This window comes from Kogia breviceps, chromosome 13 (assembly GCF_026419965.1).
Source record: "Kogia breviceps isolate mKogBre1 chromosome 13, mKogBre1 haplotype 1, whole genome shotgun sequence".
Classification (NCBI taxonomy): domain Eukaryota; kingdom Metazoa; phylum Chordata; class Mammalia; order Artiodactyla; family Physeteridae; genus Kogia; species Kogia breviceps.
In genome coordinates this window covers 47,232,791-47,303,680 of record NC_081322.1, presented here as the reverse complement: position 1 = coordinate 47,303,680, position 70,890 = coordinate 47,232,791, and the positions used below count along the sequence as shown (strand labels likewise).

General features: G+C 40.0%; 3 protein-coding genes across 5 annotated transcripts; 1 reads left to right on the top strand and 2 right to left on the bottom strand.

The window, feature by feature from the left end:
• Positions 1-10,479: 10,479 nt before the first annotated feature.
• On the bottom strand, positions 10,480-33,876 carry RWDD1 (RWD domain containing 1). 3 transcript variants are annotated; one of them, XM_067011709.1, is made up of 9 exons: positions 33,360-33,608; positions 32,024-32,151; positions 30,895-31,005; positions 25,782-25,847; positions 23,603-23,733; positions 21,577-21,720; positions 20,739-20,871; positions 20,160-20,222; positions 10,480-10,773 (listed from the first exon to the last, which is right to left on the bottom strand). In XM_067011709.1, the coding sequence occupies exons 6-9, from the start codon at positions 21,700-21,702 to the stop codon at positions 10,652-10,654; spliced, it is 444 nt and encodes a 147-aa protein (XP_066867810.1). In that variant the 5' UTR covers positions 21,703-21,720; positions 23,603-23,733; positions 25,782-25,847; positions 30,895-31,005; positions 32,024-32,151; positions 33,360-33,608; the 3' UTR covers positions 10,480-10,651. The 3 variants fall into 3 exon arrangements, with proteins under 3 accessions (XP_066867810.1, XP_058938951.1, XP_058938950.1); XM_059082968.2 differs by lacking the exon at positions 30,895-31,005 and having other exon boundaries at positions 33,360-33,637; XM_059082967.2 differs by lacking the exons at positions 30,895-31,005; positions 32,024-32,151 and having other exon boundaries at positions 33,360-33,876.
• Positions 33,877-52,968: 19,092 nt separating this feature from the next.
• CALHM5 (calcium homeostasis modulator family member 5) lies at positions 52,969-58,167 on the bottom strand. Its single transcript, XM_059082970.2, has 2 exons — positions 57,471-58,167; positions 52,969-53,785 (listed from the first exon to the last, which is right to left on the bottom strand). Exons 1-2 carry the CDS (start codon positions 58,008-58,010, stop codon positions 53,378-53,380), a joined length of 948 nt encoding a protein of 315 aa, XP_058938953.1. The 5' UTR covers positions 58,011-58,167; the 3' UTR covers positions 52,969-53,377.
• A 2,064-nt stretch (positions 58,168-60,231) lies between these two features.
• TRAPPC3L (trafficking protein particle complex subunit 3L) lies at positions 60,232-63,610 on the top strand. The gene is made up of 2 exons (XM_059083332.2): positions 60,232-60,408; positions 63,491-63,610. The coding sequence occupies exons 1-2, from the start codon at positions 60,232-60,234 to the stop codon at positions 63,608-63,610; spliced, it is 297 nt and encodes a 98-aa protein (XP_058939315.1).
• The last annotated feature ends 7,280 nt before the right edge of the window (positions 63,611-70,890 follow it).

Below are 70,890 nucleotides of genomic sequence, written 5' to 3'. Positions count from 1 at the left end.
GGCTTTTGAGTGGCGAGCAGCCAGACCCCACTTTCGGTTACACAACTACTATTTTCAAACAAATAGTTAAATAATTGAACCATTAAATAATTAATCCATTTTTGAACCTTTGATCTCCCTTCAAACTTTGTGATCTGGTAAATTATTAATAGATGCATGTGTTTATGTGAGATTTCTCTATTTTGACATTCACAATGATTTTAAACCAAAGACTTAAGGTTTAAATAAAAGAATAAAAGGATTTTTAATGTTTGATAGATCCTAAATTTAATCTCATATAAAGAAAATATACATGCTACAGAAAACTCTCTCCATACATTTACAATTCATGTTGCATGCTTTTTGTCTATCCCTGTATCATATAGGTTATAAATGCAAACTATCTCTCAAATCATTTTAATTTTCAAAATTTCAAAGTGTTCATCAAACTCATGACAACTAATCTAAGCACAGTTTATTCATTTTGTTTTGTAATGAAATTATATAATTAACATTTGTATGAGCAGCAAAAATTAATATGTGTATTAAAATATGCTCCCTGGTTAGCAGATTTTTTATATGATTCTTTCACATTGATTCTACTCCTCGTTTATATCCTAGATGAACTTCAAGGGAAAATCTTTCATCTTCCTTTGGAAAATTCTGTCAAGTCTTTCATTTTGCTCCACGGTAAGTGATGTTTACAGTGTCCAATGGTACCTAGTGGGACAAGCACAGGGACAGCACCTGGGTGAGGAGGTAGCACCATCAGGGCAAAACTTCCTACAACCCACTTTGATCTCTTCTCCAACGCAAGCCAAATATCCGTTCGTTCTCTGTGGGGTCTGGTACTTCACTTTTTCGTACAGGGTGATGAGCTAAGAAACAAACATAGGATGCAGTAACACAGACAATAGAGTTATAGTCCAGTTTCTTATCTGTTAGACTCCACCAACCACTACACACTATCTGGTTTGGAACATAACTCAAGCTCTTCCTAACACACTTCCCCTGACTCCTGTCCCGTAGCCACTGCACCAGGCAAAGCCACACTGTATTTCTCACTTAGAACAACTCTTAGTAGCTTTGGAGTTCATAGTTTCATCTTTCCTATTGTCACCTTTCATTAAATAAAAATGTGATCCAAGGAAGGCTTCAATCCCTTTTTACCGAAGAAATCATTACTGCTAAGAAAATAAGAGTTTAATGTGACAGACAGTTGACTTTATAATTATTCAGACTGTCTTTTTCCACAGCAATTTCTAAATTTTAAAAAATAAGCCATTTCTAGAAGACAAAGTATGTTAATAGAGGAGAATAATTATGAGATTCCAACTAAAGTGAATAAATTAAGGCAAGTAAACTGAATCTTATGGTTGGTGAACTTTCTAATTCATTTCCAGTCTTATAAGGGTGAAAAGGTGGAAAACTTACTAGCTTAAATTATTTAAGCACACATTCTGACCTGTTATTGACTGACCACTAAGCTATGCTGCTATGCAGGCCCATATGTAAATATAAAACCTACAACTTTCAATTTTTTTTAATGAGTGGAGACATCAAAGTTTGCATGCTGCTGGGGAAACAGATTCCATAGAGTTAATTTTATTCTTGAGTTCATTAAATTGCCTTTCTGAGTTATCTTGTACCTCGTTGAATTTCTTCAAAACAGCCATCTGAATTCTTTATCAGTTAGATTGCAACATTCTGTGCCTTTCCATTGCTTTGCTGAAGAATTGTTTTCTTCTTGTGATGCCATATTACTGGGCAATTTCATAGTGTGTGATAATGTTAAAATGCACCTTTGCCATCTCATTTGAAATGGCAAACACCTTTCTTGTTTAGGGAAGGCTTTGTTTACCTTGATTCAACAGTTCAACAGATTGACAATTAGAAATCTTTCTTTTGTTTTCCAGAAGCTGGCTCTTAGCACAAATTTTTGGTTTCTTTTAGTGGAGCTGACTTGCAACTAAAGTTGGGAGTGACCCTAGAAAGTATGGCATAAAAAGAAGCTGGTGGCAGCGTGGGAGAGATATATGCATAGCACCTGGGGCTTTGGCTGTGTCTAGAGCCCAGTAGGGAGTCCCAGGGGACTGTGGGTGGTCCTCTTGCTGAAATCATGGGGTGGACAGCAGGAAATGTGATCCTTTTATTCTCTTTGTCTGCCTTCTTCCCTTTCCTTTCCCTCCTCCGGGTCACAGAGGTCACTTCACAGATCCAGGCGCTGCTGGAGAGCAACAGGTCTCTCCAGCTGCACCTGGCGAAGCCAAACAGATTTTCACTAAACACTTACCTTTCCGCCTCCTTGGCTAGAGAGGCCACCCCTGCCGCCTTTGCCTCTATAGCAGCCGTGACACCCTCGGCTCCATAGTCTCCTTCGAGGTCCAACCCACCCACTTTCAGATGCACAAAATGGATGTATCTCAGGTGTCCTGGTGTGCTGTGCAGAGTCACTTTTGTTTGGTTATGGATGTCCAATTAGTTATAAATCAAAGGAGAAGAGAAAGGGAATATCTTATGCCACCAAGATGCTGATGTCATTCTCTATTTCTCTTATGTCAATGGGTGTGATTGAGACTTGGAAAAAAGAAATCTCTTCTCTCTGAATTTTTTCTAAGTGGGCGTTGATTTAAGGTTTAAATGCAGTACCATTGTTTCCTGGCAAAAACAGGGGTGCAGGAAATTTTAGGCAGGGAACTTAAGACAGGCCACATTCCAAGGAACAACTACAGGTGCCTATTTTTCTGTATAAAAATCTTACTCATACTGGAAGAGAGACTCTTATCTGGGAGTCAGAATTTTCTCTGAGATCAAATCCAATCTAGAGGAGTTTAAAGCCCAGCATGGTCATCCAAAGCTCCATAAGATTCCAGACTCAAAACCCTATCATTCAAGTTCTTGTTCTGGGATGGTGGCGTAACTCCTTTCAGCCCATCTTTCAAATACCTATAAACTCTCTGGACAAGTGACTTAAAAACCCACAGCTAGATGAAGATACCAAAGAGTATAAACGAAGGCAGACATTGTGTGGAGGGGATGCAAAACTTGAATAATTGGTCATGACGGGGATGGTCTCCTATTTTTTGTTTGTTTAGTTTGGGTTTTTGCCCTCTTTGTCCCTGGAGCCAGCCACTGTTTTCCAAAAATACTGGTGGTTAAAAACGCAGTAGATTCCTTAACCACTAGATGACACTTGCGAACCCAGCATTTTCTAGATGATTTACTCATTTTGGTTGATAAATGGTGATACAGTCCTCTTCAAGATCAAAAGAGGTACTTAACATCATTTACAGAGTGAACAGGCAGTCTCAGGAATACACTCTGTGCTTAACAAAAAGGACTCTATTATGAACAAAGAGTTTCTTCTGAAATGGTAATAATGTATTGTATCAGGTGGTAATACAGAATAAAACTGACTTCCCCATTCACAACCATGCCTGCGCATGTGCTTATCTTTGCTTATTTTTTCATCATAAAAATTATGAATAATTAAAGAAACTCATCTCACTTGCTTCAGTACAAGCAGTACTGTCTTTCTGATATAGCTAGAACCTAACATTCTTGAAGCATAACTGCAGGACCTGCATGATTTTCATACCCGCAGGGATTTTCAATAGATTATACTCTGTGCTTATTTATTAACTAAGCTATTTGCTACCTTGAAGCTGCCTCCTGGCATTGAGTCAAATTCAAGACAAGGCTCTAACTATATCATCTCAATTTAATTCTCCTGTAACAAAATTAATGATTTATACTCCATGACTAAGCACTGTGTGAAAAAGTAAACATTTTCTATTTTCTATACCAATTCATCTTATTCACAAATCCTCCTTCCCACTAACAAAACAAATAAATAATAAAATGATAGATTAAGATTATATGTCTCCTCCAGTGTTGAACACGGACTTGAGGTAAATTTTTTTTGTGGCGGAGCACAGGCTCCGGATGTGCAGGCTCAGCGGCCATGGCTCACGGGCCCAGCCGCTCCGTGGCATGTGGGATCCTCCCGGACCGGGGCACGAACCCGTGTCCCCTGCATCGGCAGGCGGACTCTCAACCACTGCGCCACCAGGGAAGCCCGAGGTAAATTTAATCAAGACACTTTAAACTCCCTGTCAGGCTGTTTCACTCCTCCTAATATATCTTTTTTTCTACTTCTCCTTCGCAAAAGGGTCTGCATACTGGTGGGGCGAGTCTCGTCTAGACTGGCCTATGTTCCGTCTTCTCAAGCTTTGCAGACCTCCAGGGAGACGTCTCTCCTTCCACCGGGGCCTCGGGCACAGGTATGTTTTGCATGAAACTGGCAGCTACTGCTGGTGACCGTGGACCTGCTTTGCCTGAGGTCTCAAGTTCCTCCTACTCAGGAGCCTCTTATCCCCCCTTTCAGGTTTCTTCTTGTCCGATTCTATTATTACTTCTTCATCCTTTATAGAGCTTGGTGGAACTTACGTCCTAGAAAAATAGTTCTCAGCCCTATCATATCCCCACATCTTTGGGGGGGTTTCCCCCTTTTTTTTCATAACACTGTTTAAATTGAGGTGTGATTTACATTCTATAAAATTCATCAATGTTAAGTGCGTAGTGGATGAATTTTGTAAAATATATACATTTCCCTCAACCCAGGAAGTTCTCATGTGATCTTTTCCAGTTAATCTCCCATAACTCAGAGGAAAACATTGTTTTGATTTTCTTAATCAACATTGATTAGATTTCCCTGTCCTAAAACTTTACATAAAGCACATCAATTATCTTTTGCTAAACAGAAAATTGTTGATAGTCATCCATGTTTGAATGTGTACCAGTAGTTTGTTCCTTTTTATTGCTGAGTAGAATTATATTGCATAAATATAACACAATTTGTTCATTTACCTATCAAGAGATATTTAGGTTGTTACCATTTTAGGACAATTATGAATAAAGCTGCTATGTATATTCTTGTACAACACTTTTTGGACATACATTTTACATCTCTTGTACAAATACCTAACGATAAAAATTACTGGGTTGTAGAATAGATGTATTGTTTACTTTGCAAGAAACATCCAGTTTTCCAAAGCGCTCATGCCATTTTTCACCCCAGCATCAGTGTGAACAAATTGCAGCTGCTGCACATCTGCACCAACATTCAGATTGTTCATTTTTTTAAAATTGTAGACACTCTAGTTAGTGTAAAGTATATTATTGTGATTTTTCATCGTAATTCCTTTACTTTCCTAAGATAAAATTCATAGATAACATGATCTAACTACATATGAAATTTGAAAACTAAATCAATATAATACCGAGTATAAAGAAATACAAAGGAAGTTATAAGTAAAAAATAATGTGTATTTATATATGAAATACTCAAGTATTCCTGCAGTATGTCATAAAGTAGGCCAGTCATTTCACCTACAAGCAGAATCACCATAGAGGCAACAATCTAATGAATGCAATATATACATTGCCTTGGTAATTCATGTTGAATATGAGGACCTGTTACCTGCAATGTTATTTTTTTGATGTTGAAAATTTTTTAAATAAATTTCTGGAAACAAAATACAATCTTTTCTTAATCTGCATGGTAACAACTTCTGAAGTTCTTAAAATTATGCAAGATAAACTTCCAGTTCACACACAACTGGAATTAGTTCAATGCTAAGGTAGTTAGACAGGCTTTTCACAGCCATGAATGTCCAGAGGAAGGTGAGAAATTTGTGCAAGATTCAGCAGTTTTTCTTGTGAGAACGTCCTCTCACTAGAAAATGTCTACTATCTCTGGCTTCTAGCCACCCTGATATATTGTGACAACCAAAAACGCTCCCACACTTTAACCCTGACCCAGAATCACTCCTGAGCACCACTTAGGGTCTGTGGGCAGCCAAGGGCACTGAGTCAAGATCCATCCCACCAAACTCTGCCCTCATATGTTCTGATCTATCATCGTTCTGCCATTGGGTCACCGTGCTGCTTTAATTTAAATTATTATTGTAATACATTTATTGTAAAAATGACTGTAAGACATTTTAGGTTGGGTTCCCCCAGGAAACAGAGACATGCCTGCAGACTGGGAAGAGCTCTCAGGAACAACACCTGTGAGGGAGTGAAGGCAGCAAGACTGGGCACAGGGGGAAGTTGAACTACAATGCGGTTTAACAGTATCCACAGCGGGTCACAAACACGGGGCTAAGGAGCTGGGACACCCTTCAGAGTGGTTCTCACTTGAGGCACTTTTGCTGCTAGATGCAAATGCAGGGCAACTACTGGAGCTAAAGGAGGTGCTATCTCCGCTGCAAATATATCTTTTGTTCTTTTCCAGAATTAGATTTTTTGATGAAATACTGGCCAAAGGAAGATGGAGGAGTATTTGTCTGAGTCTATTCAGGCTGCTCTAACAAAATACCGTGGACTGGATGGCTTATAAACAACAGAAATTTATTTCTCACAGTTCTGGAGGCTGGGAAGTCCAAGGTTACGACAGCAGCATATTCTTGTCTGGTGAGAACTGGCTCCCTTGGCTGTCTTCTCACTGTAACTTCACATGGCAGAAGGGGAAGGGAGCTTTCAAGGCCCTCTTTTTACAAGGGCAATTATCCCATTCATCAACTCCCAAAGGCACTACCTCCTCACATCATCACCAAGGGGGTTATAATTTCAACATTTGAATTCCAGGGAACTCAAATCTTCAGTCCATAGCAGTAGACATCTTCATTATAATTTGATTGTGTAGGGCAGGTGGAATGGGAAATGTGGGGGAGATTTGTAGACAAAGGCCTGTGAAGAAGTGCCCTGTTAACCGCCCAGTTTTGATGTTTATTAAGTTTCCTTTTTTAAACCCCTTTTTCAAGTTAAGGAACTATTATAATCCCCCACCTTACAGATGAGAAAGTTGAGGATCAGAGGTTATGTGAATTTTCTTCAAGCTCCCACAGTTAGTAGACAAGCCCATTATTCCAATTCACACCTCTTTCCAGCAGAACCATCTCAGATATTTTCATATTAAGCAACACATTAAATTTCAGTGGTGAACTGAAATATCAAGTGTTAAATCCTTACTTGTTTCCTTTTGTGCTCAAGCGCCCAGGGGCTGGCTCAGAGTGTGCTTGGTTTATTATCAATTGAGCACCAATCTCGGTGAGAAATCTCAGCCTCACTATGTAAAAAATATATATATGCACAGAGATACCTCCTATTTCTATTCTATTCTCAAATAGAATCCCATAATATCAGCTGATAATAGCATGGAAAACATTAAATGCATACCTTTATTAGCATCAATATCTACCTTTGAAAACAAATACCTTTAGTAACAGATCCTAATGTCTTAAGGGCCTTTAGATCAATAGAGATGGATCACTGATACTTTAAAAGCAGAAGATACGTCAGAAATACATCCAAATTAAAATCAATAAGTTTTTTTAACTTTCTCTCAAATGTACAGGTGGAGAATGTTCTAGATCCATATTTTCAAAACAGAGTTCCACAACAATAAGTCTATTAATGATACCACCAAATTTGGAGTATAATTCATTTTCATTTAATGATTATATCACATTTAAATAAGCTTGGACTGGTATGAGTAAAGCCAGTGACCTATTTTTTAATGTCTTGGGCATGTGGCAGCAGCCCACACTCCAGTAATTTCATGTCCTTAATTACTTTACCTTAACTATTTGGCTGGTAGTAATATGGCTTCATTTTGTTTGTCCACTGAGCACTTTCATTTATGCAAAGAAGCCCACTTTACCTGAAAAAGTAGTTTCTTTTCCTGGTCTTTCTACCTAATGTTCTTTGGGATGGAGGCCATAGGACCCTGAGAACCTTTTCGAAACAGCAAGGACGACGGTCAGGTGAGTGAGGCATTTACCTAGGGTGCAAAATTTAAGGAGATGCATAAAATTCAACAGAGATAAATAATATTTTAATGCAACATTTAAAAAATAAAAATCAATGTAAAAATCTATGATAAATGAATTATCCAAATTTTAAATAATTATTGATTTTTCCTTTTAGCTCAGGTGCCATTATGGCTTTGCACAGCGCTGTGAAATTTTTGATTCAATAACCCTTTACAATATTCTTGAAACTTCCCCAGCATTTGCCCATCTTTTATTAATGGAGGGTATTTAGTACATTTGGAATCCAACTCACCCCACTTCTTTTCAAGTCCTTTGATGAGTTTGCCCGAGAAAGGTGACATGAAAAAGAAACCTATAAACTTAACAGTACACCTTTTGACAACATTCTGTCATCTCTGTTACTCAGACACAGGTCCTAAGGCAGCAAACAAACTAGTGTCATTCACATTTACCTATCTACATGAATTCACACTCCATGTGTCATTTGTGGAAAACTTTCCCTGTCACTTTAGACCTCAATGGTCTCTCGAAAATTACTCCCTACAGTTCTTGAACTGTGTGACTCATTTTGACCCATAACCATACAATCCCTACAATTGCTGCCTGTCATGTATGTTCTCTGAAAGACAAACACTAGGAGATACCTGCAGTAGTTTACTATCTGTTTGCACCTTCACAACACCTAACAACCAGCTAGCACATAAATATTGAAAGCCCACAATTTCCCTTTCTTCTGGAATCCAGGAATGCATCTCTTTACTTCTTGGCACATATATCTTGGGAGTTTGTGACAGTACAATCAATGATCTCATCCTTTTCACTGATAAGAGATGTTACTGATATCTCTCTTGGTTTTACCTCAACTAGGAAATGTTCATGTAACCTTTTAGATGTGTTACCTTAGATTAGTATTTATCCACTTTTTTCTCCCTAAGGCATGCTTGCTGCCAGAAGAATGTGAAGTAAAGCAGAAACTAGAAGCATTACTCAAAGTTGCAGACGGCAAACAGAACATTTCTTTGAACTCTTATATTTTCTTTAAAATGCATAAGCATCTTGCATACTATTCCAACAATTAGGTGCCTACTCAGTGCCATTGTTCAAGGGATACAGCAATGAATACAAATATTTGTGTATGTTTTTAACTTAATCATATTGTATACAAGTTAACGCAAGTAGAAAAACCAAAACAAAAATATTCCCAAATCCAAGAGCAAAACTGAGAATTCAAGATGGGCCAATTATTGCTTCAAATACCAGTCATGCTGTTACACATCCAGGAATTACGTGTGCTCCAGTTTGAGAAGCAGAGTCTTTGGTTAATTCCCAGAATACAAAGCCAACAGTAAAGTTACTTTTTACTCTGGGTGAAAATATTTGGGATTATCATTAGAACTAACCAGGCTGTCTTCATTTCCATTTCATTAGGTTCTGCCTACATTCTGAAATGACAAAGATGGTTATTCAGTATCTGTAGAAAATGTATAAAACTTAGACTTTAAAAAATTATGTGAGGGGCAAGTGTAATCATTCTTGATACTTCAAGGTCAAGTCTTCATTGACCTCATACTACACTGCTCACGACTGCTTTTCTTAACTGAACCACTCTTTCAGGTTCTTATGCAACTGCTGATCAGCTGCAGAAAGGACCCCTAGGAAAAGCAAAATCTCACATAACAAACTTTTGGACTTCTCTCTGCATAGAAATACTGAACATTACTGCTATTCCTCTTTATTGGTCAGGATCAAGGTAGGTGAAAAGCATTAAATTCCTCAATGATAGTTTTGTCTTAACTTTATTTTAATCCTAAGGTCTGACTTCAAAACTAAACATGGATTGATATTGCTGTGTTTGTGGGTATATAGTATTTCTGAATGGAGGAAGCTATTTGCAATAGCACAAGTGATTTCCTATTGAAGTTAAGATTCAATCCTCCAGAACTGCAATGACTGGATAACTTGCATGAAGCCTGGCTCTCCTACCTGGAGCCCCCAAGTCGGTCATTCCAAATTACCACAAAGGTCTAATGTGTGCATGAATGTGGATGTGTGGTACTCTTGCAGACAGTGTACAATCTCAAGAATTCAAACCACTTCAGACTGGTTAATTAGAAAAGTGGGGAAAATCACAATTTATAGACTTGACAACTGTAGGACAGTAGTTCTTCATCAGGAGTGTGTATCACAATCACCTGTGTCACAGGTATGAGATTTCACTGTTTTAAAACTCAGACTGAGGCTCAGTGTTTATTAGCCTCCACTGAGAAGGGACTAGGAGTGCACACTTTTTAATAACTCCAAAGATGATTCTGATTCAGATACTACTATAGGACTAAAGTCCATTTTACTCCTGACTATTATATGGGCTTCTGGTTTTGTTAAGACTTAAATTTATTATGCCCGAAGGCTAGAATTCGGAAGGTTTAATGCTCTGTTCGCCTCAGTCTTCTAATATTTTATATGAATGACAACCCTTAGAATTCAAAAGTCACCAGTCTCTAGTACAGAAATTCCAAGTTATTCCAATTCCTTGCATATAAACCCACACCTGGGTACAGCAACAGCTGACCTTCCAGTTTTGGTATTTTAGGCAGAATTTCTCTCCAATACTAAATGATTTTAAACATGTGGCCTTCTTCCCACCAATAAGAGGAATTGAACATTTTATATCTGAAATTTTAAGATCAGTTTATTAAGTTCAATGATGAAAGCCATCAGAAGAATATTCTCCTGAAAATTATTTTTTCTTAGAAAAAAGAAAGGAAAATCAACACCCTCTTAGCATAGCCACAGATGCTATGGCAGTCAAGCCTCTCTGAAGACGGGATAGTCCATTAGTCGGTCAAGTCACTCTCCCGGTCAGCAGGATTATAGTCTGGATCATCCTCATCATCCTCCAGCTCCAAGTCATCCATTTCCTGGAACAAAGACTCATCTACCTCCACGTTGTTTCCAGCTGCAAAAGACAGAAGATTTCCCCTGCAGTCTTACACTCAGAAATAAAAAATACAACCCAATGGCATTACCAAACAGAGACTTCTTAAATGTGCATCTGAGGTGCAAGTGATGAAATCCTAAATGACTACTCATACCAACAGTGATCTGCATTGGTCAGCAGAAACTCACACATTTTAAGAGCAACTTCATGCTTCCAGTTCATAGTCTAAAAAATCCAGCTACAAAAAAAGCCATTCTAGAATGAATTATTTACGATCTGGCATGTTATAAGTTGAAGACAATGATGATACAAAGTTGATTATCACTGATCATGAGATCTGTACCAAGAGTTTATCTCTTCCAATACTGGAGATATATACATCATTAAAGCTCAACTATACTTATAATTAATTGACAAATTTGATCTTCACTCTCACCCACTTCCCCTGTAACCAGTGATATGCCTTTCTACGATTCCAAATGTCTAAGCCCTATAGGTAGTAACACCCAGGCTTTGTATGAAACATCTTCAGTCTATCTGTAGTAAATAAAGTAGGATATTACAGTACTCTTAAATCACCAAACATTGTTTACCTTCTTTCCCTCTCAGACTCTAGTCCACTGACATTCAACTCAATGAGAAGGAGTCTTGCTTCATGCCTAAGAGCAGTTCAGTAATAAAATACAATTTGTTAAGTCCAAGCCGAAGAATAACTGACTCAGCTTGGAAGAAGTATTGAAACCCTCACAGAGCAGACAACATCTGAAATATCTTCATGATGAATTTGAATCCAACCAGACGAAATGGAGCCAGGATGAAGCAATTCTAGGTAGGTTATGCAAAGGCAGAGAGAAGAGCTAAGACCTTGAATACTTCTAAGTGGAACACAAGATTCTTGAGGAAAAACATCTGGAGATAACACAGATAAAGGCCAAACTGAAGGACTGTGCAGGTCAACCTCTCCCTCTAAGCAGCAGAGAACCACCGGAGGACTGTACGGAGAGAAATGGCAGCATTACACATGGGTTTTAGAAATACCACCTCAGAGGTGGTGACTACAAGGTAGGTAAGGGCACCAGGAGGAAGAGACTGAGGCAGGGAAATAATTTATGAAGCTATTACTAAAGTCCAGTTGAAAAATAACGAAACTTTCAAATTAGGAGGAAAGAGCTGAAAAGACATTTCAGAGGCAGAATCAACAGAGCTTTTGGTAAGTTATTGGATATAAGGAGACACTTGATCCATTAGACAGGGAAAAGAGTCAAAAATGAGTAAAGACAGTAAAACTTTTAAAGTTCAAGAGAGAATGAGACTAAAGTTTCTGGATCTAACTTCTCAACAAAATAGAAAGTAAAATAAGCTCCTAAAATGAGAGGGAGGATAGATGAAGATATCCTTGTTTTCTGTTTCACGGTTTTTGGTTTTGGATTTTTTTTTTTTTTTTTTTGAGACTAAAAATCTTAAAACGAGAATGTAAGAAGATATTAAAATTTTAAAAAAATTGCTCAGTGTCAGTAGGAGCCCAGCTCAGGTTAAGAAGCATGATTTAGCAGTGGGCCACCTCAACAGATAGTTGATTCTTAACCTTCTTAACCTTTTCCAGAAGGTAGTCCAGGAACAAGGTCGAAAGGCCAGATGCTAGAGGATGCCCAGCTGGCATAATGGGCATGACAGAAGGACGATGAAGTACAGAACCCAGGGAGCTACTGGAGGGGTGACTGAGTAAGGAGCTCAGTTTAAGAGATACACATAGGGCTCAAGCTCCATGATGGCAGGGAAATCTGTCTAAATTGTTCTCTGCTGTATCCTCAGCAGCCAGGACAGTGCCTGCCTTACAGGGATGCAATAAATATTTGTGGACGGATGGACAATGGATGGACAAAGACAGCAAGAGCATAAGGGTCAGGATAAAAAAGAAAAGGAAAGCACAAAGGACTAGAGGTTCCAAAGACAGTGACAGTGATATAAAATCTAAGACTTTTGGTTAGTTCTATGTTTGAGGTTTTCATAAAGCTCCATGACAGACCACAGATTTGTGATACTAGAAATTTGAAGAAAACAGGTCGCTTGTGTCATAGTGACCTGGCTTATTAGTTGTTAGAGGCAAATGTGACCACATTATTTATCTATTGCTATCTTTGATATTGCTTAAGTTATCATAAAACTTTAAAAAATACATTGCTGGGGGGAGACCTTCAAGATGGCGGAGGAGTAAGACGTGGAGATCACCTTCCTCCCCACAGATAGATACATCAGAAATACATCTACATGTGGAACAACTCCTAAAGAACACCTACTGAACGCTGGCAGAAGACCTCAGACTTCCCAAAAGGCAAGAAAATCCCCATATACCTGGGTAGGGCAAAAGAAAAAAGAAAAAACAGAGACAAAAGAATAGGGACGGGACCTGCACCTCTGGAGGGAGCTATGAAGGAGGAAATGTTTCCACACACTAGGAAGACCCTTCACGGGCGGAGATGGGAGTGGCGGAGGTGGGAAAGCTTCAGAGCCACGGGGCAGAGTGCAGTAACAGGGTGCGGAGGGCAAAGCGGAGAGATTCCCACACAGAGGATCGGTACCGACCAGCACTCACCAGCCCGAGAGGCTTGTCTGCTCACCCTCCAGGGCGGGCAGGGGCTGGGAGCTGAGCCTCGGGCTTCGATAGGATCCGAGGGAGAGGACTGGCGGTGTGAACACAGCCTGAAGGAGGCTAGTGCGCCACAGCTAGCCGTGAGGGAGTCCGGGGAAAAGGTCTGGAACTGCCTAAGAGGCAAGAGACCATTATTTCGGGGTACGCAGGAGAGGGGATTCAGAGCACCACCTAAACAAGCTCCAGAGAAGGGAGTGAGCTGCGGCTACCAGCGCGGGACCCAGAGACAGGCATGAGATGCTAAGGCTTCTGCTGCTGACACCAAGAAGCCTGTGTGCAAGCACAGGTCACTGTCCACACCTCCCCTCCCGGGAGCCTGTGCAGCCCGCCACTGCCAGGGTCCCGTGATCCAGGGACAATTTCCCAGGGAGAACACAAGGCGCGCCTCAGACTGTTGCAACGTCATGCTGGCCTGTGCCACTGCAGGCTCGCCCCGCATTCCATACCTCTCCCTCCCCCCCGGCCTGAGTGAGCCAGAGCCCCCTAATCAGCGGATACTTTAACCTTGTCCTATCTGAGCAAAGAACAGACACCCTCAGGCGACCTACACGCAGAGGAGGGTCCAAATACAAAGCTGAACCCCAGGAGCTGTGGGAACAAAGAAGAGAAAGGGAAATCTCTCCCAGCAGCCTCAGGAGCAGCGGATTAAATCTCCACAATCAACTTGATGTACCCTGCATCTGTGGAATACCTGAATAGACAACAGATCATCCCAAATAGAGGCGGTAGATTTTCGGAGCAATGATATATATATTTTTTTCCTTTTTCTCTTTTTGTGAGTGTGTATGTGTATGCTTCTGTGTGTGATTTTGTCTGCATAGCTTTGCTTTTACCATTTGTCCTAGGGTTCTGTCTGTCTGTTTTTTTTGTTTTGTTTTGAGTATAGCTTTTAGCACTTATCATTGGTAGATTTGTTTTTTGGTTTGGTTGCTCTTTTCTTTCTTTCTTTCTCTCTCTTTCTCTCTCTCCTTTTCTCCCTCCCTCTCTCCCTTGCTCTCTCTCTCTCTCTCTCTCTCTCTCTTTCTTTCTGGCTGACAGGGTTTGGTGCTCCGGCCGGCTGTCAGGCCTGTGACTCTGAGGTGGGAAAGCGGAGTTCAGGACATTGGTCCACCAGAGATCTCCCAGCTCCATGTAATATCAAATGGTGAAAGCTATCCCAGAGATCACCATCTCAACGCTAAGACCCAGCTCCACTCAATGAACAGCAAGCTACAGTGCTGGACACCCTATGCCAAACAACAGGAACACAACCCCATCCATTAGCAGAGAGGCTGCCTAAAATCATAATAAGGTCATAGACACCCCAAAACACACCACCAGAAACAGACCTGCCCACCAGAAAGACAAGATCCAGCCTCATCCACCAGAACACAACCTCTAGTCCCCTCCCCCAGGAAGCCTACACAACCCACTGAACCAACCTTAGCCACTGGGGGCAGACACCAAAAACAACAGGAACTACAAACCTGGAGCCTGCGAAAAGAAGACCCCAAACACAGTAAGTTAAGCAAAATGAGAAGACAGAAAAACACACAGCAGATAAAGGAGCAAGGTAAACACCTACCAGACCAAACAAAGGAAGAGGAAAGAGGCAGTCTACCTGAAAAAGAATTCAGAGTAATGACAGTAAAGATGATCCAAAATCTTGAAAACAGAACCAAGAAAATACAAGAAACGTTCAACAAGGACGTAGAAAAACTAAAGAGTAAACAAACAATGATGAACAACACAATAAATGAAATTTAAAATTCTCTAGAAGGAATCAATAGCAGAATAACTGAGGCAGAAGAAGGGATAAGTGACCTGGAAAATAAAATAGTGGAAATAACTACCACAGAGCAGAATAAAGAAAAAAGAATGAAAAGAACTGAAGCTACTCTCAGAGACCTCTGGGACAACATTAAACACACCAACATTCAAATTTTAGGTGTCCGAGAAGAAGAGGAGAAAAAGAAAGGGGCTGAGAAAATATCTGAAGAGATTATAGTTGAAAACTTCCCTAATATGGAAAAGGAAATAGTTAATCAAGTCCAGGAAGCACAGAGAGTCCCATACAGGATAAATCCAAGAATAAACACACCAAGTCACATATTAGTCAAACTATCAAAAATTACATACAAAGAAAAAATATTAAAAGCAGCAAGGGAAAAGCAACAAATAACATACAAAGGAATCCCCATAAGGTTAACAGCTGATATTTCAGCAGAAATTCTACAAGCCAGAAGGGAGTGGCAGGACATATTTAAAGTGATGAAAGGGAAAAACCTACAACCAAGACTACTGTACCCAGCAAGAAACTCATTCAGATTCAATGGAGAAATTAAAACCTTTACAGACAAGCAAAAGCTAAGACAATTCAGCACCACCAAACCAGCTTTACAACAAATGCTAAAGGAACTTACCTAAGTAGGAAACACAAGAGAAATTACCCTACATGTAAAGGGATTAAATGCTCCAACCAAAACACACAGATTGGTGGAAAGGATACAAAAACAAGACCCGTATATATGCTGTCTACGACAGACCCACTTCAGACCTAGGGACACATAAAGACTGACAGTGAGGGGATGGAAAAAGATATTCCATGCAAACAGAAATCAAAAGAAAGCTGGAGTAGCAATTCTCATATCAGACAAAACAGACTTTAAAATAAAGACTATTACAAGAGACAAAGAAGAACACTACATAATGATCAAGGGATCAATCCAAGAAGAAGATATCACAATTGTAAATATTTATGCACCCAACATAGGAGCACTTCAATACATAAGGCAAATGCTAACAGCCATAATAAAAGGGAAAATTGACGGTAACATGATAATAGTACAGGACTTTAAAGCCCCACTATCACCAACGGACAGACCATACAAAATGAAAATAAATAAGGAAACACAAGCTTTAAATGATACATTAAACAAGATAGACTTAATTGATATTTATAGGACATTCCATCCAAAAGCAGCAGAATACACTTTCTTCTCAAGTGCTCATGGAACATTCTCCAGGATAGATCATATCTTGGGTCACAAATCAAGCATTGGTATATTTAAGAATATTGAAATCGTATCAAATATCTTTTCTGACCACAACGCTATGAGACTAACTAGATATCAATTACAGAAAAAAAATCTGTAAAAAATACAAACACATGGAGGCTAAACAATACACTACTTAATAACCAAGAGATCACTGAAGAAATCAAAAAATACCTAGAAACAAATGACAATGAAAACACGATGACACAAAACCTATGGGATGCAGAAAAAGCAGTCCTAAGAAGGAAGTTCATAGCAATACAAGCCTACCTCAAGAAACAAGAAACATCTCAAATAAACAACCTAAACTTACACCTAAAACAATTAGAAAAAGAAGAACAAAAAACCCCCAAAGTTACCAGAAGGAAAGAAATCATAAAGATCAGATCAGAAATAAATAAAAAAGAAATGAAGGAAACAACAGCAAAGATCAATAAAACTAAAATCTGGTTCTTTGAGAAGATAAACAAAATTGATAAACCATTAACCAGACTTACCAAGAAAAAAAGGGAGAAGACTCAAATTAGTAGAATTAGAAATGAAAAAGGAGAAGTAATAACTGATACTGCGGAAATACAAAGGATCATGAGAGATAACTACAAGCAACTATATGCCAATAAAATGGACCACCTGGAAGAAATGGACAAATTCTTAGAAAAGCACAACCTTCCAAGACTGAACCAGGAAGGAACAGAAAATATAAACAGATCAATCACAAGCACTGAAATTGAAACTGTGTTTAAAAATCTTCCAACAAACAAAAGCCCAGGACCAGATGGCTTCACAGGTGAATTCTATCAAACATTTAGAGAAAAGCTATCACCTATCTTTCTCAAACTCTACCAAAATATAGCAGAGAGAGAAACACTCCCAAAGTCATCTACGAGGCCACCATCACTCTGATACCAAAACCAGACAAGGATGTCACAAAGGAAGAAAACTATAGATCAATATCACTGATGAACACACATGCAAAAAACCTCAGCAAAATACCAGCAAACAGAATCCAACAGCACATTAAAAGAATCATACACCATGATCAAGTGGGGTGTATCCCAGGAATGCAAGGATTCTTCAATATATGCAAATCAATCAATGTGATACACCATATTAACAAATTGAAAAATAAAAACCATATGATAATTTCAGTAGATGCAGAAAAAGCTTTCAACAAAATTCAACACCCATTTATGATAAAAACCGTCCAGAAAGCAGGCATACAGGGAACTTACCTCAACATAATAAAGGCCATATATGACAAACCCACAGCCAACATCGTTCTCAGTGGCGAAAAACTGAAACCATTTCCACTAAGATCAGGAACAAGAGAAGGTTGCCTATTCTCACCTCTATTAACCTAGTTTTCGAATTTTTAGCCACAGCAATCAGAGAAGAAATAAAAGGAATCCAAATAGAAAAAGAAGAAATAAAACTGTCACTGTTTGCAGATGACATGATACTATACATAGACAATCCTAAAGACGCTACCAGAAAACTACTAGAGCTAATCAATGAATTTGGTAAAGTAGCAGGGTACAAAATTAATGCACAGAAATCTCTTGCATTCCTATACACTAATGATGAAAAATCTGAAAGAGAAATTAAGGAAACACTCCCATTTACCATTGCAACAAAAAGAATAAAATACCTAGGAATAAACCTACCTAAGAAGACAAAAGACCTGTATGCAGAAAACTATACGACACTGATGAAAGAAATTAAACATGATACAAACAGATGGAAAGATATACCATGTTCTTGGACTGGAAGAATCAACACTGTGAAAATAACTATACTACCCAATTAGAGTAGTAACTGGGTAGTACAGTTACTGAATCTACAGATTCAATGCAATCCCTATCAAACTACCAATGGCATTTTTCACAGAACTAGAACAAAAAATTTCACAATTTGTATGGAAACACAAAAGACTCCGAATAGCCAAAGCAATTTTGAGAAAGAAAAATGGAGCTGGAGGAAATCAGGCTCCCAGACTTCAGACTATACTACAAAGCTACAGTAATCTAGACAGTATGATACTGGCACAAAAACAGAAGTATAGATCAATGTAACAGGACAGAAAGCCCAGAGATAAACCCACACACATATGGTCACCTTACCTTTGACAAAGAAGGCAAGAATGTACAATGGAGAAAAGACAGCCTCTTCAATAAGTGTTGGGAAAACTGGAGAGCTACATGTAAAAGAATGAAATTAGAACACTCCCTAACACCATACACAAAAATAAACTCAGAATGGATTAAAGACCTAAATGTAAGGCCAGACACTATAAAACTCTTAGAAGAAAACATAGGCAGAACACTCTATGACATAAGTCACAGCAAGATCCTTTTTGACCCTCCTCCTAGAGAAATGGAAATAAAAATCAACAAATGAGACTTAATGAAACTTAAAAGCTTTTGCACAGCAAAGGAAACCACAAATGAGACAAAAAGACAACCCTCAGAATGGGAGAAAATATTTGCAAATGAAGCAACTGACAAAGGATTAATCTCCAAAACTTATAAGCAGCTCATGCAGCTCAATATCAAAAAAACAAACAACCCAATCTGAAACTGGACAGAAGACCTAAATAGATATTTCTCCAAAGAAGATATACAGATTGCCAACAAACACATGAAAGAATACTCAACACCACTAATCATTAGAGAAATGCACAATCAAAACTACAATGAGGTATCATCTCACACCAGTCAGAATGGCCATCATCAAAAAATCTACAAGCAATAAATGCTAGAGAGGGTGTGGAGAAAAGGGAACCCTCTTGCACTGTTGGTGGGAATGTAAATGGATACAGCCACTATGGAGAACAGTATGGAGGTTCCTTAAAAAACTAAAAATAGAACTACCATATGACCCAGCAATCCCACTACTGGGCATATACCCTGAGAAAACCATAATTCAAAAAGAGTCATGTACCAAAATGTTCACTGCAGCTATATTTACAATACCCAGGATATGGAAGCAACCTAAGTGTCTATCGACAGATGAATGGATAAAGAAGATGTGGCACATATATACAATGGAATATAACACAGCCATAAAAAGAAAGGAAATTATTTGTAGTGAGGTGGATGGACCTAGAGTCTGTCATACAGAGTGAAGTCAGAGAGAGAGAAATAAACACCATATGCTAACACATATATATGGAATCTTAAAAAAAATATGGTTCTGATGAACCTAGGGGCAGGACAGGAATAAAGACACAGACATAGAGAATGGACTTGAGGACACAGGGAGGGGGAAGGGTAAGCTGGGATGAAATGAGAGAGTGGCATGGAGTTATATATACTACCAAATGTAAAATAGATAGCTAATGGGAAGCAGCTGCATAGCACTGGGAGATCAGCTCGGGGCTTTGTGACCACCTAGAGTGGTGGGATAGGGAGGGTGGGAGGGAGACCTAAGAGGGAGGAGATATGGGGATATGTGTATATGTATAGCTAATTCACTTAGTTATAAAGCAGAAACTTACACACCATTGTAAAGCAATTATACTCCAAATAAAGATGTTATAAAAAAAATACTTTGCTGCAGTTTAGTGTATAAATTGATCAAACATTAGAATTTATTCTTCAAAATGTGTTTCTTTATAGCTCTTGGGAGGAAAAATTTACATTAAGTTACCACTATGATTTTCATGGTTTAATATTAAAAACAGCACATTATGTACATGTGGAATTCTAACATTATCTTACCATCTTCCAAGAACTGAATATCAGATGTGTCGAGATTATGATCTGTTTCAAATAGCTGTCTCCCTGAAAGAAATAAACATGTTTAACTCAAATGGCATACTTTTCCTCCATCTTCCCTACAATGCTTTAAACAGTAGAATAATATAAACAAGTTATTTTTAAAAAGTCTAAAAACCTGTCTTTCCTGTGAATTTCAATCAATTTATGAACTCAGTGAGTAGCTAAGAGGCATATGAAATGTATTTGCATTAAAATGGAACAAGTGAAAGCCTAGTCTGCCTCAGAGTCCTAGAAAAACAAACAGGTTTGATTCTACCAGTCCTAAGGCTTGTGATCCTAAAAGTCATGGTAGTTATATCTCAAGAGCTGTCCAATCCAATATTTAGATGAAAGATAAGCCATCAAAATTCATCATAATTATGTGTGAAGAAACATCACCATATGGAGAGAACGCTTTCTCTTTTTGTCCTAGATGCCTAAGTATATTATTTTCTTATAGGAATCTGTCCAAATGTTCCTCTTGCTATATAAGAAATAATATAGGAGGGCGTAAAGGGAACAGGATATAAGGGGTCATACCACTTAATTTATTTTTTCCTGCTTGTTCTTCTTCTTTCATTCGTTTCTTTTTAATTTCCAAGAGTTCTGCATCAAACTTGGCCTTCCAACTTAAGAAATTCTCAATTGTAACAGGAGTGCCATGGAATAATTGCTTAGAAAAGGAAAAAGACACCACCAGATAAATGATAACAACAGTTAGAAAATAAAGCCTAATGATCTTCTAGACAAATGAATACAGCCACTTACAGGAAAAACAGAGAAAAATGGTTTCAAGTTTAAAATATTTAGTCTGATTTCTGCCTGCATTGGCTACTCTCATTGCTTTTGGCAATTTACTCTGGAAAAGTCCTTTTTTAATTTTTATTACAAAAAAGCAAAGATAATATGTAATGTGTCCCCACTGCTATTCACTGTTAAGAAGAAAGTTGCTACCGTCAATATTAATATGTTTAAATATACATCAATTCATAACACTAACATCATTGCTTATCTTTTTTACTTCATTTTAGAATCTAACGTTTTCTTTACATTTAGTAAATATTTAAATGACTCTGGTGGAGGCTTTATAATTCTAAACTCTATACCGTAAGTGAAATAGTTTATATTTCTTGAGTTTACCTGCATGAGCCTTATTAACCTTTAACTAACTGATTATTAATCATTATTGTGCCATGCACACCAACTAAATGAGGGACCTTCCAAAATTTTACTTAGTAAAGCTTTATTAAAATTTACTTGTGCTTCTTTTTGTGATTCCCCCCAAATTACTGAAATTTCCAAAAGCAAAAACAAAAAAAAAAAACACCAAAAAACAGATTTAAAGAATAATGAACAAAAACATGACTTTTAAATATACCTTTTCAGCTTCTTCTGCTTCTTTTTCTTTTTGTTTTTTTTCTTCTTCTCGTCTAGTTTTTATTTGATCTACTATTTCATTTAATTTTTCTTGCACAGCTGTCACTAAAGTAAAGATCATCACCATACCAAGGTTTTCTTCTGCCTATGTAACCAAAAAAGAAAAAAAAGTTGTAGTGAGAAACATAATTCTCAGAAAAATAAAAACAACTAACTAACCAGTGGGGGGAAAAAGGTGTTTCAGCATAATCACTACACTCCATACATTTATAACATGATTACTAATTCAGTTACATCATAAGTTTGGACTCTTGATCACTTAAGAATTAAGCACATATATAAAAATAACATCTTAAATTTTAAAAGTCTTGTAATTTGCCGTATTCAACCTAAAACAGAGAAAAAAAGAAATTTCAGTAAATTCTATGTAATAATCATAAATGTAGGTAGAATTCAGAAAACCTTTTTCTACAGTAGCTAGCAACATCAGTTCTCCAGCATGTTTTCATCATTTTAGTTTTAAACCACTATGAACAGAAAGAAAAAAAGATACATAAAGATAAATCATAAAAGTACCTACATTCTTTATTGTTGTATTATATTAGAAAATCACTGTGCCCTCAAAATTCAGTCCAATGTCAGAGCTCTTAAAATACCCTAAAAGAACTAAAATAATGATAACATACCGGAGAACTGATAGTGCTAGCTACTACAGGAAAAAGTTTTCTAAATTCATACCAAAATGTTATTAGGCATTTATACCTGACTGGTGAGATTTAAGGGTAATCTTTATTTTTTTCTTCATTATTTTCTGAGTTTTCTATAATATAAATTTATTATTTTGATAACTAAAAATTAACATAACTACTTTGAGGGGAAAAAATACAAATATGCGCTCTATCTCTGATCTCAGGTAAGTATCAGAAAGAAATCAAAACTTTCTTTTTGAAAGAAAGCAGTTTGAGTATAAATGAAATATAAAATGCATATTAACAAAATCACTCAGATCAAATAACTTACATTAATATATGACTGACTGAATACAGTATATTGTTCCAGGCTCTCTGCAATGTTTTTACAAGAAGCAAGTTAAACCAAATATATAGAATTAATATAACTTCACACCGGGTAACGGAGTGAACAGGGCCCAGGATCAACATAAATTAATGTTTGATATATCCTTTCCCTCTTCATCCTCTAATAACTCCTGATATTTTTTAAATGTCAGCATTTAGAGCACCTATAGTCCTTGAAATATACAAGTCACATTTATGATGGAGACATGTTTTCTGTCAGTTCTTCTTAGAAAACAAACAAAATCAGGACTTGTGCTTTTAAGATGGTGGAGTAAGATTTTATTTGCCCTCCTTACTCCCCACTCTGAAGATCCCATGAAAACTCTCTACCCAAGCAAGAGAGAGCTTTAAATATCCCCCATGCCCAGACTGTGAGTAGCCCATCCCATCACAGAACTAGCCAGGTAAGAACTCTCTGATACCCATTTTTTTCTTCCACACAACATCTCCTCTTGGAAGGGTCATAAACCATTGTTGCTATTTGTAAGCTTAGGGAGCAGGAGAGATAGGAAAGAAAAAAAATCAATCACCATTCCTCTTACCAAATTATAGGCAATTAGCCTGCAACAGGTCAGAGGGGTTAGGAGTTTTAATTTTTTTAAGTTGGAATTTTTAAGTGCACATGGGACTAGGCATTCTGAGAACCAAATTTTAACTGTGTTTTATAACTTAGAGTACCTAATAAGACTTATTATCACCTACAAGTCACAGGGTTAACTGAGTTTCAAACAAGGGTGAAGGGAGAACTTCTCTTACTCAAATTTTAAAGGTACAGTGGGAAACAAAAATAAAGATGCTTTCTGAATATATACACACACACACACATCATGAACTCTGCTTGTTCAAAACACTGGCTATACATATTTAATAGCATTTTCTGACTCTTAACATTACTGTATAATGTTTAAGGCCAATAAAATAATGCCATTACAAAACTTGTTATTTCCTTACCTGTAATGCTAATAATTTTAAAATGTCTGAGATATCATTATCATCTAGATTTAATTGAGAGAATATTTCATAAAGGGGAGCTTCATCTGGGTATTTTTCACTGTATGTAAACTTGAGGGTAGTCTGGACAGCTAAAGACACAAGATAAGAGATTGATATGAATACCTTAAAATGTAAAGTACAGAGAGGTCAACATCTCTGTTGAATCAGTAACTAATTTACAATGTGTCAATGAAAAGTAGCAAACAGATTTTCCTACAAAGAAAAACAAGGTTACCATGAGACCAGATAGATAATTACTAACATAAACAATATGTACCACAAATATAAGTGAAAACAAATCATAAGAATACCAAAGATCACGTCTAACACATGAAACACATCTACTACTTATAAGTATTTTATCATATTGCACATCAGAGAAAGAGGATGAAGAACACATTCTTTTTAAAACTCTCAAGATGAACAAAAGGCACTGAATATGACATACAGAAAAAGTACTACCTTAGGCTCATTTTCAGGCCTCTACCAGAGCCAGCTCCAGTGCAGAAGATCTGACTTTAGCCTTGGAGTCCATACTGCTATCTGCACAATGCCAGCAGGGCATTGCTAAGGGGTTGCTAGAGTACACAGCTGTGAACTGGACAGTTTGAGAGGTTGTCTGAGAAACTTTTAACCTGACTCATCCATACATGCTCCCCCAGTCTTATAGCCTGTGCCAATTCACACATCTGACATTGGTATAGGTGTGAGATTCTTACAGGTGCATTAGTGCAAAGTATCTCTCTGCTACCTAGCATGATGAATTCTCAATTTCGCCAACTAAGCAGTAAGGCTAAACATTTTCTGTTAAAACATACTCGTCAAAATGACCCTTTGTCTAGATTTTACCTTTCCTGTAACTCACATTTTAATTATTAAAACCTCCTGATTTTTTTTTTTTTTTTTTTGCGGTACGCGGGTCTCTCACTGTTGTGGCCTCTCCCGTCGCAGAGCACAGGCTCCGGACGCACAGGCCCAGCAGCCATGGCTCACGGGCCCAGCCGCTCCGCGGCATGTGGGATCCTCCCAGACCGGGGCACGAACTCGCGTCCCCTGCACTGACAGGCGGACTCTCAACCACTGCGCCACCAGGGAAGCCCAAAACCTCCTGATTTTGATGATTTTAATTGAAATCTAGATTTCTTTCCATGTGAATGGAAAAAAAAAAACCACCTCAAAATGTGCTGGCTTTATATTTTGTTTTAATTTTTGTTTATGATGTTAACAAAGAAGTTTATGTAATTGTATATAAATATCTATCTATATAAATATATGTAAATAACTATATCCAACAGCTTTTTAATTCAGTTTTCAGTAATATCAATACTAACCTCATTTTCAATTCTACAAGACAGATTTACAGTTATCAAATGATACCACTAAAATGGTATTACTGAATAACCATGACAGAATTTTAGTTGAAAGGAAAAAAAAAAAATCCTTGGGGTTAACACCAACTTATATAACATTCTTATCAAATTACAATATTAACTGAATTGGACTAAAAGCAGAAAAGAACTTAAGACACTCTTCCCCCAACAGGTACCAAATTTAAATTAATTTTAATTTATTAGTTTTATAGCTCCTTTATTTCAATTTGTATATTTGTCTTAGTTCTACACTTGTATAATATTGGTTTTTATTTGGTTTTATGTATACACATACTTAAATAACAGTACAATATCCATTCTAAACAGGGAGGGGTAAATTGCAGATAGGTATTTATCCAGCCCAATTTATAACAGCAAATGTCCAGTAAACAATCTAAATATCCAAAGAGGAAAAAGTCCATGCTATGCCAAGGAATACCACACAACCACTAAATTACGTGTGCATGCCAAGTGTTCTTGACAAATATGTCCTACCCTTTTTCTATCTGCTGTATTGTTAATGTTTCTGCTTCACTTTTAAGAATTAAGCTTACTGTCAGAATACATCTCCTTGACTTCCTCTCTGTTTCTCTAGAAGTCATTATTCCATAGTAAATACTGACTAGAAATATGTAACATTCATACTAAATTCTTAACAGCACCTTACCACCTCCACACATGCAATGCCCAACACAATGGCTGCAGAATGAATAAAATTCCTGAGAGAAGGGCTTAGAAAAACCTAAAGTATTTTTGATTAGACTTACTTTCATCATTTTCTCCAGCCTCAGATGTCACAGTAATGGTGAAACTGGGTGGATTTTCTGATAATACTGCAAGAAATTATACACAGAGGTTAAGTTATTAAGATGCTTCCTAAGGCACATGCTTTTCCTTATTAGCAAAATGTCAATATCCAGTCCTGGTAACTGATCCCTAGCCTGTATTTCCATTTTCATAAATACAGACTGCATAGAACAATTCAAACGATAAAATGTCCATCAATTTCTATTTAAATCTAGGGTTTTCTTTAATCTGGGGAAAAAAATACCCATAATAGATACCCTCTTTGAGTTTTATCAAATCAATTAAAATAAGTAATTTACTTTTTAATTCAAAATTTCTACCTATACATAGAAAATTACTTTCTAAAAAATTTCCAAATGTAACAGCAAAAAATTAAAAAAATTGATGTTTCTCATCAGAACCTACCCACTCATAAATACTCAGTATTATCACTAATTTTTATACTTATATATTCTGAAATATAATTCAGAATCTCCATGACAAACAGTAAATATTAATTTGTTAGTTTGTGTCTTCTAGCTCTCTTGTTCTCCTATATTATCTCTAGAACCAAGCTTTATTCTTTCACAAATTATTGAAAATCTACCATCTTTCATGGAATTACAAAATTATCCATGAATCCAAGTATCAAATTACTTATAATTTTTTAAGCAAGACATGTCAATCAACATTTACATAAATAAAGGAAGCTTTATATGCTATTTTGCAGCCTGATGTCTATCTGATACTATTTACCTGTTTATGATCTATTCCCCCACAAGAATACTGTAAAAATGCTGAGAACTCCTAGATCAGTGCCTGGCAGTATCTAGAAACTCAATAAAGTTTGGCTCAATGAAAGAGCTAAACTAATATTCAGAACCATTAGATGACTAAACAAGGAAAACTCAAGTCACCCTTGATTGCTGCTGAGCCCACAAGAAAAGTCTGTGTGCTTCACTTCAGGCCTGGGAAGCCCTGACCTCGGTGCAGCTCAGCAGCCTCTTTCGGACATGAAAGAGTAAGGGGATCTCTGAAGAAGTCACCACAAAAACTACTCAGCTTTTCCTATTCGAGAACTTCCGAAGTCTTCATAAATAAATGAATTATCAATAAAATGAATTATCAATAAAAGTTTCAGGGGACTTCCCTGGCAGTCCAGTGGTTAAGACTCCGGCGCTTCTACCACAGGGGGCGCGGGTTCGATCCCTGGTAGGGGAACTAAGATCCCACAAGCCCTGCGGCACGGCCAAAATGTTAAAAAAAAAAAATTCAAGACATGTTCCCTCATTTTAATTGAAGTTTAAAAGTACTTGAAGCAATGATGAACATCTATGATTAGTACAAAGGTGTTTGTCAGGAAGATAAGAGACTCACTGGACTCATATTTTAATAGGCCTCAGGCAGTCCAGCCTATGTTGAAAAAGTCCCTAAAAGGTAATTATAATAAAGCTTTTATAATATGATTGGCCCTAACTTTTTTCTAACAAACGTGTGTAAAATATATTTGATGTACTTCATTCCTATTTCTTTTCATGACCAACCTTAGCATTTACATGTCATGAAATATAAACATTGCAACTATAGAAATAAGGTTTCAACTCAATGACATTCCAAGTTGTTATCATTTTCTAGGGCTCCATGAGGCTGTAATTTAGGGGTTACCTATTACCAGTAACAACAGCTAACATTTATTGAGCATTACTTTGCACCTGTGCTGTTCTATGCATTTACACAAAAATCCTTTACTTCTCACACCAAAATCGTGCTTTTATACTGTTACCATATTTCACCAAGTTTAAGATGTCAACAATTATGTGATGCACCCTACTTTATGTACCACTAAGAAAGAAAAAAGAAACTCAATTAAACTATGATATGTAATCAATTATAAGACAAATTCATATTTCAGAAATGTTTACATGTAAAATTATGTCTTCGAATCAGTTAAATATAGTATCATCCCAATTTTATAGTTGTGGAAACTGAGATAAAAGAGCTATATAGCCAGTAACTGGCAGGACTGAATATAAACTGTATAGAGTTTCATTTAAAAAGAAAAAAAAGTTTTCCAGCTGAGAAATTCCAGGGAAGTCATTAGAGCTAGGTTGTGAATTAAGGCATACTGGTAAATAGATATGGAGAAAAGGAATGCAGGATAGAGTAACACGGCAAAGGGTATAATGGTGCAAAAGCTTAAGGAATATGCAAGGAATTAGAAATTATTCCCCTAGTGAATGTATATGCGGTGAATAAAACAAGTTGAAAATATACAGCTGAAAGTTTAGTGTGGACAGTGATAGCTTTCTTTAGCAGAAGTAATAAGGTCAGAATTCTATTTCTAAACATAGAAAATAAATCTAGCAACAGTGCATAAAATGGAAGGGGAAAAACAAGACTAGATGCAGGATGAAACTTGATAGTTACTGAAATCGTTTCAGCAAAGTTAATGAGGTTCTGAACTAGGCTGGTAGCAATGGGAATAGCAGAGAACAGGAAGAAATCTAAGATGGTGATGGGTGACAACTTGAATTTGCAGGCAGTGCCACTAACAAAAACCAGAAATAGAAAAGAAAAACCAGATGTATTTGAAGAACACAGGGAATTTCAGTTGGAGGTATCACGTATGCAATCAGAAATGGGCAAATGGAGCTAAAGAGAGTTGGGCTTGAATTTAATTTGGGATCATCCACAGAGGTGATAGCTAAAGCCATTCAACTAAATGAAATCGCCAGAGAGAATACAGAGAGAAAACTAAGGGCCAATGTCAGCTATGTAAGGGATCCTAAATTTGCGGAACAAAAGTAAGAGGGGGAAAAAGTGCCAAAGGTTAAAAGAAAAGCAGCAGCCATGACAGGTAAAAACAAACTCAAGAGAAGCCTATTTTATTTGTGAAGCCACCTAAGTACCGAGAGATCCAGCTCTGACATGGCAGTGTCTACGTGCTGTATGTGTCTGAGTAGCTGTTGGTGGGGGTAATGGGGAATGAACCATTGGCCTGTAAGATCATATCTAAATCCCTAACAAGGCCCTTTGTGACCTGGCCCCTGCATACCTGTCAGGTCTCATTTTCCGGGACTCTCACTTTACTTTCTAGCCATACCCAGCTACTTGTCCTTTGAATACATTTGGCTCTCACAGTCATGCTTCTGCACATATGCCCCATCCCCCCAGTCTCATTCACATAACTCATCACCCCTCAGCTCTCCAAAACAACTCAGACCGACCCCTCTCCCTTTGCTGTGGCTGCATTCTACATGAACCTCCATGAAAGAATCATCACATTGCGTTGTAAATTATTTATCTGATGTCTTTTCCCAAGAGATTGAGCTTCTAACAATACGTATACTAAATATTTGGTAAATGAGGAACCCATGAGGTAAATGAGGACATGGGAATGCTAGCAAGAACATCACTGAATTGCCTAACCTTGGGAGCTAGACAAAACCGGGAGGCAAGATGAAGAAAGAAGCTGATAAACTATCAAACCATGAGAATTCATGATGAGAGGCATGTTCACTAAACGCATGGGAATGAAAAACCATAGGGCTACAAAGCTTATAGACAGAAAGAGGAATTTCAGAGGCCAACATTTTAAAGATGGTCCATCCAATTGTGGCTATGGCCCCATGCAGTTGGAGGAAATAGAAATCAAAACTGTTCGTTGATAAAGACAGGAGTTATGAAGCCATGTTATTAGAAGAATCCACAACTAAGATAGTAAATTTCTAGTAAAGAGTATCTTATATTTGTTTAACAGTTATAAAGTTTTTACACTTACATTATTCCTTATTAAATAGATATGTAAACTGAGGTTTGGAGAGGTTATATGATTTGTCCAAGGACAAAGAGCTGATACGCATTGCACTAAACTGCCATTACAGAGAGAAAATTGTGAACCAGGAACAAACAAACAAACAAAAAAATTGGAGAACACTGGTAATATCCACTCTCCCCTTCTTCCAGTTATACCATTTTTAACTGAGAGTATTGCCCACCCAGAATGAAGACTATCTTTCCCAGCGTCCCTTCCAGTTAGGTCTCACCAAATGACTGAGTTCCAGCTAATGGGATGGAAAGAAATAAGCCCTTTGATAGTTTTGAGGAAATTTCCTTAAGAAACTGCTGTCTTTTACTTCTTCTTCTTCTTTTATTTCCCCTTCATTCCTTTATCTATCCTACTGCCTGGAAAAGGAATGCTGCCATCTTCACCATGAGCATGAGACTGCATCTTAGGGATGACAAAGAACTAAGAAGAAGCCGGGTCCCTGAAGAATTCTTGCACCAGAGCTACACATCTATCATTTATGTGCAAGAGCAATAAACTTTTACCTTTTTAAAACCAGTTATTTGGGGTTTTCTATCATTAGCTTAACCTAATTAAAAAAAAATGGAAAAGGGATAATATTTCAAAGCTTGGAGGTTACTAAAATAGGGAAACTTACTGAATTGAACTTGCAAAGATGAATTATTCCTGAGTTCTCATGAAGCAATAATCCTATCCCAATGCATTATACACTGTGAGTTGGGGTGAGTTGAGGAAAGATTAGCTTTCACTAGAGACCAGACTTCCACCACTGTGAGTGGATCAAAATACTTTTGAGAAAAAGAATAAGGTTGTTGGGCATTGCGGAAGGAACCAGTGGAGGAGCAGAAGTGTTAGGTGATATAGGGGCAGATGACGGTAAACTAGACAGAATTTAGGATTTTGTAAAGAGCAGAGAAAACGGTGGTAGTAGCTGAAAGGTACACTAACAGGACACACAAATGACACTAAGGTTTTCACAAAGAACCAGATCAGCTCATGTTAAAATAAGTCTCTTTGGGTCTTAGAAAGTGACTGTCCTAGAAAAACTGCTTTCACAAGATGACTTCTGCCCCATCTCTAAGATGCAATTTTAACTGTTAAGCTCATGGGTGTTACTTAGAGGTACTAATATAAGCAAATACAGGATTACGAAGCCCTCTCTGTAAGATCAAACAGAATTAAGGAAACCTGACTTTTGTTTAGCCTAAAGCTAACCAATTTGTTCCAACAAAACACCTGATAGCCGGGACTTTGATACAGAAATGGAAATAACCAAATTCAACTACCTTAGCAGGACCTTGTCAAGTGAAGCACTGAAGGAGAATGTGGTATCAGGAAAGTCCATTTATACTTTGGGAGACTAGTTGTTAGGAGGATTGGATCAATGTGCAGTCAAGCTACAGAATAGGCACAAAGAAGAAACTGTATTATGATCTGTTATCTTTCACAACAAATGCAACATAAGGCCAAAAGTTCTCTGCAAATAGTCAAGCAACAATTCTAAAGTTGGGTTAGGCCTATGTGCCTAGGACTATGGCTGGCTGAATTGTGCCTCTTCAGCATCCACAAGGGGGTCATGTTGTACTTAACAAAGGCTTCTCTGTCAGCACTCTACCACGTACTTAAAAAGAAGTATTTACCAAATCTAATATTCAATGTGATTCAAAGTGACATATGAAAACTACCAATTAGTGTTCCTTGGCAAACTGACACAAACAAGTTCTCTTTCTGAAACCTGGTATGAAAATATTAAAGTATGAAATCATCAACACAAAAGAAAGCTGTAAAACAGTAAACCTTGCAAATTCTCAAAATTTCAAAAGACCAAACATGGAAATATATGATTCCAAAGTCCTCTGCCTTTTCCTTGAGGTATCATACAGAACTTGATCAAAGTTCCTAAAGAACTATAAATCAAGACATCTCATTTTAAATTATTTAATGCAATTGTAGCAATGCTGATAGGAATTAGAGACAGGTGGGCTCAGCTGACACCGCAGAATACTTGATGCGTCAAAGATTCACATATTGTCTTTCATTACCCTGGCTCAGAATCCTCAAGCACTTTTGCATCTGACAAGAATTTCACATACTGAACTATATCAGAGCTTAGTACAATTTGAAAGAACCATCTAATTATTCTAGGGTTAAAAATGTATCACTGTCATAAATGTTTATGTGCACAGCACTTAATGAGTGATACCTTATGCCCAAAGAAATGCAAACAACAGCACATCTTATGCTTTCTTAACTCTGCCTACACTGTGTTCATGCCTGTTACATTTCCAATGTACTAGAAATGACCAAACGTCATGATTAAGAATATATCCAACAACTGACCCTATATTCTATTTTATTTAGACATTGATATATAAGCAAGGATAGATAAGGGAGCCAGACTCCATACACACTCACCCAGTTAATGACACTCTCAAACCCCTCTTCACTCATCCCCTTAACATCCTCACAGCACAGTTGTACTGCTGTTGAGAGAGAACATGAACAGGACTGGAGCTATACAGGGATAGCTGAGAGACATCTGCCTGTTGGCAAAGCAGAACAAAATTTGCTACCATTGCAAGCAGTGATCAAAGGGTAGAGCTAAGAAAACTAAGCTAAACAATGAAAAGGGAATTTATGAGTTAAAATAACATTACCTTACACTCTCTGAATTCTGACAATCAGTGATGGACAACACTCAAAGGAAGGGACAGGGAAGGTAAATCCCACAAACCTAGGCTATACTCGCTCATATTGGCTTTATTAGATCACCTCTCAAAAACTGAGTGTAAAGTGAGAGAAGCCATATTGATATGGTTATCTTGCAGCACTTTCAGAATCATCTGAAGGCTTAATACTGAAGAAGTCTCTTCCTTTAAAATATACCAAATGAACTTCTCATTAATATTTTACATTAGCCCAACTTACCAAATAATCTTTTGCTCCCCCTCATCCCAGCTGGAGATGGATCCCAAGCCCCAGACCTTACTCTTATTACCAGTCCTGCCACTAACTTTCTGGCCAACCCAGAGCACGCACTTACCTCTCCTGAGCCTCCACTACTTTGCTTCTAGCAAGAGGAAGCCAGGCCTGATGACGTCTAATATCCTACTATTGGTCTAATTACCTGTGATCTTACAGTGGACCTGAAATTTGGGCCACCTCATTCATGGGGCATTCTGCAGAATATCAGAATGTTAAAAAAAAAAAAAAAAAAGAAAGAACGAAAGAAAGAAGAGAAAAAAAGAAAAACGACAAACTTCAGGAACAACGCTACTCTCAAAACGGATTCTGGGTAACTTTGAGAATTCTGAATCCCACAGACTTTAAAACGCCATCGTCTGAAAAACAGCTTCTACCTGAATAGAGGTGAAAATATGAAAACTGACACTTCTGCGGCTCTGGAAAGACTACTCCCACTTGGAGCATCTATATTCGTTTATTTCACTAAACCTCGGGCTGCTGTTCAGTGACAATGAAACCCTCTGGTTTTGCCCCCGACTGAATTCCAGGCCCGAGACTCCAGGGACCTCGCCAGCCTTGCCCGGACTTTCAGATTTCAGGGAACAAGCGAAGAAGAGAAAACAGCCGTGGAGTTACTCGTAGATGCCTGAACCCTTGAGGAGAAGCGGTGGCCATACGGCCTCTCCGTCCCCTTCTCCATCCTGGCCCGGGAGGCCGAGGGCCGTGGCGGTGGCGGCCGGTCCCACTCCACCCCGAGTAGCTGCGGGCCCGCGGCCGCGGAAGTCACCTGTGAAGGAGTCAGGGTAAATGGACTCCAGAGCCTCCAGCTCGTTGCGCTGCTCCTCGCCGTAATCTGTCATCGCGGCCCTCGCTGCAGCCCATGGATCGCCCAGACACCCAGGCGGCGCGCGGCAGCCGGGACCGCGGCGCGCTGGGAGAGCAGGCAGCTGCCGGGCGGGCGCAGGCGCAGAGTCCCCGGCTGAGAGGCCGGAGGCCCAAAGCCAAGCTAGGCCTGCTGAGCCACAGCCCAGCGCCTGCCACCGCCTGCTCCCTAGTTCCGCGTTCGACTCGTTGGGCCTGGCCTGCGGGCCGCCTGTCCCACGCCCGCTCGGGATTTGCAGGGATGGGAAAGACATCCGGTCTGGCATTTGCCACGGACACCTAAGGATTGGTTCCTGGGCTTTTCAGGGCCTGAGCCTGAGAAGCCCCTCAGCGCCGCATCCTTGCCCGATTTGTCCGGGCTTAAGGCCGGCCTGGCGTGCGGGGGCGTGACTGTGTAGCTGGAGGCGGGACGCTGGGGGCGTCTGCAAACTTGGTCGCTTCCGGTTTCCGGGTTACTACGTTGTGGCAACGGCAGAATAAGAAAAGGCACGTCCTAGTGATGGCTAATGGAGGGTCCCAGGTGATTTCTACGTTCCTGGAACCTCCAAGTTCTTGGCATCCCACGAGAGTGTAAGATCCAGTGGGCAGAGGAGCAGAAGCTCTGTTAGTGCATCGGTCGAGTCCAGAAGGATCGGCCCAACTGCAGAATAGCCAGAGTGAATCCGGGGGAGAAATAAACTGGAAGTCCTGAGATCTGGGTTCTAGATTTGGATTCCAGGCTTCACTTTTGAATTTGTAAAATGAACGCGACAGGATACAGATCTAAATATTTATGTGATAGCAATTTATGAACTGATGAAGGGGGTGTAAATTTGGGTAACAGTTTTGATAAGTAATGTGAAAGTAAGTATAAATACTCCGAAAAATATTCAGAACTTTTGATTTGGGAGAGTGAAACTGAGGAAATAATAGTACTTAATGTGTATATATATATATATATATATATATATATATATATATATATATATATACATCTGTTATCTTCAAGTTCATCGCAGCAGTTACAAAGAGATATAATGGCAACAAGCTAAGAAAATGGCTAAACATGGTACTCAGGTCCTAAGGTGAGAGCCCACTTGGTATTTTGGAAGCCAGTGTGGCTGGTGCACAGTGAACTGGTGTGGGAATCCAGATCATGTAGGATCATTGGAGGGTTTAGGTGGAAGAGTGACAATTTTAGAGGGACATAGATATAAAACTAGTTTATAGCCCTTCTTTACAATTGACTTACTATATGTATTTAGACAAGACACATCCTCTCTGGGGCTCAGCTTCCCCATCTATGAAATGGGGGAGTTGGACAGAAATGATCTTTGAGATACTTTCCAGATGTAAGTATCTATGATTCCTTAAGATCATGCATATATTGAAGATAGGTGTGTGAAACCAGACTTCACAGTTAGTGGTTAATATCTCTGACCTAAGGTGTCATGGCCACAAGAGTGGTATCTGTGGGTGGAGTTGTTATTCCCCTAACAGCCTTGACACTAGTGTTCTTGAACCAAGTGACAAGATGGGGTCCTCAATTGTGAAGAACAACAAAGTAGGGACAACATGAGTTTTAAGTGGGCTACACTTCCAACAGTACCTTGCACGTAAGGATGAAGTATAAGGTAGACAGACAAGAAATAGCATCTGTACGTGTTCCTTTTCTCGCACCCTAGTAATGACCATTTTGATCATTTGTTCTCTTTGACTTTTTCTCTCCTTCTCTTCCTCCTCCTCCCTCTTCTCCTCTATCCCCATCTCTCTCTCTCTCTCTTTCTCTCTCTCTCTCACACACACACACACACACACACACACATGCGTGCGTGTACTTACCTTTGCTTTGGATTTGAGAGGAACTGAGTGGGAAAGAGAGAAAATGAAGGAGCAAAAGAGGTATGGAAGAAGATAAGGTTAGGGAAATGCAGTATGATTTTTTTTAATGTAGGAAAGGAAAATAAACTTGAGAGTTAAAATGGAAAATTAAAATTTAAGTCAAATCACCTTTTCTGGCTTCCTGAGAGAAGATATACTGCAGATTGAGTCAGGGATGCCCCTAAGGGTGTGCAGGGTCCTGGGCAAACCTTTCTGTGGGCTCCTTGTCTATATAATAAGCAAGTATATCAAAAGATGTGTTTTAAAAATTCATGGGCTCATGTAATATGTAGTGGTTAACTGATGTAGATGTAGAATAATAAAGAGAGGCACTTACACATTAGTTTACTGTTAATCACTGTGAATGACGATTCTCCGCGGTGTCCACACACCATCACTTCAGCTGTTCAGGTTGAAGAACCATCTCTTCCTGTTCTTTATTGCCAAATGCACTGTTCCCATCTAATTTCATATCTGCTACAGTGACTTTCAAAAAAAGTAGCAGTGGGCTTCCCTGGTGGCGCAGTGGTTGAGAGTCCGCCGGCCGATGCAGGGGACACGGGTTCGTGCCCCGGTCCGGGAAGATCCCACATGCCGCGGAGCGGCTGGGCCCGTGAGCCATGGCCGCTGAGCCTGCGCGTCCGGAGCCTGTGCTCCGCAATGGGAGAGGCCACAAGCAGTGAGAGGCCTGTGTACCGGAAAAAAAAAAAAAAAAGTAGCAGTGCTGTTACTACTCTCAGTGCCATGGTTCCTTGTAATTTCTATTGAGAAAATATAGTTCTTGCCTCTGCAGTATCCTAATACCGTTTATGTAATGCTGGTGACATCATTAACTCCATTATCATCATGCTGCTCTTTAACACTGGCTTCCAATGATTTTTCTCGAAGAATGTACTCTCTAGATGAAGTCCGCAAATACATTTCTTACCCAAGGTATGCAGGAAAATGTGAATGATCATTTGTTTCCTAGTCACCTTAAATTTACTGTCTTCCAAAAATGTATTTTCTTGATTTCTTTGGGCCATAATCACTGCATCCTTGGACTGGGATCTCTTTTGGTGTTGGCTGCATGCTACCTTCCACACATCACCACCAGCTGGGAGGACAAGCCAGGGAACTGCAGCGGAGCCAGAAGAGCGGTCCTCTTTGCGTGCGAGGAATGCACTTGACCCACCCAGCCAGGCACAGCTGTAACCACAAGATCAGCAGCCAGAGAGGACAGCGATCGGAAGGGCGCCTCGTAAGGAGGACTTGCCGCCCCGCCCACAGCACACTGCCTGGTCAGAGGCTGGCATCCCGCGGGCAGCCCACCCTGGGTGTCAGCGGTGCTGCGCAGTAAATAAAGGACCTGCTGCCACCCCGCCGGCTCGGATGCTGCAGCCGGAAGCTGGCACCTCTGGTCGGAATACCACGGGACCTCTAAACTCGGGGCAGGAGGTCCGGGAGCGCATGGGAAGAAAGAAACCGGCCCAAGCGGTGGGGCCCCAGAAGATTTCCAAGAATGAGCTCAAAATGCAGAGCCCTCTGACCACAGGCAGTACGGAACTGCATACTTACTACATTTTATAATATTATTCTAGCTCTGCCACTAATAACTTGGATGGTTTTTGCTTTTGGCTTTATCTTCCCCGCAAAATATAGACCTTTCTCACAGTAGTCAAGATCCATTAAATCATTAATGGGGTGAAGATGCGTAATTTGTAGGCAGCTTTCTCAAATTCAAGTTATCTCAAAGTGAAAGAATGGCAAGCATGAACTTATCAATAATAAGCCAAGTATTCTTGATTTATGAAATTTATATAATTAAAGCACCACATGGATCTGGATTAGTTTTTTTACCTTTGTCCTTTGTTTTCCTACATTTCAAATGCTGAATTATGTCCACAATATGTAATAGCTTATAACATATGGTTCTGTTGATGTCATTAAAGGGCAACTACAGAAGAAAAATGTATTTAAAAAATTTTTATTTGTTTAGACTGAAACATCTATAGAAACAAATGTATATTCAGTTGTTCTTTCTGCACTTTAGAATACCTTAAAACATTAGAACATTGTATTGTATATATTTATAAAGTATTATATTATAGATATATTTATTTGTTTTCCAGGAACAACAGTTTTGCCTAGGGCAGAGCATCAATGCATGTAGAATTGTAGAATGTTTATGCGACCTTACCTTGAAGAGATCTTAATCCAGAGCATGTCACTCATGACAGGCTTGTGGGTTCATAAACTCCTGAAATGTGGTGGTATGTGTATTTCTTTCCTAACTCTGCTTAGCCAATTACCACAAACTTAGTGGCTTAAAACAATGCAAATTTATTATCTATAGTTCTGTAACTGTAAGAACGGTATATATTTCTAACTGTCTGAAACAAGTCAGGCACAGGTCTCAGTGGGCTAAAATCAAGGTGTCAGCAGGACTGTGTTCCTTCTGGAGGCCCTAGGGGAGAATCCATTTCCCTGCCTTTCCAGCTTCTAGAGGCTGCCTGCCTTCCTGGGCTTATGACCCTCAGCATCTTTAAAGCCAACGATAGCTAATTTCTCAGGCATCACTCTGATACTCCATGACACTCCTCTTCCGTTGCCACTTTGCCTTTTCTCTGACTTCGATTCCTCCTCTTGTAAGGACACTTGTGATTACAGTGAGTCTACCTGGGTAATCCAGTATCCTCATCTCAAGATCCTTAACTTGATCACATCTGCAATGTCTCTTTTGCCATGCAAAGTATAAAGTAACACTCACATTTCCCAGAATGGCTCTTCAAAGGGGTCTGTGACTCAAAATAGTTTAAACACTTATTCGCACAATTTGATCACCCTCCCCCATCTCTTGGAAGGGAAATTAGTCCTAGAGAGATTGATGGTACAAGACCATATGAATGGTGAGAGAGTGTGTTTCCCTGCACCTCGCTTTGACCCTTCATAACTATGGCGTATTGAAAACAAATTGACAGATTATAGCAGTGACTGCCACTTCCTGCATAAGAAAGAGAATACCGGAGATTCCTGGGCAAGCTTGCAGTTAGTCTATAGCTAATAAAATCAGTGCTGCTGGCTTTTGGGTAGCGCAGGTCCAAAGTGAGAGTGGACAAGTCAGTTTGCTAAGAAGAACAGTGCCCTGAAAGTGAGCCGTTATATATGCTGGTACAGTGGAAGTGGAAACAGAGGGACTTAGGTGTGATGTGGCATCTTATTGTTGGAACTCAGGATGTTTTAGTTATTCATGGACAGGAGTAGGAGGAGAATCCTCCCAACGCCTGTAAGGCCCTGGAAGGTCTGTGATATGCCTCCTGTTGCTGTATTCAGTGCTATGGAGTGCAGTGCGAGAAGTCAGACTACCAGGGCTAGATTCTGGCTCCATCACTTATAGGTGTGGGAACACTGGCAAAGTGCTTGACTTCTCTGTATCTCAGTTTACCTCATCGATAAAATGGGGGAGCCCATTTTATTAGAGTCAGATAGGCCTGGATTCCAATTATGAACCATGATTCACCAGTTATCTGATAAAATAATTATATCAATGAGAAAGCATGTTATTCGTATAGGACTTTATACAAAACTCCTTCACATGCTCTATGTCATTTAATAGCATTTCAGCAAGTCATTTTCTAATATGTGACTCCGTTTACCATTTTGCTGTAAAGAGTGAATGGAATAATTCGTTTAAAGTAGCTGTGTAATATGGAAACACTACAATTATTTTGACTACAACTGTGTCACCGCTACACTTGCGTGCAGTCATCTGTCTAGACCACTGGGGGGCAGCAGAGGAAACAAAACGAAATCCATTTCTTTCTGAAGTTCTGCTATACTGAGATTAGAGTTTCATTGTACTTGGTTAGTAGAGAGGAATAATTCGGGTCAGGAATAACGTAATTTGTCTCTCCGGAAGTACCATCTTTGCTCCTTGGTCCAGAGGTCACATTTATAGACGCGTGCCCCACAGCTCAGGGAGCCAATTGTGCAGCTGTCTACTTACTCTGAGGACAGCCTGCCAACATCTATTCTTTAGTGACCAGTGCCAAATTTTGGTAGATTTATTTAGAAGCTAAAATTGTGTCTCTAAACTATATATTTTGAGGTAGCAAATAGCTGCTGAGCCTCGCATTTGGAAGGCCTTTAGTTGGCCTTTGATATTTCAAAGTTTTAAGGTTAATGTGATTTGCGCTACAAACAATGCAAGGAAACACTCTGTAAAATCACATTGTTGTTTCTTATTACAATCATGCATTAGAATTTTTTAATGGAATTGGAAACTTAGAACAGAAAGAAGACAAAAGAAGATGATGAGTATAAGTATGATTCTGCAACTCAGCTTTGGAGAACATTTAAAAAGCTGAGTAAAACATGTCTAAACATTGGGATGTATTTGTCTCCTGAGAAGGAGGCAGCTTGGATTGTGGCAGGCAGATAGGGGAGTTGATGAAGTTAAGAAATGACCAAGTCTGTATTTACGCCAAGCCACAGCATTTGATGTAGGTTCCAAAACCATTTGGTAGAAAAATGTAAGGTAGTATTAGCACAGAATTAATTTTAATCATATGTTTTAAAATTACATAAATCCATTAAGCATAAAGGGGAGGAAGTACAATGTTCTTAATGGAAACGTTTCATCTAACTGGCTGTGGAACAAAAAAACTTGGCAATTTAATTTGAAATATATAATATACAATAAAACTCAAGGTTGTGTACTACGTTTTAAATATTCATATAGAGGCTATAAAGCCCTTTGAAGCCATGCAGAGGAGACAAAAAATACTTGATCTTTTGATAGAAAGCTACAGTGAAAGGCCATGATTAAGTGGTTCAAAAGATAAACTGTATGTAATACTCTGAAAGAGTTTGGTACAGAAAGCACTTCTAGAATATAGTGGAAAGAAAGTTTCCTGGTGTCAGTATATGAACAACTATTCTTTCTTATGATATAATGCTTTAACTTCATACACTCTGACTTTGCTGACAGAAGAATCTTACTGAAGAGTATTTTTTCTCATTTCTGTACATTATTCTATATATCAGAGTATACTCCCTGAAAACTAATAAAATAATTCTGATCATGATATAAAATGTCGATTTAACTAGTGTGTCCCAATACAAAGGAACTTCAAAGATTCTCAGATAAATAGAGCCATAGAATTTGGAGCTGGAGAAGGTGATAGAGAACAAAGTGGAGGGGGCCTTCCATAATTACACAGCTCATTTATATCACAGCAGACAAAGACCCTACTTCCATACTGACATCTATTTTTTAAAGATCCCTCATGTAAATGTCATATCAGAACTGTATATCAAATTGGATGACAAAGTGGAATAACTCTCCTTGACCACTTGAAAAAATCAGTACACAAACATTCTTTTAAATGTGGAATGCCAGCGAATGTCTGTAGAGAAAGCTCAGAATCAAACTCAGTGATATTTTCCTTCCAATAAAAACAACCTGAGCTACTAGCACTCCAGAAGATTGTATACTCATTCACCTGTAGATATATAAACATAAACATCTTATTAGATTTAGAAGGGACCTCAAGAATTCATTTGGTTCAGTTCCTTCCCTTCCAGCAGGTATCATCATCCCTACTTTACAGATGCAACAACTGAGTCCCAGAGAGACTAACCAACTTGTCCAGTGAGTAGTGGAGAGGGAGGAACAGGTCTCCTGTCCTAGCAAACTACCATACTATGTGTCTCTTATTGGTTAAAAAAGGATAGTCTTCTTAGAACTCATTTTTTATTTGATTCTGTTAAGTTTGAGGGACCCATAGTTTCACACAAAATAGACTCTTCCATGACTGTGTAAAGCAGATTACCAAGTAAGTGATTGTTTTTTAGATAGTCAAATTCTCTGGTCTCCTTGAAAGTGAATCCTGTAAGTCAGCTTGACTTTCAGCAGTTGGTCCATTGCCCAGTAAGCAGCCACTATTTTGGTTTAAAAGATGAAGAAAGGGCTTCCCTGGTGGCGCAGTGGTTGAGAATCCGCCTGCCGATGCAGGAGACACGGGTTCGTACCCTGGTCTGGGAAGATCCCACATGCCGCGGAGCAACTAAGCCCGTGAGCCATGGCCGCTGGGCCTGCGCGTCCCGAGCCTGTGCTCCGCAGCGGGAGAGGCCACAACAGTGAGAGGACCGCATACCGCAAAAAAAAAAAAAAAAAAAAAAAAAGATAAAGAAAAACTCTCCCTTTGCTTATTTTGGCCAATGAACCAGCTGTTTAAGTGAATGTGGCAAAAATCAGGCATGAGACACTGTATATATCAGAAATAATCAAAATAGAAAACTGTCAAATATTAGAAGTGAAAAGGTAGGTAGGTCTTCCTTTTTAGAGTTCTAGACAATGGATATACAAATATAGGTTGCAGTCTTGCTTTCTAATAAGGATTATGAGTGCAAAGGTGCAATTTGAAAATGGAAAGGTACCGAAGGTGTCTCTGCAGTGGAACACAGGGGAAACGTTCTAGAATAAACTTTCTATATCATAGCTGTAAAAATACTTCTAGTATGGAGGTGCTACAAATAACATTTATGACACCAGTGAGGCTACAATGTGTCATCTTTCCTTGGTTATGTCACGATGACTCAAGACCTTCTTGCACGGGCTTCTCCCTTACATGTTAACACTTTAGAAAGGGCTTTTTATCTTGATTCCCAAAAGGTCAGATATTTAAGCTTGAAGAAAGAGGAAGAAGCAGTGAAAAGTTGCTGGTTATTATACAGAGGTAGAAATTTTTAACAACAGAAATTAGAGACAGGGAAAATAATGATAGAAGACATGGAATGCAAAGAGGAAGGATGACAGTAACATTTATCACCACTTGTTTTATGAAAGGCACTGTGCTGAGTACTTGGCTTATATTATCACATTTAATTGTCACATATATCCTCACAGTAGCTCTGAGGTCACTACTACGCGCAGGTAACAAAATGGCTCTCAAAGATATTAATGTCTGCATAGCTACTAGGTAACAAAACTAGGATTCAAAGTTTGATGTGACTACAACTTTCACAGTGTTTTTTTGTTTGTTTGTTTGTTTTTTTGTGGTATGCGGGCCTCACTGTTGTGGCCTCTCCCGTTGCGGAGCACAGGCTCCGGATGCGCAGGCTCAGCGGCCATGGCTCACGGGCCCAGCTGCTCCGCGGCATGTGGGATCTTCCCGGACCGGGGCACGAACCCGTGTTCCCTGCATCGGCAGGCGGATTCTCAACCACTGCGCCACCAGGGAAGCCCTCACAGTTTTTAAATTAGACCAAAATAGCCGCTACCAGACCATCAGTGAAATTTCAAAAAGCGAAGCTGGCACAATGAGCAGATAAACTGATTTGGGGAAGAGCATTTAGGATGGACTTATGTAAACAAATATCAGACGAGAGAAGATGAAAAGATTACACTGAAACTCCCTCACCATAAAAATAAAATATCTGTTAAGCAACCTGAAATGTGAAATGTGCTATGATTAAGGTTTTAATTCAATACCTCCTGATTTGCTTTCCTCATTATCCTCATCTAACCTGTCTCCAAGGAAGCTGTAGTGACCTTGCATGTCATTACCCATGCAGAGAAAGCTGGATACTGAAATATCTCTCCAGTCCTGACATGAGGGAATACGGATGTGTTGGACATCTTCATTTCCAGCAATGAAGCCAAATAGCTTCATCTTTTTTTTTAGATATTGGGGGTAGGAGTTTTATTTATTTGTTTATTTATTTATGCTGTGTTCAGTCTTTGCCTCTGAGCGAGGGCTTTCTCTAGTTGTGGCAAGCTGGGGCCACTCTTCATCACGGTGCGCGGGCCTCTCACTATCGCGGCCTCTCTTGTTGCAGAGCACAGGCTCCAGACACGCAGGCTCAGCAGTTGTGGCTCACGGGCCTAGTTGCTCCGCGGCATGTAGGATCCTCCCAGACCAGGGCTCGAACCCGTGTCCCCTGCATTAGCAGGCAGATTCTCAACCACTGTGCCACCAGGGAAGCCCTGGCCAGCTTCTTTTGTATATATTCCTATTCTCCATCCAACTAGAGCAAAAATGTTTTACAAAGAACGAAAATAATATGAAGTTTTCTCGAATTATGTTAATAGACATAAAATTTGACTTGATACTTTCTTAGATTATCCAATGAAGTTATAATTCATTTCTGGGAAATTTCATTTCCCCATCACGTCTGTAAGGGAAATTTCAGACATTCTTGGGGTTTGGCCCACCATGCCATGGCAAACCAGCACATTGTAGACATTCATTAAATGTAGAAGTGAATTTACAAAATATTTGAAGGTTTTTTTTTTCACACATCTACACACTGTTGCTCCTCCTATTCTGTCCAGAAGAGGGCAGTGGGCAACATTCATCTCCAAATTAAAGACTTTCCTATCCCTTCCCCCTTACCCTAACTCTCACTACCGTCAAAAGCCCCCTTATTTCAAGCAATATTTACTACGGTGAAAATTCAATGCTCCAAAAATGTCTGGTTGCTCACAATAACAAAACAGCAATAACAAGATTTGAATTACAATAGGATCCTGGACAGGAAAATAACTGACTGTCACTAAATAATAGACAGTAAACTCATCTTGATAATTTTATAGAAACATTTATTTTTTCCATGATTTATATGAGTGTAGAAAGTTTCGGGGCAAGATTCATTCTTGCTACATTGATGTCAATTGTGATTACAAAATGCAAACATTAAAGAGGTAATCAAATCACTAGATATCATATTTCACTTAACTTACTTAATGGGCTCATATCTCTTCCAGCTTATTATAAGAGCAAATAGAAAATACAATTGTACCTTTCTCTGGTCTAAGATCTAAAAAACATCTCTTTAGTTACACAAAAATATATCTCATGCTTTCCAAACATACCTATGGTCAGTTTTATTATCAGGAGACGCTAGAGACAAAAATGATCATTTAAATAAATCATTCCCATTTATTGTGGAAAATATTTGAAATGTATCCTAAAACTCATCATGGAGCCAAATTGTGTTAGGTAGGCTTCTTTCTGTTGCTGGCATTTGGGCTGTCAGGTCATTAGGGGTTTATTGTGAGGATATTCTGGGACACGACAGCTAGGCCTCATGGAAGAACAGAAATTCAGGCTGTCTTGTCGTCTCAGTACCAGGCATTTATGGTTCCCTACCTCAGTTTTCTGCCATTTTGGTGACTCAACTACTCTCTGGTTATTATGCCCTTGTAGCTACATATTATTATCATTCTATTCTTCTACATCTTCTCTCCATCTCAGTGATTCTGCTGCCTCTTGGTTCCTGCTTCCTCTCTTTTCCCTAGGCATTTTTTTGTCTTCTGCCCAATCATCCAAACTATGACTCTCTCTGTGTGTCTCACATTCAAAGTCCCAAAAAGAGTCTCTAGCCTGTGCAGCCAATCACTAGCCCTCTGCTGGGTAGAGTTTTCATGCTAAGCCACTTCCAGGCCTGACAGTCCGGGTTCTCAAATGCTCATCCTTGTCCATTATCTGTGGCCAAAACAATAGGGTAATGAGACACAAAGCATGGCCATCCGTCGGGAAGCCCTCAGGAAGGGCATTTGGTTATGAAAAACATCCTGAGTTTTCCCCAAATGGGGAAAAGTAATTGGCAAAGACCTTGTTCTTCCCGTCTAGGAAATTAGTAGCAGTAATTTATGAGTCTCACTTTACCTATGAATGCTCTGCTCACTTTATTCATCTTACTGATGCTGTTGTTTGTTTTCCTTTGTTCCAGAAGCTAGAAGTCCTGTATAGAATAGTGTAGCAGGTTCCATTTAGCATGCTAACTGTAAGGTATTGAAGTAGGGAATTGTCATTGTTATGCATTTTGGAGATAATAATCAAGTAAGCAAACCTTTTGCCAAAAAAAAAAAAAAAACTTCCCCCATGAGGCAGTCCAAGTGAAACTACATTGTTGTTGAAAGTAAATATTTTAGAGCATTAGCAACAGTGGGGCAGACATTTCTTAGAACAGTATGCTGTGGTGGAAGGGAGACAACCAAGTTCTAAGAAAAATGATTTTGTACTACAGTAGATAGTATTAGGTTTTTCTTTTGAATTTCTTATAAAGGAACCAATCATAAAAGTTCTGGTCCTCTAATCCTATGGGGCTTTTGCTTTGCAGTCCTTTCTCTTGGCAGTCTGTGTTTTTTCAGAGTATGTTACCAGAGATGACCTGATTTTTTTATGTGAATAGAAAAACTGCCCAGGTGGAGTGAACTTGAACCAGGCCATTCAAGTCAGAGACATCAGCATATCTTAGGATACTTTTTTTTTCTCTTAAAAACAAAACAAACAGTTTTGTTCCTTATGTTTCTGTATTTTACTTTCTCTCCTTTTTCCCCCCGATATTTGGCTTCTTTCATTTTCTAAACAATGTACATTTTTAAAAGAAGTACTTTCCCTGATAATAACCATATTTCACAGTTCTGAGTATAAGCCTAAATGGAATGCACCCAGTACCAGGCACAACACACAGGATTATGTTGACATCATAATTCGGTTCACAGGGCTTCCCTGGTGGCGCAGTGGTTGGGAATCCGCCTGCCGATGCAGGGGATACGGGTTCGTGCCCCGGTCCGGGAAGATCCCACGTGCCGCGGAGCGGCTTGGCCCGTGAGCCATGGCCGCTGAGCCTGCGCATCCGGAGCCTGTGCCCCGCAACGGGAGAGGCCACAGCAGTGAGAGGCCCGCATACCACAAAAAAAAAAAAAAAAAAAAAAAAAAAAACAAACATAATTCGGCTCACAAAATGGAGAGGCTTTTTTCTGTGCTTTGAACTTTTTTTTTTCCTTTTACCAGGATGACAATTTAAATCTCAATTTTAAAGTTGCCTCCATTCCCACACCACCCTCCCACCCAACATGCAGACACACATCGACAGACACATACCCCTTCTTTTTACACACAACTTACTTAAAGGGATAGATGAAGAAATGCAGCCTGAATGGCATAAAATAGAGGGAGACTTGGAACGTTTTTATTGCTAGGCAATGCTCGCCCTTTGTTGAAATCTCTCACTGACGTGGAGGACTGTATTTTGCTGTGATGTATTTTGCGTTTACCGTATCAGGGCTGGGAGCATGTCATTGCCTCTGCCTCGTGGTCAGCATCACCAGATGATAACATGCCCTGGCTCAGCCTTCCTTCTTCTGGAACATGTGCTCCCCACACACATACTACTGGAGGCCAACTTCCACTCAGCTGAAATCTATCCATGTCAGGCAACTCCAAGATAACCTGCCAGGAATCCCAACATTGCAGGGTGGGAAGGGGCAGGGTGGCTACCACTAATTGCACCTCCATCAGACTGCCAAGCACAAGATTCCCTAATCCTAAAATATTTAGGTATCTTGCCACTGTTTTATACTAGAATAATTTGTAAATAGAAGATTGAGATTTAGCCATGATGGTATGGGCCCCTAACCCCACCCAAAAGATTGAAGTGGGAAACTGAGGTCCTCAGAGTCTATGTTGCATTCGGGAACCAGGCATTCCTTACCGGTGATTCATGCAGGGAGCGGAAGGGTGGGAAAAAGCCAAGTGGCAGACTCAAGTCACTCATCAGAAGAGTCTGGGCGGCCCTGGAGGGTCAGATTCACAACCAACAGGGTGGACTGGAGACCAGGTCAGAGGGCAGTTCTTAGCACAGCGCAGGCAGAGGTGGGTCCCAGGGTTAAGGCACCGTGTGTGCTTAATTCCCAACCCCCTTCCTAGGATTACTGCCTCCTTTCATCCCCCCGCCAAGCAATGGAAGCTAATCAGATTAAGCCTAAATAGAACATCTATCTTTGCTATTACTTACTATTTTTCAAAGGCTAACTCACAATTTAGTGGTAGAGGTCTATTGAATTACTTTACTTTTTCCAACACACGATATTAAAATAAGTGGGAGCCCTTGGTAAACAGGGATTGAATTCCATAAACAGGGATTGAATTCCATAGAAGTCACAGCACAGCACCACACAGCATTCCAGAGAAGGATGGCCTCACAGTTAGCTGAATGTCAGGCCATTTTCCTTCTTAGTAACATTTTTGAGCAAGGAAGATGGGAGTGGAAAGAATTAAAAGGAAAGAAAAACCCTTTATAGTCATAAAATTCTCAGTTTTTAAAAATGGTGAATATTAACAGCAAAAGAAACACACAAAATATTTTGAAAATTCTTACCATTTTGTCCAGAAATATGGCGGAGGCATTTTTAAAAATAAGAAACTGCGGGCTTCCCTGGTGGCGCAGTGGTTGAGAGTCCGCCTGCCGATGCAGGGGACGCGGGTTCGTGCCCCTGTCCGGGAGGATCCCAAATGCCGCGGAGCGTCTGGGCCCGTGAGCCATGGCCGCCGCGCCTGCGCGTTCCGAGCCTGCGCTCCGCAACGCGAGGGGCCACAACAGTGAGAGGCCCGCGTACCGCAAAAAATAATAATAATAAGAAGAAACTTGTTTAAACAAACATAACCATTTAGGCTTAATTTTCCCCTCTGAGTAAGCAAGAACTGCCTTATATAAACACCCACGCACTTGCTCTGTTCCCTTTGTACCTCTGGGAGGGGAGAAAGAAGAAAAGCGCGTAGGAAGTTTTCATTTGTGGACAAGCTTGTGTGCATAACCACAAGTTCTGTGGATTCTGCAGACTGATTAGGTCTAACCCAGAAGACTGCATCAATTACTTAGGGCAGATTCCCAATATGAAGGCAAGGCATCTGCAGGAAAATTACGCTTAAACTTTTATTGTGACTATGTCTGTGTAACATTGTTTTTCTTTTAGTCACAGAAAAGTATTTCTTAAGGCTCAATTCTCAGTAAATTCTGCAAGTTATCTGCCCTTACTTATGAACGTCCATCTTCCACTCCTGTTCATGATCCAGTCTTACAAGCAAATGGGCTTTCTCTAGGCATCTTGTCTCCTTAGAACTATTACCAAAGATGTTCCAGAAGGAAGTTTTCAATCTTCCAGATATCTCAGCCCATGAAAATCTAGGCTGTCCTAAGTTTCCATTGGAGATTCTTGTTTTTATTCCTATTGCTTAACTTATTTGGAAGAAACTCATGAGAGACTGACTTATGAAACAAACCTAAGTGTGTGGATTGAAAATAGCAATCGTTGGGCTTCCCTGGTGGCGCAGTGGTTGAGAGTCCGCCTGCCGATGCAGGGGACGCGGGTTCGTGCCCCGGTCCGGGAAAATCCCACATGCCGCGTAGAGGCTGGGCCCGTGAGCCATGGCCGCTGGGCCTGCGCGTCCGGAGCCTGTACTCCGCAACGGGAGAGGCCACAGCGGTGAGAGGCCCGCGTACCGCAAAAAAAAAAAAAAAAAAAAATAGCAATCGCATGGGGAACGTTTCATTAATGTAACTATTTATAATGAAATTCCTTACCGAGAGATGAAAACAGTTGAGGAAATAGTCTGGGGAAACAAAACCCCCAAGGCTCAAGCAAGCTTTATCTGAGCCTAAAGATTCAGAAACACATGGGGAAGGCCAGCCACACTCAGAGACACATGGAAGGCCAGCCACACTCTTGGTCAGCCCTGCTTGGTGTGACTCTTAGTTTGTGTCAGAAGTAAGATTTTGTCCAGACTTGCCCTGGCCTCTCAGTGAGGCTCCAGGGTAATGGTTATCAATCCTGACTCCCCCACAGAATCTCCTGGAACTTTCCCCCAAAAATCCTGATGCCCAGGCCCCAATTTTGGCCAATTAAATCACACTCTCTGGGAATAAGACTCAGGCATCAGAACTTTTTAAATGCTCCCCAGGCGATCTTAATGGGCATCCAGTGCCCTAGAGCAGGGGTTTTCAAACTGCGTTCCTTGGTTCTCTAGGGTGATCACTGCAGAGGTAAGGTGGCATGTGATGACTGCTACCCCTCCCGTCCCTCAGTCCAAATTCTTCCAGAGTTACCACTCATTTTGTCTCCTTTAAGTGTTTCAAATAAAATAATATGTCATTGGAAAGAAAGTGGAAAACATTAGAGAGATGTAATCAAGGATAGTCTCGATTAAAACAAAGCCCACTGGTGATTGGGATAACTAACTTATCTCTCGCAGAGGAGGTAGGGAGAGAAGTTTTGTCTCCCAGGACCTTCACTCCAAAGAAGATGGATATTGACCAAACACTAGTCTGTAACTCTATATTTGTCTGCATATTTCTTTAACCACTTTACTTCCTATATAGGGTCAGTGAAACTCACTCATAGTTAGCCAATTGTTTAAGGAAGCAAGCGTTTTAAAAGCACTATCCCTCCTGTTTCCTCTCATGGCATAAATACCAACAAAACTCCTGGGAGAATCGTCTTGATCTGTTGATATCATCAGCAATTATTATTATTGCAGAAGCACACCCTTTTATGTTAAAACCTAAGAATAAAACGTTGTTACAATACAACTAGTAATCATTGTATAGGTTATGTATTCTGCCAAAGGATGCATATATTCTCAGGTATTTTCTAAAACAAAGTTATTCCATATTCACCTGAGTTGATAACTTTTCTTACTTTCTCCTATTCCTTGAAATGATCTTAGAAAATATCATGGGAAAAAGAAACCCTTAGACTAGCAGCAAAGAAGTTACCTACAAATGCACAGCGCTTGCAAAACTTCTGTGAGGCAAACTTTAAAGTATCGTTAAGGGATGAAAGGTCACCTTGAATAAATAGAAAATACATGGAAAGTTACCCCATGTTCTCAGGTTGATAACAGCATAAAGTCTAATTCAGTAGGTCTGGGGTGGGGCCCAAGATTCTGAATTCCTTCTACGCTTCCTTCCTTGGCGTGGCCTGCTTTGTGCTTTACAGCAGTGGTTCTCCAACCTTTTTGGCACCAGGGACCGGTTTTGTGGAAGACAATTTTTCCACAGACCGGGGTCTGCGGGGATGTTTCAGGCGGTAATGCGAGCGGTGGGGAGCGGTGGGGAGCAGCAGATGAAGCTTCGCTCGCTTGCCCGTTGCTCACCTCCTGCTGTGTGGCCTGGTTCCTAACAGGCCACGGACTGGTAGTTGGGGACCCCCGCTTTAGAGCAGTTGTTCTCAAGATGTGATCCCTAGACCAGCAGCAGCAGCAGCACCTGAGAACTTGTTAGAAATGCAAATTCTCACCCCAAACCTACCAAATCAGACACTTGGGCTCAGCAATCTACATTTTAACAAGCCCTCCAGATGATTTGGGCACGCGTTCAAGTTTGAGAACCACTGCTCCAGCACTTCTAAAATTTAAGTTTGCATAGGAATCACCCAAGATCTCGTTTAACGACAGGCTTGATTCAACAGGTCTAGGATGGGGTCTGATTCGGCATTTCTAACAGCTCCCTCGCTTACTGATGCTGTGGTTTGAAGGCAACGCTTTGAGGAGCAAGGCTAGAAACCAATCTGTTTCTAGCTTACTCAAGGCCAACCTATCCTGTACCTTCTACTGCCATTTTCTTCTAGGTGTTAATGATAATAGTATGTTTCTCCTCTCAGTTATTTATTTTATTTTTTATTTTATTTATTTATTTATTTATTTTTTTGCGGTACGCGGGCCTCTCACTGTTGTGGCCTCTCCCGTTGCGGAGCACAGGCTCCGGACGCGCAGGCCTAGCGGCCGTGGCTCACGGGCTTAGTTGCTCTGCGGCATGTGGGATCTTCCCGGACCGGGACACGAACCCGTGTCTCCTGCATCGGCAGGCGGATTCTCAACCACTGCGCCACCAGGGAAGCCCAGTTATTTATTTTAAACTAAATTAACTCACATCAGTGTGTTCCTCTCAAACCAAATTTAACCAAAACTCATTAAAAATGAATTTCAGGCTTTGGTGGAGCTAGTTTGGAGAGGTACCTATTCAGCATCTATCAAATCATTCCACAGAGGATATACTACTTCCTGAAATCAAGAGGAAAAAACTATTAAGGAAACACCTATGCATAGGGAGAATTTTTGTATAAATCTATGTATAAATTCGATTTGCCTCTAATTTCTCTCTTTTAATAAATTCTTATTTTCACATATGAGTGTTCAGGCTATCTTACTTCATAGTGCCCCCAAATCTGATGGCTTAAAACAACAAATTTTTTTTTAAGCTCATGATTTTCTGGATCAGGGATTTGGGCAGGACATACTGGGGATCCCTTTGTAATGTCTGCAACCTCAGATGGTGTGGCTCGAAAGTCTGATGTCTGGAATGACTTCACTCAGACCGTAGACCTGGGACCCTTTTTCTGGCTGTCGGTTGGGTCCCCTGGTTCTTCTCCATGTCTTGTCTGCTGAGGCTGGAATGTCCAAAATGACTTCTTCACTCAGATGCCTGGTACTTTACCTAACCTATCAATAGAATGACTCAAAGAGTTGGTGTTAGCCAACTAACTCTTTTTAATCTCTCTCTCTCTCTCTCTCTCTCTCCATTTGGCTAGCTTGGCTTTCTTCAGAGCTTGGCGCTCTCAGGGCAATTGGACTTCTTACATGGTGGCTGCCTTTTATCAGGCTCAGCATTGCCAGAGACCAAGGCATAAGGTGCAACAATTCTGCAATCTGGATTCACTTCTGCTACATTCTATTGGTCCATTAAGGTCAGAATCAAGAAGAGAAAGACACTCCATCTCTCAATTGGAGCCACTGAGCCAAGTTTAATTTCCCATGGTTAGGTTTTATTACAGGGAAATTCAGATGCACCAAAGTTGCAAGGGAGATGGTCTTGCTAGAATCAAAGTAAATGCAAAAAAAAAAAAAATACTAACTCTAAAAACTTCTTAGAAAGTTCCAGCTCATAGAGCCCATAGTTAGCATCTCTTCCTAACTCTGCTTTCAGTGACATCACCTTGGTAACTTGAAATTACGTCATGGAAATTGTCAAACACTTCAAATCAGGGTTGTTTTTTTTTTTTTTTGAGAGCCAGTTGTTAAACATTTATCACATACCATGTTTAAAACCCAAACAATATTTCAAATATTGCAACATCACAGCCCCCACCTCCCACTCTCCCACCTACACACACACACACACACACACACACACACACTCACACACTCACAACCTGACTCTGCACCTCCAAGTTCCCAAGGATATGTTGTTTCAGGTCTTATACCTATAGGATCATCTCCCCAATTTGGGAGAATGTTCCGTGGTAATAAGGAGTTCATCCCCAGGATTCTCCAACTAGGAGGCAAGGACTCTCTGTGGTATAAGATGTGAGCCACAGCATAGAACATAGTGCCTCTCCCTTAAATATCAATCCCACTCAGAGATTTAGAGGGAATTAATATATCTGTATAGTTAAACTGATGTAGATATATTACATAATAGAATGCAAAATTTGCATTCTGTAAGTTCCCACAAAAGTGTTTTTAGTTTCTTATAAAGTCACAGGAAATAAATGAACTTCAAGGTTGAAAAAAAGTTTTAACATGTAATATTAATATATGTCTATATCAATACAGTCATAAATATATATATATGTATATGTGTGCTTGTGTGTATGTGTACATGTGTATTTTTTAATGGGGAAATGGGTTCATGAAGGCAAAAGTGCCTAGAGCCCGCAAAAGTTATATAGTACAGCCCTGACCGTAGGGGTCTACTTTCAGTGCATAGTGGAAACATGTGAAAAGCTCTGAATTTTAGGCATCATATTCTTCTAATGTGTTATTTGGAGAACCGGTGTCTTCAGATTCCAAGGAAATGAATTTCAAATGATAGAATTTCACACCTCCTTGAAAGGCAATAGGATAGATTTACTGAGTGAGGATTTCTACCAACTACACCGCAGATCCCACTGTACAGAAATCTGTTAAGAGTACCACACGCACTCACAAGTCACCACTGCTACCCCCGGATGCCATGACCATATTTACACAGAGTGGCAGACCTTCTTGCGTGAGTCTCACTGTCAAAAGCATAAAATCTTAGCACTTGAAGCCCCTGAGCCCAACCCCCGACAAATGAGACAGCACCTCTGTCACCATCCTTGGCCAGTCACTCAGCATCAGTTTGACCACATGACACTGTCTGCAGCTGGGAGCTGCAAAGCTGCTCCCCTTTGTGTTATTGTCTTACAAAGAGAAAACGCGGAGAAGCTCGGGTAGCTGTTGACGCAGTAGGAAGATGTCTAGATACCACGAGTCAGAGATGGTGGGTGAGCTGCACGTTTTGAACAGCATCCACAAGCACCGTTGTAGTCTCATCGTCCTCAGGGCGAAGTTCCAGACCATCTTCCACCACCCTGTGGAGGACGCTGTAATGTTGCTGGTTTGGGTGGAAAGAATGCAGCTCTGAAGCAGACTCCCAGGCCGCAAAGCTAGGCATGGAGAAGACCTCTGGCCTCTTGTTTTCGAAGAAGCATTTCAGGTTCCTGTCACTCAGCTTTTTGGCATAGTCCAGGAACGTATTTTCCAATTGCTCCTTCTCTGTTTGTGCATACATCTTCCAAAAACTCAGCTGAAGGTAGCTAACTTTTGATCGGCAGCGAGCATAACAAGCGGTGAGCAGAGAGAAGAAAGATGCTGAACAAATCAGGAACCATCCTAGGATCTTAGAAAGAAAGAAATATTGAGGACCTCAAAAGCAAAGCCACTTCTCCAGGAGCCGGGGTAGTGTTATTGGGAAATGTACGGCTAATTTAATATCAGACCTCAGTTGATATCCTTCATTTAATTACTAACCACAGGTTTTTTTTTTTTTTTTTACAGTCAAATAAAGTTAGGGTTTACCTAACCTCTACTCTCCATCCTACCCACCATGGCTGGTATGCAAAGAAAGACCCAGAAGGCAGGCAAATGGAAAGGAGCAAAAATATAGATTATCCAAGAACTGGAAAAACCAAGCCCTCAAATAGTACTAGTTATTAGAGGAAAGAATTCTGTGCATGAGTAAATGTGGTCATTTGCGCAAGTGACCACCTTAGCGGAGTGCTTTCAGGCGTTGATACGTGCATATTCATGGCCCGTGACTGATTTTTCCCATGTTACATTGTTTGCAGAGAACAGCAGACCCTCCCTGAGAGAAGTATCATCACTCATTATCCAGGATAAAGTGAGACAAACGTAACACAATAAGGAAACTGAAGCTATAAGAATTGGAAGGCTGCATAAAAGCCAAGAAAAAAAAGAATTGAGTCATTGGAAACCTTCAGGATTTGCTGGTTCTGAATTTGGGTAATTTGAGAAAACAAATTCCTCTCTGAATATGAAATGGTTCTGCTGGGGTTTTTTTCTGAACTTTAAAAAGAGAAGTCTAAGCAGCTCAACTAATCTTCTAAGCTTTTTGTTGTTCTAATTATATTTTTCACAATTGCAATTAATTTCATATGTGGACAGCTAACAAAGCTCTTTCAAAGTTTCTCTTGACATTTTAGTTAAATGGCCTGTAGTATTTCTCAGCAGGTGGGCCTATTTGAACACAGAAACAATCTGCAAATGAACCCATTCAGACCGTAACAGAACCACAAATATGCTCCGATGCTTTAAACCAGTGTTTCCCAAACTCCAACTCCAGACCACGGAGGTCATTGTACAGGGGCTCAGACCGCACATGAAGGCTCACGACTCTAGGTTGCCACTAGTTGGGTTTAAATCTCAACTTTCTCCTTTCTGTGGCTATCCTCCATGCCTCAGGTCTCTCAGTTGTAAAGTGGGGCTTACCCACCTCAGAGGGTAATTTGGAGCATTAAAACGAGACGATGTAGACATCCACGTGACTCAGTAAGTATCAGCCATTGTCATGTGCTGCTATTTTTCAAACGTATCCATGTCTATGTAAAAGCATTCCTGAACACAGGATATCTCTCTGATGTGATTTAACAAATGAAGCCCAGCTCCCATTGTGTGAAAGTCCTCACATTTACTTTAGTCCCTTGTGCTTGTCTCCCCCGGAACTTCCTCTTTTCTTTAACCTCTACCTTTCTTTTTCCACACAGCCGGTTCTCCTGTAGGCCGTCTCACCTCAGTATCTGAACCAATTCTGCTGTGCCATCAACAACTGTTTGATCAGCTTCAGACTCCCTCTCCCCCCATTGCATGACCTTACCTTCAAACTGGCTCTCACCTGAGCGCTGAGCACTGAGTCCTCTGTTCTGGTACCCAGGGTCTACCTAGACACGGTGGATGCTCCCACCCCAGCCCTCAAGAGTGTCCCATTCTGCACGAGTCTTCTCCCTGAAACCCTGGCGTTTTTCTCGTCAGTTTAGAACACTTACTCCATGCCAGCAGCTTTATATCCATTCACGTCCACCATCTACTATACCTTCCAGCACCCCTCCAAGCCCAATAGCTCTGGGCCACAGCTGGTAAGCGGTAGAATCAGTATCCAAGCCCAAGGAGAGCGAACTCCAAGATGGAGTTCTTGCCACTGTGCTACCCTACCTTCCTGAAGAATAGCAAGCCACCCAGCTGGATTCCATTTCTCTGCTCCACCCACGGACGCGGCACCTTTTACCCCCAGCCGCATACCCAGCTGTTGGTCTGGACTCTTTGTCGCTCCTGCGCTCCTGCCTGTCGGAAGAACTAAGCACCGTAGTCAGCACCTGCTGTGACTCAGTTCCCTTTGTCCACATCTCTTATGCCTCTTCTCCTAGGAATCAGCCCCAGGCCCTTCTCATTCCTCTGAAAAGTAAACAGGTCAGCGTGGCTACGCTATGGGAGGGTGTGCATGATTTCCTTATGCCTCTGTTTAGAGAAGAAAAGTCCACACGGTGACAAGTGTTTGGATCTACCTGAATGGTGCCCTGGTGCCCGAGGACACAAATCATAAATCACTCATTGTATCATAACACTTGTAATTAATACCTTCCTTCAACTAAACAAGGAAGACGTTCGGGGGCCTGGGATGTTTTTATCTAAGATGCGCTTTATGCGTGAAACAAAAGATTTTGTTTGGGGAGCATTTTTAGGCTTATCAGTTTATGAAGAGAGTAGGACTATATTGCCAACCAGTTTTGGAAAGTATGATTTTAGAAAAAGCTTTTGCCTTGATGTGTTGTTGAAAAGGTGAGTCTATGCTGAAAAAAAGTAAAATTATACTATTTTCAGCACATGTATTCTTTTTTTTTTAACATCTTTATTTGAGTATAACTGTTTTACAATAGTGTGTTAGTTTCTCCTTTACAACAAAGTGAATCAGTTATACATATACATATGTTCCCATAACTCTTCCCTCTTGTGTCACCCTCCCTCCCACCCTCCCTATCCCACCCCTCTAGGTGGTCACAAAGCACAGAGGTGAACTCCCTGTGCCATGCTGCAGCTTCCCACTAGCTATCTAATTTACATTTGGTAGTGTGTATATGTCCCAGCCACTCTCTCTCATATTCTTAAACAAATAGCATTCTTGACAAACTGTGGATCTATTTATCTACTCTTATTGCTTGTTTTGATTTGGGGAATGTCATTCCTGCTCCTCACAAGCAGGAATTCCATCTTTCCCTGAGGCCAGGGCCAGACTCACATCTGGATTTGTGCTCACGTACCTGGAAGGATGACAGGCTATTTCCTTGTGTCAATTAGGGAAAGCTACAATTTCCTGCTGTTAAATAAAACAGGGCCCCAAATCTGGAGCTTCTAAAGTCATGTAAGAACTTTTTTAGCTGTAGAGCACAGAGCACAGGATGAAACCTCCCTGGAGAATATGGTCCCGTTTCACTGAAGGCTATTTAAAGACTGCCAACACGTACTTTATACAGGAAGTTCTTCTCCATCTTGACAATATTTATACATAGAGATAGCAGTTGCCAGAAATCATGCAAGGGAATCTCTACACTAATTATATTATGTGCAGCTTTGAAAAGTATTATCTCATTTTGTTCAGCTATATTTTAATAGATATGTGTTTTTCTGAGAAACCAGTTTGAAAATAATTAATAGAAGGCAGTAACTTCTAATGACTGCCATTAGCACTCTATTATGAGTTAGGGTCATGCATTATTTACAAAATCAACCCAGAGAGATTGTCTTAAAGTACATAAGTATTTACATATGTATAACTCAGAGATTTCTTTCCGGAAATGGAAAAGACAATCCAATCAGCAGTTTTACTAACCAAGCAACCACTGAAAAGCTTTTCCTCAGATTGTCTTAATGCTGCCACGTGTTCCAAATTCCATTTAGTTTCAAAATGCTTTAGGAGGATTCAGACTCAGCCCTGGCTCAACAGAGTACAGAGAGAATACTTCAAGCTCACTCCGGGGAAAAAAAAGAAAAAAGTCATGTTTGTCCTTTCTTACCTGAGACTGGGCTTGCAGGGACAGTTTCAGTTCTTCGTTGTCCGTAGGGGTCATGCTGATTTTGCCACAAGGTACTTTGTGAAGTTCGTCCCAGCACTCTTTGGGCTTGCCCTTGCAAATCAGCCCCAGGAGTCTTGAACTTTTGGTCCCACTCATGGCACATTCATAAAATGTCCCATTGAGCAAAGCCACGGAAAGCCACATCACTGGAGCCACCAATGAATTCAGAGTGATCTGGCCGAGGACATAGAAGAAGCGGCAGCTGTGGCCCCTGGGGTAGATTTTCCTGGGATTCACACAGCAGCCTGTGAAGAGTCTCCATGACCTGTTGTTCAGAAAGAATCCCAGGATCAGTAACACCCAGGCAGGAGCAAAAAGGAAAACCAATCCGTACACCACATTCTCAGTGCTGCAGGGACACTGAAAAGCCACGAGTGAAAAGAGACGCTCACCTCCCACAGTCAGCAGAGCCAAAGAGCTGTAGCCAATAACAGTTTTCTGGTTGAGGATGAATTTTAAAATCCCCTGAAAAGCATCCATGTTGAAGATACACAAAGGGAAAACGCTTTGCTCTTATGTATTGGCAGAGCAGCTGTGGCAGTGGCCGAGGGTGGAGCTCTTTCTTCCTTAGAAGCAACAGTCCTCCTTAGACTGAATTCAGCCAGATAAGGAAACAATGTCATTCCCTAGGAATGAATATCTCCCAACAGTGTTCAGATAATGCCTCCTACTGGTGGATATTAGGCCATGAAACTAGAGCCCAAACACGGAGAATTAGAGTAAATTCAAAGTGAACAGCCTCCATTTTTATGTTATTTCCCTGTGGCTTGGGTTGAGAATCAGAAAGAAATTGCGACTCCACAGATAATCGTCTAGGAATTTTCCAACCGGAGGAATCAACATTCGCAGAAATAGGGTTTCAGCCAATTGATTGGGAGCCAAATCAAGCCTCCTAGCCTAGAGTTTCATGATGGTATTTTTCTCTTGTTGCTTAAGACTTTTGCACTTTGACTTAAGATCTGGAAGATTCATTTTACATCTTCTTTAACTGACTAGTGACTTTAACCAAATTTTAGGAGTTGGGCTATTTGAAATTTATATGGAAAAGTTCAGGGAGAGTTTGAGTTTTGAATGAAAGACAAAGTGAGAAGGGTTCTAATCATTTCTTTCCTAGACTTTCATAGTAACCTCTTGATTGGTGTCACTGCCTTTGACCTCATGCCTACCCCCATTCTCAACCCTAAATCCATCCTCTATGCTGACATGAAGGAGATCCCTCTAAAACAGAAAACCAGTTCCTCCCTAGCCTACTCACACCTTTGGGGCTCCCTGTTGCCCACAAAGTGATAGATGCCAACTTTCCCTGAACCTCATCATGGTATTTCATGCCCTTGACGTGTTCCTTCTATCTGGAATATCCCCCCACCCACACACACACACACCTGACCTTGTCCACCTGGCAAACCTTCACTCAATGTTCATAAACAGGGTAGAAGCTTCTTATTCTGTGACTATTTCAAGGGTTGCTACCAAACATGTAACATTGTACTTGCAGAGCCTATCATAGTATTGCAGTTATTTTTTTAAATATCTATAGCTCCTCTTTAACTGTGAGCCCTTATAAAACAGGAACTACATCTTATTACATTTTGTATTCTGGGCATAAATATGATGTCAAACACAGAATGGATGCTTACTCAATAATTCGTTTTCCAAATAGTTATCGAACTCCACACTCCTCTCCACAGTGTGCCAGGCACTGTGCTAGACAGGCAGTGCTCAATGGGTACTATTGAACGAATGAATGGTGAAAATTTTAGTACTTCTAATTATAAATAATTTAAGGAAATTGTCTCCATATCTGTCCTACATTGCTTTTAATTTTTTAATTAAATTAATTAAGGCACTTGAAAGACAACAACAGTCAAGCTGACACATTTCCATTAATAAACTTCAGATTCCAGGCCTGTATATTTTGTGACAAGGAAGTCCCTTGGACTAGAAGCCAGGGAACTAAGTTACAATGTAACCTTAGCCGTGTCATTTTACTTCTCTGAGTCCCACTTTACTCATTTGAGAAACTGGAGGTATGCAAGAAATAGTCTCCAAGCCTTCCTCTATCTCTGCATTGTATAATTCTTTCAGCTCTTTAAAACAGCAGACTTTTTTGAGAAGCTGCTTTATGACTCACTTATGTGCCTCCCACCACTAACCCTTGTTCCTTCTCAGAGACTTGTCATCCTTGGTGTTACGGCTCCCTCCGCTTCCCCAAACACACCCTTGGGTTTAATCTTCCCATGGCACCCTCTGCCCTCTGCTCTGTTGCCTTCCTGTTGTGGCAGGTGTGGCTTGGGTCCCTTCTAATTCGGGATCTTATCCTTTACTAGGCTCATGTGGCAAACATTATGCTAGTGTGCTGATGATTAGTAATATTTTAATTTCTTACACTCCTAAAGGATATTCACTGTTGAAAAAGGTTTTTTTCAAAAATGATGCCTGAACTCTGAGTTTCATAAACCACATTGTTTCCACAGAACACTTGTCCTTTAGGATACTCTATGAAAATAAAAGGGTTGAAGACTTGCACAAGTCAGAGGGTCAGTACATTTCAAAGCTGAGTGTGAACCCCGGCTTTCTGACTACAAATCCCACGAGCTTAACCATTGTGCCTGGAAAAAGGGAATGTGGGTGCCTTACTAACAGTTCTTTGTTCTAGACCAAGTTTTGTAAACTTTTTCCTGTTTACTAGGCTGCTTTCAAGATGTACTTGGGAATTACACCAAGTGTGACCTGTAGCAATTCAAGCAGAAATGAATTTTCCCTGATTCTAGACAAGAACCCTCTGGTGGAGTTTGTGGAAGAGCTCCCCGCTGGGCCATCCTCTCCGTGCTACTGCAATTTACTCTGTGGGATTATCAGAGGGGCCCTGGAAATAATGGTAAGGCGCAGGCCCTATTTTGCCAGGTATATTCATTACCTAGTGCTGTGTAACTACCCCCAAATGTAGCCTCTTAAAACAACAAGTATTTATTATCTCACACAGTTTCTGAGGATCAGAAATCTGGTAGCAGCTTTGCTAGGTGGCTGTGATTCAAAGCCTTTCACAGCTTAATGCACATGCAGTCAAGCGGTTGGTCAGGGCTGCAGTCTCTAAGGCCGGGAATCTACTTCCAAGCTCACTCACGTGGCTTCAGTGCCTTTCTCGCAGTCGGTTAGAGGCTTCATGAAGTTCTTTGTCACATAGGTCTCTTTGTAGATCTAATCACAACAGGTGCTGTCAACTCTGGAGCAACGTTGGAGGGGAATACCTGAATGATAGGAGGCGGGGTCACTGTGGGCCGTTTTGGAGGCTGGCTTCCACACCTGTAACTAAGACAGTGATCAGCATCTGTTAAGAGACACTGAGCATACAAAGATGAACAAAACACAGTTATTGCCCTTCAAGAATCTTCTGGAAAAAAAAAAAAAAAAAAGAATCTTCTGTCCAGTAGAGAAGTCAAATGACTTAGGGCCACGGGAGGACCTGGGGTGGGGTGGGGTGGGGTGGGGTGGGGTGGTTGGGAGGTGGGCAGAGAAGCTTTCCTAGGGAAACTCTGAGCTGACATCTGAAAGATAAAAAGCAGTTAGGTGAAGGTCTTGGGGTGAGGGGAAAATAATATTCCAGGTAAAAGGAGGACCTTGCCCAAAGGCACAAAAATAATATTTCGTTCTACGGACAAGGAAGTTGAATTAGTTCAGTGTGATTCACATGTAGATTGGGGAAAAAAATCAGGTCCGAAATAGGATAAAGAAGTCTCCAGCTTTCATGGGTAACAGTTGATTATATGTGCCGAATGACAAATATGTATCAGACTTCATGTGGTCCCAAATATCCAAATAATTTCAATGTAGTCTTTTTGTTATCTTAACTGATTTTCAGTTAAATTATGACAGAGACAAAGAAAGATCTTATGGGGAAAAAATGAGAGTGGATTGAGCTTCCATATTTCAAAGTGCACTGTACATCCTTCTATTGGAGGATGAGCCTCACAAAGGCATGGTTTTTGCACACTACAGGAGCAGATAATTTGGTACACCAAAGTCTACGGTTTAATAAATGCAGACTGGTTGGCCAGGGAATTCTTTTTTTTTTTTTTTTTTTTTTTTTTTGCGGTATGCGGGCCTCTTACTGTTGTGGCCTCTCCCATTGCGGAGCACAGGCTCCGGACGCACAGGCTCAGCGGCCATAGCTCACGGGCCTAGCTGCTCCGCGGCACGTGGGATCTTCCCGGACCAGGGCACGAACCCGTGTCTCCTGCATCGGCAGGCGGATTCTCAACCACTGCGCCACCAGGGAAGCCCCCAGGGAATTCTTAGTGAGAGAGGGGAGTGGGTCAGATAAGACTAAATAAACATTAATTAACTGTCTACTAGGCCCAGGCTTTTTCACTTATTATTTGCTTTTACTAGGTATTTTTTCTTAACATTTTTATTGGAGTATAATTGCTTTACATTGTTGTGTTAGTTGCTGCTGTATAATCAGCTATACATATACATATATCCCCATATCTCTTCCCTCTTGCCCACCTTCCCTATCCCACCCCTCTAGGTGGTCCCAAAGCACGGAGCTGATCTCCCTGTGCTATTCGGCTGCTTCCCACTAGCTATCTATTTTACATTTGGTAGTGTATATATGTCCATATCACTCTCTCACTTTGTCCCAGCTTACCCTTCCCCCTCCCCGTGTCCTCAAGTCCATTCTCTATGTCTGCGTCTCTATTCCTGTCCTGCCCCTAGGTTCTTCGGAACCCTTTTATTTTTTTTTAGATTCCATATATATATGTTAGCATACTGTATTTGTTATTCTCTTTCTGACTTACTTCACTCTGTATGACAGTCTCTAGGTCCATCCACCTCACTACAGATAACTCAGTTTCGTTTATTTTTATGGCTGAGTAATATTCCATTGTATATATGTGTCACATCTTCTTTATCCATTCATCTTTCGATGGACACTTAGGTTGCTTCCGTGTCCTGGCTATTGTAAATAGAGCTGCAAGGAACATTGTGGTACATGCCTCTTTTTCAATTATGGTTTTCTCAGGGTATATGCCCAGTAGTGGGATTGTTGGGTCATATGTTAGTTCATATGTACAGTGCATTTTGAAATATGGAAGCTAAATTCACTCTCATTTTTTTCCCCATAAGATCTTTTTTGTCTTTGTCATAATTTAACTACTAGGTATATTTACTAGGTACTTTTGCTTATATCTTATTTATCCCAACGACTTAAAATAGCTGAACAGGTACTCTATTGAGGGTAGGTCAGCAATATGCTGCTTTTATGTGAGTATATTTTAATGAAGAGAGAAGCAAGCCCTAGGGTTTGCTTCAATGTCTGGGAAATGAGAAAGGCTTTATCATGGAAAAGAAGGCCTGGGTATCAAATATTCATGTCTATAATTTTGATTTTTAATTTTATACTTATAATTTATTCAGTGTGTGTTTTTTCACATCTCTCAAAGTGATAAGTAATTGCTAAATGTTGTTAGGACAAGTGATTATGTTATTGAGCTAAAGACAGAGTGATTTATACCAAGTCAATTGGAGAAGAATCGTTTTAAGAAGCCATTTATCCTTGGAAGTTCTGCTTGGCAAGGCACGTTGAGTCAAGGCTATCTTTGAGTTGGAAATTGGTGTTCTTCCTGAGATGGAGCCTTAGTTTAGACCTGCACTCTGAGCAAAAAGGGGCCCACATCCTGAGCTTGGCCCAGACTCAACCAAGTTGAACCTGTCCTGGACCACCTCTCTCTTTGCAGACTCACACACAAGGCTGACCACAGCCAGATCATCAATGGAGGACACACAGTAAAGGGCCCTTCATCCACAGGAAAAGCTCTTTTTTTTATCATTTTGAAAGGAAAGTCACCTCTTTATGGGGTAAATCAAACTGAAAATAAAGACAGAAAAAATTAGAGGTTGTTTTTTTTAAAACCTGAATGACTCAGGCCTGTTTTTTTTTTTCTTTTTGTCTTTCCTAGGTTCATTTGGCTGCTGATGTTACATTCTTGCAAGACAGACTAAAAGGCGACAGTGTGACAGAAATAGGAATAACATTTCTGAAAAAACTAGGTGAAGAAAAATACAGACGGAAAAAATGAAGAATAGCTTGCAAAATGTCACAGGCTGGCTGGTTGAGCAGTTAATATTAGCTAAACATATATAGCCATAGAAGTTTTGAATTATTTAATAGCATGGGATTTAAAAGACTTATAAATCAGCCAGAAATTTGAAATGCAGGGCACTAAGATTTAAAGCTGTTTTTTTCTTTGCTTATAAATCACACATTTTCAATCTCGAGTCCGCAAGATTTCTTATACAAATAACTCCTTGTAAAATAGTAAGCATGAATTCTACATCTTACATAATCCATCCTAAGAGAGTCTGTTTTTTTCATTTTCTTATGGTAATGAAAAAAAAATATACGACCTACACAGTTGGTGTATTTATCCCTTCTTACTGGAAAAATGGATGAAATTATACAATATCAATGTCACTATATAAAGACAGTTTCTAGATACTGTATATTGCATTCTCTATAGGAACAGTACCATTTGTAACAATTTTCCATATTTTTGAGAAGCTGTAGATATGACTTTTCTCATATGTAGGCTTGGCTTATAGCTTCAGCCTCCTGACGCTACTCTTGACTTGTAACCATCAAGGCAAGCTATTTATTTGAATGCTAATTCTGAAATATTTTTAAATAGCATTTAATTTTAATTAATTTAATTTTCAGATAGCTGGTAATAACCAAATTCCTTCCTTTTCTCAGGAAATATTACTAATGGTCAAGCCAGGAAATAAAATGAAAGGTAAAGAACGTTCTTTGAGAATACTTTTTCATCCCAAAGCTTATTCGATTAGAAATTTTAGTATCATTTTTATCCCCTAAAAATCTTACAAAGTATATTTTGTTTGTGACCAGAACATATTTAAAATTCAAAATGTACTGGATTAAATAAATGATAATCTTTACCAGACCATAAGCATATAGCAGTCCAGGATCTACTAGGCTCTGCAGAGAACTCAAATTATAAGTAAAAGTACCAATTAGTGTGGCACCATCAGTTAAAACTGGTGTAAGTAATAAGGTTGTGGTAGACCTCAACTAGGTCTCAGGATCCTGAAGATACAGTCCCAGTTCTGTTTCTAGTGGCTTCAGCTGATCCTGACTAGTGGCTAATCCTGGGCAAGGCAAATCATCTCTCAGCCTCTCTCCATCTCTGTCTCTCTATCAGTCTCTGTCTCTGTCTGTCTCTCTCTCACTTATCTGTAAAATAAGAGGATTGAATGTAGTAAATATCTAAAATTATATCAGTGAGTTTAAATGACATAAACAACCACCACTGAAATTCTACATATTTGGACTTTAGAAGGCTATGGAGAAATTGTTTGTTTCCCACCTACTCAGCTATCTCTTCAAAGGACATTGAGGTAGGTACTAAGGACAAAATAAGGTCACTGGGGCAGCTGCAGCATCAATGGAAGGACTTTCAAACCAATACCACAGAAGACCAGGAATAGAATCTGGAAGAAGAATGTTATCTGATATCAGAAGTGATATCGTAAGCCATGGATTTTAAATGGATGCCTTCAAGGATGTTTGTCAACAGTTCACCCCCAAAACTTATTTGGGGATGTTTCCATCTTCTGCTCAGTTTCCTCTTTCTTCTCTATAGTACACTCACCCCTCCAGACACCCAAGATATTCATGTCTAAGGGTCTCCCTCTGAAGTCAGCACTCAACTAGCTGTCCTGAAAATGATCCATGCCCTGGAATATTCTCCTACTTGTCTATACCTTCATCTCCTTTCTCTCCCAGCCCAGCCATCAAAATTCGCTTCTCCCAATCCTTTTATTACCCACCCCCTGAAGGCAGCTAATCTGATACTCTCCGTGGTGCTGAGTGTTGGAACTGGTGATTGCTTCAAGATGGGGTTTGTTCTCCATACTTTTTTGTTTTCCTCACCCTGGAGAGGGAGGCAAGTCTCTTGGCATTGAATTTATGCTATGAAAGGTGATCTATATAACCAAGAGAATGGCTCGTTTGTATTCAATCTTGAATTGCTCCATCTTGAAGAATGCAAGAATCTAGAAAGTGCTGTTCATTAGAATTATGGGAGACACATATATACATTTTCTAATAACCACATTAAAAAGTAAAAAGAAACAGGTAACATAAATTCTAACAACATATCTTATTTAGACTAATTATCCAAAATATTATTTCAACATTTAGCTAATATAAAAATGATTATAGACATATAACATTCTTTTTTATACTAAATCTTTGAACTCTAGTGTGTATTTTACACTTTTAGCACATCTCAATTCAATGCTAAGTTTTCAAAGTTTACAGTAAAATGCAGTCCTACCAAAACAATCAAACTGTGCTTGGGGTTGTTTAGTAGCTTCAGTTTTTAAATCTAAATTAATTAAAATTAAACTAAAATAAAAATTCATTTCCTTAGTCACACTAGTCCCATTGTAAGTGTGCAATAGCCATATGTGGCTGCAGCTACTGTAATATGTACACAGGTCTAGAATTCCCAGTCAAAAATCTATTGGATCTCCTTGACCTTGGACACAAAGAATAAGTGGGGAGGATCCAGGTTCCTGGAGAGGGAAAGAGGAGATGAATAGAAAAGATAAAAGGTAAGGAGAAAGAGAACATCAGAGATCCATGAAATTCTATCTCTTCACAAACTGAATGAGGATTCATAAAAACAGAAATGCTTCATAGTAAAGAAAGGTTGCACACCACCCCCTGGGCTCCAAGTGCATTTTCATTGCCTTTGTGTAAAGTTGAGTCTTCACACAAAGAACTTGTGGAAATTGCACAGTGTAACTACAGAGTTATATACTATCTTTATTTCATAAAAGCCTTCACTCTGAACCCCACATCTTGATCAATGCAGAGATTTCTATCATCTTGGCAAAGCCAAAGGGAAGAAAGGTTTGGGACAGAGGGATAGTTTCGTGCTATTCAAATGACATCACCAGATGGTTCCTCGAGCTGTTTTCTGAGGAGACCTGCCTTGGTTGCCTGTTCACTGTTTAAAGATGCCAGGAATCAGACATACTTCCCTCAGCAGCCTGCACATTTATTTATTGTCTTCTCAAATCTCTCAGTTTCACCCATTAGTTATTGGAAGCCTGGATCTCTTTAGCAGTTGGAATGGGCTATTATGAATAAGTGGAAAGTTCCCTCTTCTTGTTTATGAAGGACCAAAGCAGAAATTTGGAAAACCAGACACTTGAAGTGCAAATATAACATTAAAACTTTTGTAACCAAAGAGGTCCCTTTAACCAAGACCTGCTAAATGTTGAGTAACACAGCAAATGCTGAAAGATATAATGTTATTCATGGTTAAGAGTCTCTCGAGTTGGGACTGTAGACTCTGGTGGTTGTGATAGTTCACAGCTTCATCCACCAGCCATGGAGGCTAATTCATTTCTTCTCAGTAACACTGAAGGAGTCCCCGACGAAGGCACCCTCCCAATCCTAGAAACCTGGGACAACAAAAGACTCCCTTTTAAAAAAATGAGCCAAGTTTTCTTCACGTGGCTTGGTTGCATATTCCTTAAAAAAAAATCTGTCCAGTTGCTGCACTTCCTCATTCTGGTAAACCTTCCAGAATTTTAACTGGACATGACCAATGGTCAACCTACAGTGGCTATGGCAAATAATCAGCAGACAGAAAAGGGATGCAGCCAGTATAATGTACCCCTCTAATGATCTGAAAAGGAAACCGTTCTTATTCAATCAGTAATAGTTACCCTAAAATTGAAAACAAGCCATAGCCACAACAATCATTAGCAAAATGTTATTTTTCAACTGTTTCACTGACAGAAGACAAACAAAACGCATCAACCAGTGGAAATCCTTCACTAAAAACAGTTAAGAAACAAATGTCCTAGGATAATTCCTTGTTCTCCCTTAAACTCAGACTCTGTTTTTCCCAATTAAATCTTTCTTTGCTTTTCTTCCTTCAGTTTCTTTTGTCTTCCATTTTTGCTTCTAGGAGCTCTGTTTCCACTACATACACTTCTCTTTCTTCCAAAGAAGTCTCCCTGCAACTCCTTTACTTCCTTTTCTATTCTCTGTTTCAGTTCCTTTATTTTAATTATTCTTCGTGTAATGGACATTTGTTGGCTGCCTGTATGTTTCCCTGTCCTAATGAATGACATGTTTCTGTTCAGGTGCCCACCATTTTATTATGCAACCCAACCCATCTACTTCAGAGGAAGTCATCCATAGCCCCAGCTTCATTGCTATTACCTAGGTACAGTGGCTCTTTCCCAGTTTAAAATCTTGCCAGCCAGATCTAAGCCAATCGTGACATGGCATTCCCCAGACCACAGTCATTGCTGCTGACATAGGGAGGGGGACAAGGCTGAATGGACTGAAGAGAAGGAAAACCTGCCTGTTACATGAGGCAATAAATTTACTATATTCCTTAAGTAATAGAGTTGGGTTTCTGTTACAGTAATGCAACAAGGTTCATTGCATGTTAAATATGTGATAGGTCAGATAATTTGCAATATTGGAGAATACCAAAGAGAATAATCTGCTTATTATTACTTTTTTTCACATGGTTGAATGTTCAATGAAATAAAATTTGCATTGACAATAGCTCTTTTCCTCAGAGGAAAAGGTTACAGGACAGAGAGACTAGAACTAGCATTATGGTGTGCATCCAAACAGCACAGATTCCAGAAAAAGTAGATTTCATAGAAAAAAGATATTTTCAATCAGTGGTAGCTCTTTAAAAAGAGCCACAAAAAACTCACGCATTTCAGGTTCTTCCTTCAACTATTTCTACTGGAAACTTAAATCACAACCGGAGTCACTTGAGGATTTCCAACTCAGAATCCTTCGGATTTCTGGAGCCTCCCAAGTGGCCTGAATCTTTCAAGCCAGCAGACTGTACTTAGTGACTTGCTATTTCCTTGTAGCATGTGAACCACATAGATTTTAATGACTTAAAAGAGGAAGTGCTAATTCCCAGTGCTCCCTTTATGCCAAACAATAGAAGCACCTGGAAATGCTGCTTTCTTGGTTTTGGATTCAATTAAGATTTTTATCAGCTGCTAGGCACTTTAATTATGTGGTATGTCACTTAATTTTCATAACAATCTGCAAGGCATTAAGTTGGTAACAGGGAGAGAAAAGGAGTTGGATATGAAACTACAAAGGGCTTAAATTTGCCTGCCTGAGGTGAATTATTCATGGCACCGGAATTCCAGGGAGTTGTCAATGTCTCCTGAGTATCTAGCTTGGGAGGCTGGGTGAGGGGTGCAGGAAGAGGAGGCAGCTTAGGAAAGAAGCTAACAAGCTTTGAATATTTTGAGGTTGAGGTGCCTTTGAAACATCCAAACAACACGAGCTCAGGAGAGAGGTCTGAACTGAAGATGGACTTTGGAGTCATCAGTATGCGAAAAATAGTAAAAGCAGAGGATGAGGATGGCAGCATCCAGGGAGAGCGTGGACTTCAGAAAATACAAGGAGCGAAGATAGAATCTTGAGAAATACCACCATTCAAGAGGTAGCAAGAGAAAAGAGCACAAGGGAGGCTGGACTTCTAGTCAGAGATGGAGATGGGAGAAACTGGTGACACGGAGGCCACGGGAGTTTCAAGGAGAGTAGAGTAGTCAGAGGTATTAGATGCCACAGGACAGCCAAGAAAGTTAGTCCAGAAAAGGGACATTGGACTTGATGAGGAGGTCTTTGCCTCAGATCAATTACAGGGCAAGATGGAGACAGCAGCCTCATTGCAGTGGATGGAAGGGTCAGTGGCAGGTGAGATACTAGTATAAATGATTCTTGGAACTTGACTGGAAATGCCAAGAGAAGTAGGATACTGGTATAAAATTGGGCTGTTTGCTCTTTTATTTTTATTTTGTTAAGAATGCAGGCATAGAAAAATATGAGAGAGAGAATGATTGACAAAGCAAGGTTGTCAGAAAGTGGAAGGGGACAAGATCCTGATCATAAGAGAAAAGTTTGACTCTGAACAGCAGAAAGACCTCCCCTTCCCCTGAGAAAAAGTGATGGCGGTGAGAATGGTCATAGGAATGGGATTGGAGGTGTTAGGGGAAGAGCTTAGAGCTAGGGACCACTGGCCTCAATCTTCGCTGTGAAGCAGCATTCATGGTCTTGGTGGAGATGGAGGGGGGTGGAGGCTGGATGAGGACACCTCCTGGGGCATGTCACCACCCATCCTCTCAGCAAGCACACCCGGAAGTAGAAAATACCCCAGCCTCCAGCATGAATGACTGTACACATGCCTGGGGAGAAAATACAGATCACCTTTCTTTCCCCTGTGCTCGAATGAACCATTCCCCACCCTTGCACCAACACAAAGGGGATAACAGCCTCACCGCACGCTCTGACCTGAGACTCCACCTGGATCAAAAGCTGGATTCTCTGTGTCTTGGAAGGAGATTGGGAGATTCAGCTCTTTTAAGGAGCTCTTCCCTGCAGCGGGCACTCGATTGGTGGCTACAAAGTTGCCCCAGGGACTCCTGCATTCTGAAACTGCTGATGGTGTACACAGAAAAGTGACCACTAAGGAAAGCCATAGAAAGCCACATAACTGGACTACGAAGCCTTGTAAGGCGATTTTCCCAAAGATGTAAAAGAAATGACACTGTTCCTCTTTGGGAAAGAGTTTTCAAGGGTTCACACAGAATCCTGTAAAAAGCTGACAAATGCCACTATTGAAGGAAAACAAACAAACAAACAAACAGGAAAAGCAGCACAAAAGCTGGAGGCGAAAAGTAAAAATTGTCCATGGACATAATTTTTACTGCTGCAGAGACACTTCAAAACTAACAGAAAGAAACAAATCCCCATCCTGAATGTCAGCAGTCCCTAAAAACTACAACCTGTGTCTCTGCCTTGTGACTACCTAAGACATTTCAAGCAGTTTGGAAGAGCTCCAAGTCTAAACAATGTGCTTTTCAACCTCCTTGAGAGGTGGGAAATTGCCTCTTTAAACTTTTCTAAACAGCCACCGGGTGGAGTCCTTCATGCGGATGTCAAATCAGAATGAATGAACTGGGGGGAAAAGGAGGCCAAAACTAGTTGCTTGAGTTTACACAGCTCTGGGGACAATTCTTTGCCAAGAATTCAACCTCTCCGGGTCCAACAGTTTCTATGCATGGACTGGGCCAGCCGTCTCTTGGCAAAGATTTGTGATACTCTATAACTGAAAGTTAAATGTACTTGAACGCGATGATATGCCTGGTAGCTACCTTTTAGAGGTAAAAATATTTGCAGCAAATCTGGCTTGGCAGCAGGAAGATAGACCATACAACAACTCAGAGAGTTCTTTCCAGCTCTGGGATGGTATAGATTTTATAGAAAAAGCTA

Bases quoted from the DNA above. Each gene is read 5' to 3' on its own strand.
- RWDD1 (XM_059082967.2), bottom strand. From the start codon at position 33,720: ATGCCAGACCGGATGTCTTTCCCATCCCTGCAAATCCCGAGCGGGCGT. The intron at 25,848-33,359 runs GTGACTTCCGCG...AATTTCTTGCAG, and splicing joins TTACCCTGACTCCTTCACAG to TATTATCAGAAAATCCACCC. The intron at 20,223-20,738 runs GTATGACCCCTT...TATTTCTTTCAG, and splicing joins AGGAAAAAATAAATTAAGTG to GGAGACAGCTATTTGAAACA.
- CALHM5 (XM_059082970.2), bottom strand. From the start codon at position 58,010: ATGGATGCTTTTCAGGGGATTTTAAAATTCATCCTCAACCAGAAAACT. The intron at 53,786-57,470 runs GTAAGAAAGGAC...TTTCTTTCTAAG, and splicing joins CCCTGCAAGCCCAGTCTCAG to ATCCTAGGATGGTTCCTGAT.
- TRAPPC3L (XM_059083332.2), top strand. From the start codon at position 60,232: ATGTACTTGGGAATTACACCAAGTGTGACCTGTAGCAATTCAAGCAGA. The intron at 60,409-63,490 runs GTAAGGCGCAGG...TGTCTTTCCTAG, and splicing joins GAGGGGCCCTGGAAATAATG to GTTCATTTGGCTGCTGATGT.